Source organism: Vombatus ursinus, unplaced genomic scaffold (genome assembly GCF_900497805.2).
Source record: "Vombatus ursinus unplaced genomic scaffold, bare-nosed wombat genome assembly UNPS02005659.1, whole genome shotgun sequence".
Classification (NCBI taxonomy): domain Eukaryota; kingdom Metazoa; phylum Chordata; class Mammalia; order Diprotodontia; family Vombatidae; genus Vombatus; species Vombatus ursinus.
This window is the reverse complement of record NW_020945437.1, coordinates 7629268-7701356: the sequence shown is the minus strand read 5'-3', so window position 1 is coordinate 7701356 and position 72089 is coordinate 7629268. Positions and strand designations below refer to the sequence as shown.

The following is a 72089-nucleotide window of genomic DNA, read 5'->3' as shown; positions in this document are numbered from 1 at the left end:
TCTTTAAAAACTAGAAGAGTGATACTCTATGTAGGGTCAGCCCTAATTAATGTGTTGGTTGGTTTTGCCATACTTTTATTTCAAGGGAAGATTCTTCGAGGAGAGGTTGAGGGAGGGAGGAATTCAGCAAAGAATGTGACATAAAAAGAAAAGGTATCAATTTTTTTTAAAGAAAAATAAATCAGGGAGAGTTCTTATTTATCAGGGGTGAATCTGCCAGCAAGGGTGGGATTGGTACCATTCAAAGATAAGCTCTTTGACTGCAAGGTCTTTGTCACGTGTATAATATGGGACTGGACTGCAAATCTGGAGACCTAAGTTATAATCCCAACTCTAACATTTATTAGTTACATGACCTTATGCAAACCATCTTAAATTCCCTAAACCTCAGTTTCTTTCACTGGAAGATGGTGTAGGGAAGGGGCTTATATGACCTTTAAGACCCCTTCTGGCTCTAAATTTATGATTCTATGATCCCAAGTCTTCAGAGCTGTAACACTATGAGTCCTAAAAAAAAAAAAAAAAGAAATCAAAAAGAAAGAAGGAAAAATCCCTAATAAGAGGGACGCTGGGGCAGGGGCAAGAGAATCTAGCATTTGGAAACAATCTAGCAAAGTCTTAGGGAGTGCATAGAGAGATTTAAAAAGGGCCTTTTCTTTTTTTAATTAGGTCATTTTTGACAGCCAGGGTGTGTCTGGTCCTTGCAGGAAGTGTGTGTAACAAGAAAGGAATTTAATGCTTTGTAACATAAAGATGGTTATATGGAGAAAGGAAGTGGAAGGTAGAATATTATTTTTGTGTACATTGCCCAGAACACACTGGAACCTAGCCTTCTCTATTGAATGCTCTTATGAGAGAGACAGAAGGGTATAAGGCAGAAGACTTGGATTCAAAACCAGGCTCCGTCATCACCCATGTGAGACCCTGGACCTATGTGCCTCAATTTTCTCATCTACAAATAGTGATAATGCCATCTCAGAAGCACAGAATCTCAGGAATTAGAAGGAACGCCAAAGATTACGTAGCCCAGAAGTATCAGATATATAGCCTACTGGCCCATTGCAGCCACAACACTCCCAGTGTAACTGGAACCAGATTAAAATGGAATTGGGAAATGTTTGACAAAATAAATAAAAATATAATAGAACATAGGTAATGTTAATGTGCCTCCCACAGGCATGCTTATATACAATTTGGCACCCCCTATTTCTATTTGAGTTTGACACCACCAATCTAGTCTAACCCATACCTGAAAAAGATTCTGCCCTTCATCATACACGAAAAATGATCCTCCCTCACTTTCCAGTTTAAAGACCTCCAGGAAGATGGGCACCGTTACCTCTTGGAAGTAGCCCATTCCTTATTTGTATGGCTCGAATTATGAGGGGATCCCCGAAGGTCTCTTCAGCTTCATCGATGTAGAACTAGAAGGGAACTGAGAAGTCATCTGCTCCAACGCTCTCATTTACAGACAAGGAAACAGGTCGGATTTAAACTTCTGAAGATATCTTCTTGACTTAAGGCCTGTCACTGTATCCACTGTGCCACCTAGCTACCCCAGTGAGTAGCTAGTAAGTAACAAAACTAAGTTTCAAATTTGGGTCCTATGACTCCAAGTTCAGTTTTCTTTCCCCTCAGACACAGATGGATACATTCCAGGACACTGAGCCCAAGAGTCTTCGAGAAAGCAGTGCTTCCAGCCCAGCATCCTCTGCCATCATCCTGAGAAACAGCCCCTGTGGAGATGCAACCTGGTAACTGCTCCTCCAGGTACTACAGTCACAGCTACTGGAGACCCAGAAAAGAAAGTTCTGGCCACCAAAGTTCTTGGCACTGGCAAATGGTTGGGAAATATCTCATTTTATCAGTGGAAAATGACATTAAAGAAGAGATACAACCATCTGTTTTACTCTTGTGCCCTAAGGACCACCTTCCTTACATGGTGTCTCTCTCATCAGGATCTGAGCTTCTTGAGAGCAAGGACTCTCTTACTTTTCTATATTTATCCTCAACAATTAGCACAGTGCTTTGCACAGAGTGCTTAATAAATGCTTTATTTATTCATTCCATCACACCACCCTACCTCCTGAGCCTAACTCCCACTGGTTGAAACAACTTTGAAAGACATAGGAACTCTGATCAACACAATGACCAACCATAATTCCGGAACCAAAAAGAAGCACTCTACTTGTCTCCTGACAAAGGGTGTTAGTCTCGGGGTACAGATGAGACATATTTTGGAGGCATGGCCAATGAGGAAATTTGTTTTGCTTGGTCATGCATATTTGTTACAAGGGTTTGTTTTTTCTTCCCCATCCCCCACCTCCACCCCTCAGTCCTCCAGTGGGGAGAGTGGAGGAAGAAAAGAAAATCAATTTTCTGTTCAATAAAAAAAAATTAATTCTTTTCAAAATCCTGCCACAACATATACTCTCTCATCTGCCCCCTCTATCCCCTCTTAATCAAGCTGTTTGAGGCCTTCATGATCTCTCATGTGGATTATTGCAATAGTTTCCTAATTCGTCTTTCTGCCTGCAGTGTCTCCTCTTTCTAATCTATTATCCTCACAACTACCAAGTTGATTTTTCTAAAACACCAATCTGTCCATGTCACATATAGTCCCCCTATCCCTACTCAAAAATCCTCAGTGGCCCCCTACTGTGTCTATTAACAGAATTTTACTGAGCCAATCTCTAACCTGAGAATGACCAGAGACAAAGTGCCAGTAATCAGGTAGCAGTTTAATTAATTAGTTTCATTATGAAGAACAGATTTGCAAATCAGGAATTCTCCTGATCAGAATTCCACCTTGCTGAAGTTGCATTGTATACATAATACTAGTGGATTGTAGGGTTTAGAACTGGAAGGGACTATATACATAATTATTATATATTAGATTATCTACATAAATCCCAATGGCAAGGGAGGGGGTTAAATGGATTACAAACAATTGTTTCCTAGGGCCAGAGTGCTTTCCCATGACAAGTTCTATGGGAGCAATATTGCCCAAGTCTTTGGGAGTTATCACTTGGTGGGTCACAGGACCAGAGTTCCGTGACAGGAACAGGTTCTACAATCTTTGATTTGCTTCACTTAAGGTACACACACCCAAGAATACATTGGTTGTGGGAGCATTGCCAAAGGTTTGAGTGATCACTTCAAACTGCATTGTTAATTCTAACTCAAAAACTAGAAGAGGTTATTCTTGAATTATTAGCATATTCATTACACATATCACACCGATTGATATGAAAATCATAATTCCCTTTACACATCAAAGATCAAAGATGACAATACCAACTCGACACCAAAAGCCCTCCCCAATCTGGCTCCCATCTACTTTCCCAGTCTTATTTCATATTACTCCCTCTCTGTGTTCCACTTCAACTGGCCTAATGGCTTCCTCATGCACAATACTATATCTTCTGCCTCCATGTCATCACACAAAGATTTCTACATTCACCCTACCAGAGCACCAGGAATATCTGGTAGAGTGAAGATGGAAATCTCTTCCTTGACATGCCTCTGATCCTCAGAGAATTGGGGAAGCTCATAATGAGAAAGCCAACTCAAGTTTGGCTAATAGTGAGACATAACATCAGAAAATCTAATTGCTGAAAGGCCCTGCGGAGATCACTTAATGGAATGAATCCACGTTCATTAAGGAATTTCCTTGTAACATCTAGAATAAGGAATTATCCAGCCTCCACTTAAAGGCTTCCAGTGATGGGAAACACACTATCTTCAGAGACAGTCCATTCCACTCTGAGGAGGCTCTAATTTTAAGAAGTTATTTCTTCGTATTAAATCAAAATCTGCTACCAAACAACTTCCTCCCATTGTTCCTAGCTCAGCCCTTTGGAGACAAAGCAAGAGATAGGGCAGTACTATTGGTACAGGGAACTCTGTATAGAGAAAACTGCCTCTACTAATTCAGATCTGTACTTTCTCTGAAACTTCTAGTCTTAGACAGTTGTTTAGAGCTGAGTGACTTGCCTAGGGTCAAGCAATTAATTTGTGTCAGATGTAGAATTTGAACCCAGATCTTCCTGGCCTCAAGGTTGACTGTTGATCTCTATGCCACACCTTCTCTTGTGATGCAATGGAAAGGGTGCTAGACTTAGAGTTCAGAAGAAAATGTAGTACCAATATTTCTATATGATGTACTCAAATACAGGACAATGTATTTCTTTCTCTGTATCCCACTCAATCCCCAACAAATGGTCTCCTCCAGACTAGCCATCCCAGTTTGTCTTGGTCTCCTTTGTCAAGTTCTTTGCTGAGAAATTGTTTTCCCATTGCCCCTGGAGCCAGCCCACTATTAAGTTTGCAGATGCTCCAAGGATGTAGCCAGCAGAGGAAGTTGCCCGAGGCCCAGAGAAGTTAAATAATTTGCCCAGGGTCACATACCTAGTGTCAAAGGTGAGATTTGAAACCAGATGTATTTGACTCCAATCTCAGAATTCTACCTATTATACTGTGATGACTCTAGTAATTTTTAAGTAAAATCAAGAAAAGGAGAGTTCCTTTAGTTATTCAAACTATTTATCCTAAGTGTTTAATAAATGCTCTTTGACCAACTGACTTACAAAGAACATGAACTAGTTATTATGTACAAATTAGTATATAGATTTGAATATTTGCTTGTCGTAGCTTACACACTTCTCATCATTGGGGTGTATGAGGTGTTCAGGATGACTAGCACTTCTGGTGTGAGGGCTTGTTGAGCCCTTTTCAGAGCTGCTCATCCACCATTAGTGTCTACCAGTCACTCAGCTCTCACTTGTGGTTGCATCTCGGCAAATGGGCTAAATCAGGTTGAGGTTAACCACCGGATCTCAAACCATTTGGTGAGTTGGTGTGGTATCTATCCCAACCTAATGGGTGGATGAGAACAATTCATTCCAACGGGCATGAAGGTGTCTGAAGCAAGCACTGTGGAATTCATAAAGCTTGGTCAAACATCAAAGACACCAGGGTCACCCACTGCATCCCAGGCCATTGCCGATTGTCTTGACTTTTATCTTGCCACTGGACTTTGGAAGAGACTCTGGAAGAGAGAACGAAGCTGATAACTTTGTGCAGCTCTGCCTCACTTAAATCCAATTCACACACACAAGTCAAGACATCATCCTGTGACATCATCAGTTCTATACAAAAATGAAGGACAAACAACAATACTTCTCTTCTAATTGAGCAATAGTGAGTATTAAGAATAAACCACAGACAGAATCAAAGGATGTTGAAACTGGAAGAGAACTTAGAGAACACACCACCTGCTCTACCTGACCTGAGAGAAGTCATATTCTCACTCTGGACTAGTCTCCTCATTTGCAAAATAAGGGGAGTTGATAAAATGATTGCTAAAGTTCCTTCCAGTTCTAAATCCTACAATCCATATGTACTTCAAACTCTTCATTTCACAGACAAGCAAACTGAGACCCAGAGAGTTTAAGATGACTTACCCTTGAACAAACAGCAAGGTAAGGGCTGAACCAGAACTAGAAGCCAGGCACCCTAGGCTCTTTCTCTGTTGTTTTCACTATAGATGTCATTTTGGGGACCTAATAGAAACACAATGCAATATAGGAAAAGAATGAAAAAAGTACCATCCATAAGTGCCACTGAGGACATTGAGAGAGATAGACGGAGAGAGACGGAGACATAGAGAGACAGCAAGTGATAGAAAGAGTGGGGGAGAGAGATAGAAAGGGAAAGAAGAAATAGAGAAAAAGAAAGAGAGGAAAGTAGAGAGGGAGGGAGGGCGAAGGAGAAAGAAAGAGGAAGAGAGGGATGGAGGAAAGGGACAGAGGGAGAGAGAGCGGTAAGGAGAGAGAGAGAAGTAAGGAGTGAGGGAGAGGCAGAAGAGAGAGACTGGGAGAAAGATAGATCACTGTGAATAAGAAGGATGGAATCTTAGGGTATCTGTGCTGGAAGGGACCTTAAGCATTTTTCCTATAAGCCATGAGATTTATAAAAACATGCACAAGATTAAGGATCTGGACACCTGAATCCTAGGACCAGCTCTGCTCCTCAAGAGCTGTGTGATCTTGAACAAGTCCTCTTACTTCTCTAGGCCTCTCTTTTCTCCTCTATAAAATGAGAACAGTGGTCTACAACACTCTTTTTTTCCTGAATCCCTTAATGAAGTTGATAATGTGCCTTCCATGAAGCAGGGATGAAGAATGCTTTAAAGAAAGCGAAAAAGCTAAAGATCTCTTCTACAGGTGTTCAAAGCAAGCAAATTTAGAAAGGCTCTTTTGAAATGAAAGAAGGCAAAGTGAAACCAAAGGCCCCCACCAGGGCTTGCCTGTGTAGGAAGTCCAGTTCCTTGGTTGGTATGAGTATCTATATGGCCATGCTATAGTATAAGGAATACAAGATGCTAGAGACCTTGGATGGAAATTCTAGTTCTCTTCCTTACTAGCTGTATAATCTTGAGCTCCCCCTGGGCCTCAGTTTCCACTTCTGTAAAATTAAGGGTTTGGATTACAATCCATTTCAAGCAGTAATGTAGAAAGAACAATTCATTTTATTATTGAGGAATGATAGCGACATCTTGTGGCTATATGAATTAGCACTTCAATCTTCCCAGCAAATAACCACAGAAGGTAAATTTTGAAGGGATGTTTGCCAATTTCTTCCTTTCAAAAGCATCCATCATCTGCAGCATCCCTTTTCATCTGATCTACACAACAGTATCCTCAGTCTTATTCCATCCATTGCTCAAAAGCCATTTCTCAGCCTAACCTGGACAGAAGACCAAATCAGGTAACCAAATCAATCAATCACTCAGTTCATGAACATTTACTAATTACTTGCTACATGCTCTGGGCCATGATGGACACAGGAGATACAAGGTCAAAAGATAAAACAGGTCCTGCCCTCCAGGATCATGTAGGGGAGACAAAATATATATAACATATATGCTGTATATAATACAATATACAATATATTCAGCACTATATATGTAATACTTAACATTTATATAGCATTTACTGTGTGCCAGACAAACGTGCTGTGCTTTTCAATTTTTATCTCATGTGATCTTCGCAACAGCCCTGCAAATAAATGCTATTATTATCCCCATTTTGCAGATAAGGAAACTGAGGCAAACAGAGGTCAAGTAACTTGAACAAGGTCATGCGCTAGTATCTGAGGCCAGATTCGAACTTAGGTTTTCCTGATTCCAGGCCTGGTGCTCTATCCACTGAGCCACAAGACGATTCAAGTGATCTAATAACTGAGGGGATCAGAAAAAGTTTCAAATAGGATATGGTATTTAAACTTAGCTCTGAAAGAAGTTAAGGATTTTAAGAGGCAAAGGTGAGGAGGGAGTAAATTTCCAGACATGGAACACAGCCTGTACAAAGGCACAGAGATGGGAGATGGGATGTTGTATATGATGAACTTACACAGTGTAAGTGTAGCTGAACGCAGTGTAGCTGAACCACACAGTGCAGGAAGGGGAGTAATATATAATAATTCTGGAAAGATAGCCTGGAGCCAAGTTGTGAAGAGTTTTAAATGCTAAACAGAGGAGTTTCTATTTCAAGAGTTCTTAACTGTTTTGTATGTGTCATGGACCCCTTTGGCAGTCTGGCGAAGCCTACGGATCTATGTTTTGAAATGCGTAAAACAAAATACACAAATTGTATTTTGCAAAATTGCAAATAATTGCAAAATAAACAAATTATATTGAAGTATAGCTACTAATTTTTTTAAAAGGAGTTCACAGACACCAGGTTAAGAATCCTTATTGCAAAAAAAAAAAAAAAAAGAATCCCTATTGTATCTGATTTTTAAGGTGATAGGGAACAACTGGAGTTTATTAAGCAGGAAAGTGTCATAGTCAGACCACTTGAAGAATATTACTTTGGAAACTGTATAGAGGATAAATTATAGAGAGTAAAGAGACCAGAGGCAGGGAAATGACTAAGGCTATTGCAATAGTCCAGGAGAGAAATGATAAGGAGCTGAACAAAGCTATGGGAGTAAAGAGAAGAGGATGGATGACAGAGATGTTGAGGAAGGCTCAACAAGACTTGGAAACTCACTGGATACATAGGATGAAATAGGATGAGGAGTAGAGGAAGATTCTGAGGTCTGGAACTTGGGTAACTGGAAGAATGTCAGGACCCTGGAGAAAAATAAGGAAATTTAGAAAAGGGATGGGATCATCAGTGGAAACCTATTTACAGCAATCAAAGTAATAACTGTGTCAAACTGTACATAAAGTGTGATCTTCCACTAGAGAAATTCAATTCAATTCAATTCTTTTATTGCTTTGGTAAGATTTGACAAGAATCAGGCCTCCAAAATTTAGTCAGATACCAGCTGTTATGGAAAGTAGTATTATAATGTTCTTCAATGTATCTTTACGTATTTATATTCATCAAGTTAAAGCTCTTCCTCCACCACAAATGCTCCTTTTCTTTTTAATGACTGAAAGAAAAAAGATTGTAAAAATTGACATAGGGTAGAGATCATTTATAAAAATAATTCTATTAGGTGCCCCAAAATTCTAGGTCTAATGTATACATGAGAAAACTTACTGGTCCGTGGGGAGTAGGTGGAGACAGTCTCTTTTCCTGGATATTTTGACTTGCTGAACAAGAGAAAATAGGTAGATGGATGGATGGATAGATAGATAGATAGATAGAACATTTATTAAGTATTTATTATGTACCAGGCACTGTACTAAGTGTTGAGGATAAAAATACAGTTTTACCTTCCACATCATGACTTTCCCCATCACAGTTTCCATATATTGAGGGCTGGCATAAGAAACTAAAGGCGAATTTTTGGAGAGTTTTGCAGAAGCCACAGACAATATGCAAAGGCCAGCAGATGACAGAAAAAGTTTAGAAACTCAGAAATGCATAAAATGTTATGTATAGCATTGTATAATATAAACATATTTAATCTTTTAATACCCTAATAATTCAGACTTCTCTGGTATGAAGGGAGGGTCAGAAAATTTTATATGGGTTTTCCAGATCATGGGGGCACCATGCCCTTAACCCCCAAGATACGGAAGTGATAAATGTATAAACTAGCAAAGAAATTTCTTCCCTCAAGAAGTTCACATTCTGGGGCAGCTAGGAGGCACAGTGGATAGATCTCTGGCCTTAGAATCAAGAAGACCTGAGTTCAGATCTGATCTCAGACACTTGATACTTACTAGCTGTGTGACCCTGGGCAAGTCACTTAACCCCAATTGCCTCACCAAAAAAGCAAAAAAAAAAAAAAAAAAGCTCACATTCTAGTGGGCGAAGACAATCCATAAAAAGGGGTTTGAAAGTGGGTGGAAAGGGTGAGAAGGGTGGGAGAATTATTCAGCACAGTGGCATGGCTGAAGATAGATATCCAGGAAGTGAGGGTAGAAGCCTGGAACCCAGCAAGATAAGGCCAAATCTGGCCTATCAAAACCCAAGATGTCTTCTGTGGCAGAGGCCATTCTCAGGTGGGAAGGGAGTAGAGATAAATCCCTAAGCAAATCTTCACATATGGTTCCAGTCACTTCCTCAATCCCAGAGACAGGCTTACAGAAGGCACATAAGGAAGTACAGTCACATTGGATATTTACAGCAATTCATAAAATCTTTCCCCTTCTAATTCTTACTTGAAACAGTCAACCTGAAAAATGTTTTAAACATCAATGTCTTTGCCACCCTCTTTTAGGGAATGTTTAAGGCAAACTGTTACCGAGGTCAGAGATAGTATGAATTAAGAGCTCAGGCTATTATGCATGGCTGATAGCATCTGTTCCCAACTGGGAAAAGTCAGCAGGGGGAATGAGATGCGAAAGTTGGGAAGTCACCTAGTTTCTTCCAAGTTAAAATTTTGCAGGCTGGCTTCTTTTTGTACATTTCCTGTTGACTAAAACTAATATAATAAATAATATAGTATATAATAACTTAAAAACTATATAATAAGACTGGCTAATATGAAAATCTGGGTTTACCAAGCAAATAAATTAGTTGGTGTTTTTTGGGTTTTTTTTAAACAAACAGATCCATTACAGAATTCCTCCAAACAGCAAACTCCCATTGTGCATTTAAAATATTTAATGCAAAAAAATGTGAGGAGCACAGCTTTACAGTAAGCGGTGAGAAGCAAGGTACACCTGCATGTGGTTTGAAGCGCTGGGAATGCCATCCTAGGACATCAAATGCCCTGTTATCACATTAAGAATAGAAGCACATCATAAAGCAAATTCTAAATCATTATCAGATTACCTGTTATTTTGGATCATCTTTACTATTACTTCTTTGAGCGTAGATGAACTATTTTTAAGTGGTTTGTAATTCTGAGTTGTTTCAAATCATAAAGAGTGTGAAGAATGCTGGATTTGGAGTGAAACGACCTGGATTCAAATCTTGACTGTGCCATTTATTTCTTGTGTGAACTAGGGCAAATCACTTCCCCTCTCTAGGCCTCAGTTTCCACATCTGTAAAATGAAGGGGTTGGACTAGATTGCCTCTAATTTCTCTTCCAGTTTTGGATCTATGATTCTTTCTCCTTCTGTGACCTATATGGGTTCTTACAGCCTGAAATCCTGTTTTCTTTGATGATTGTATAGGAGAATACTGTCTATGGTCTTAGGTCCCTGCCAGCTCTAATACATTATTTCCTCTGTTCTGTTCCATGGTCCCTTCCAACTCTGTTATATCATAAATATAACCCACAGCAGAATCAATAGAGTCAAGAAAAAGGGAGGAAGAGATAAGTTTCCCTAAAGTTATAGAGGTGCTAACTGGTGCTTTTTAAAAAATTAATCTTAGACTGCTAGCTCATAAGATCAACCCATCTTAGAGCAGATTCCTGTCAGTCTTACTATCTCTAAAATGGAGTCAGTTCTTTTTGGTGCTCAGATTCCCCTTAGAAACACAGTAAGAAATCATTTATATCAATTTTCTGACTGTCAGCTCCTTCAGCACATTCATTTACTCAATCATTCAACAGGAATTTAGTAAGCATTTGCTATGTTCAAGGCAAGAGGACACAAAAACAAAATAAAGCTTTCTTTGCCCAGAAGAACCTTACCTTCTACTTGGGGGGGGGGGGGGGGGAACAGTACAAGAGGTATACAAATAAGTAAATACAAAAACAGGCAACAGAAGTACAAATAATTTCTGAGAGAGAGCACTAACAACCAAAGGGGCATGTCAATCAATAAATCAATCATCTTAGATTGAAAAAAATCAACTGCCTCAGTACAGGAAGAGGGAACACTTACTTTGTCCCAACCTCCCCTTTATTCCAGGGATAGTGCGTTATAATGGGAAAAAAATCAAATGCAAAAGAAAGTTCAAATCTATTTCTTATCTTTACCGGGTATGCAGGGACAAATCATTTCTGCTCTCCAAAACCTCTTTTATGTTCATATATAAAATGGGCATGGGGCAGCTAGGTGGTGAAGTGGATTTTATGTCAGGTCTGGAGTCAGGAAGATTCATCTTTCTGAGTTCAAATCTGGCCTCAGACACTTATTAGCTGTGTGACCCTGGGCAAGTAACTTAACCTAATTTGCCTCGGTTTCTTCATCTGTAAAATGACCTGGAGAAGGAAATGGCAAACTCCTCCAGTATTTTTGCCAAGAAAACTCCAAATAAGGTCACAAAGAATTGAACATGACTGAACAACAACAAAAAATAAAATGGGCATACTGCTATTCCCTATCTCATAGGGACTTTAAGGAGAATGCTCTGTAACTAAAGCTATGCAGATAAGGGGCTCAGGACATAGATAGAACAGCTAGACTTGGAATCAGGAAGATCTGAATACTAACACTACCACTTAATAGCTCTGTGTCCCTGAGTAAATACTTAACTTCTCAGCTTCAGTTTCCTCCGCTGCAAAAATAGAGATAATAGCACTTAACCTCACAGGTTTTCTGTGAAGATCAAATGCATGCCAAGTGCTTTGCAAACCTTAAGACACGATTTAAATGCTATCTATTAATATTAATAAGCCTTGGACCACTTCATCCTTAATTATTATTATTCAAGCCCTTCTTAGCTTGGTAAGACTTGCCAGAGCTTTTGGTCCAATTGCATTGTATACACTGAGCCCTCAGTCACATCCACAGTGAAGAGAGGCATATGAGGACGACTTTAATGGAAGCTGTATTGTTTTGGCAGCCGATAGCCAATATCATTTTGAATTGAGATGAAATTTCTATAAACATATGACCTCCTTTTACTGAGGTTTTCATACTCAAAAACACAGCTGCTACCTCCTTATGCAGACACACACACACAAACACACACATACACATACATGCATACCCTCCTCATAGACTGTCAATCAGGGATGTCTTAAAGGAAATCTTACAAATAATCTTGATTAGAACATTTTATTTGGTGTTTGCTTTGAGTTTCACTGACTTTCTTATCAATCCTGTTAGGGGAGTTTATTTTCTTTCAGGAAATCTTGCTGGTGGCAATGTTCAAACGTAGGATCAGAGGGTTTAAAGCTGGAAGAGACCTTAACCAGTCCAACTCCCTTATTGTACAGAGGAGGAAACAGAGGTGACTAACCCACAGAAGTAACAGTACAAAAAAAATAACAAAACTACTAGGTTCATAGAGCATCTTCCTCTCAACAACCATGTAAGATAAGTAGTGCAAGAACTCAGTTTACAGAGGAAGAAACTGAGACTTAGAGAAGCAAAGTGGTTTTCATAGGATCATACAAGTAATAAGCATCAGAGCTGGGATTTGAACCCAGGTTGCCTGGCCCAAAATTGAGATCTCTTTTATTTTAATCATTGATGGACTCGAGTCAAAAAGACCTAAGATCAAATCCTGCCTTGGCCACTAGCCTGGTCTTGACCCTGGTCAAGTCAGTGAATCACTGCGTCAGTTTCCTCATCCATGAAATAGGAACAATAAAAATAGCTCCTATTTCACAGGGTGCTTGCAAGGGTAAAATGAGATAACATGTAAAATGTTTTGCAAACATTAAAGTGCTACATAAATGCTAGCTGTTGTTTTAGCTATTATTAATGCAGGTCTTCAACAATGGGGAAGTGGTGCCATTAACTATAGGGGTCATGGATGCTGATAAGGGAAATTGGCCTCTTTGTGACTTGCCAAATCCCCTTTCTTTCCTAGTAAAGGCTCTGAGACTACCTATTTTCATTCCAAAGAAATAATGCAAATCCAATTTAAGGAGGACTTGAGATTTCCGGCTAATTTTAATTCAGGGGCACATTTAAATGACCTATAACAACAAAGAACAGCAGGGGAAAAAAGAGACTTTGTCATCTGGTCCTTTCCAGCTGGTCTCCAGGCAGAAGAAAAATCAGTCACCTGGGACGGAAAGTTGTTTTTTAACTAAACATCCAGCCACATTAGTCAGGAATCTTTGGGAATGTTTTGAAATGAGTGAAAATATTTTCACCCAGGGAACACACCCCCCCCCCCCCCACTCTCCAGTCATCTCCAGCTCACCCAGCCTGAACACTACCATGATAATATTCCATATCTGAACAAGAGAATTTTTAACAGGTAAGAGGGATCTCTTGTCCAACCAAAAACAGTGAGCAGGGGCACAGTGTTCTCTAATAAAGACTAGATTAGGCATTAGGAGACTGAGTTCTTGTCTGGCCTCTACCAATGGCTAGCTGCAAATTGCTTTCACTCTCTGAGGCCAGTCTTCTCGACTATAAAATGAGGTTATCATTGCTAGTCACTCTTTTGTAGTTTTCCTCTGTTACAGTCACGGTCTCTTGAGTCTGTCTTTTGCACGTGTCTTCAGAATGTCTTCAGACATGTTAACTATCTTCAAATAATTGAACAGCAGCTTTGTGAAAGAAGGAGCAAGCTGCTGTTGCTTGGTCTTAGAGAACAGAACTAGAAGCAATGGATGGAAGTTATAGGGAGGCAGATTTCAATTCAATATAAGTAAGAACTTTTTAACCATTAGGGCTGTCCGAAAATGTAACTGATTCCAGACAATCAGTTCCCCATCACTATTATTCATTCATTTCATTCATGTCTGATTCTTCATGACCCCATTTGGGGTTTTCTTGGCAAAGATACTGGGGCGATTTGCCATTTCCTTCTCCAGCTCATTTTACAGATGAGGAAACTGAGGCAAACAGAGTGAAGTGACTTGCTCAGGGTCACAAAGCTAGTAAGTGTCTGAGGCCGGATTTAAACTCAGGTCTTCCTGACTCCAGGCCCAGTACTCCACTGTGCCACCTAGCTGCCTTCCCCATGAGTGGAGGTATTCAATCAAAAGTTCGATAACACCTTGTTGGCGATGTTATAGAAGGAATTCTTGCATTGAATTCTATGACTTCTTGTGACCCTCTTAGCATCATAATTCTGTAATTCTTTGACCTATGAAATATTTTATTAAAAGCTTCTTGCCATCTTTCTCAGCCTTTAGCCAAGCAGTCTCTATATTACAATTTATAGTTTACAAAGCATTTTGCCTACAAGAACTCTGGCAGTTAGGTAATGCAGGTATTATGACCCCCATTTTACAAATAAGGAAATTGAGACTCACAAAGGCTAAGTGACCTTCTATGACACACCTAGTATTAGAATTAGGATTGGAAACTGGTTCACTTGATTCCTAATCCTAGGCTTCTTCCAACAGACCATAACTTAACCTAGAGTCTCTCTTAGTTAATGATGTTAACTAATATTTACATAAAACTTTACAATTTGCAGTGTTTTACGTACATTATCTTGCTTGAGCCTCCCAACAACCCCATGAGAGAAGCAGATAAGTACTGTTACCTCACTTTTATAGATCAGGAAACTGAGGAACAGAGAGGCAAAGAGACTTATCCATAATCACCAACTAAAAAGTGTCAGTGATAGGCTTTGAACTCAGATCTTCCAGACTCCAGGGCCAGCACACTGTTTGTCATGCTCACTGCCCCACATAGGTTAACATGAACTGATGACAGACATATTCTCTACCTATTGAGATTTACTGTCACTATGCCATTAGGGAACAATAGGAAACATTGGAAACATTGTGAGTGGAAGGCTCTGCTTGCCGGGGACATAGGCCCTTAGGTGGATTTCCTGGTATATGAGCAGGAGGGAACTGAATAAAATGCCTTAAAGAATCATCAGCCACATTAAAATGTGTTAGGGCAGCTTCCTAGACCCCAGCAGGGAGTCTGTGGGGGCTGCCAGATCTGGCAGATCACTGATGTTCAATGGCAATGCGCTGGGCTGAGTTCAGGGTGAAGCCACTGGGGGTGGGGAGAGAGGAAAGTGCAGGAATGGTAGTTAATGGTTCACAAGGCTCTGAAGATACAGGACGGGGAGAATGGAGTGAAACATTGACCAGTTCTGATTTAGATGCAGGAATGTGAAGGGGAGGCCCAGGAGAGGTCAGAGAGAGACGCAGGGCTGAGCAGTCGGCACCTGAGACAGCTCCCACGGGCAAAATTCCTTTCCTCAAGATAGGGGAGAGGGCAATAGGCTAAACTTTTAAAACTTTCTTTTCGGTGAGGGGGGGGGAGGAGGAAACACTGGCTTCAAAGCTGGTCTGTATTGTTATATTCCAGTTTCTTTCATGAGCTCCCACGTCCATCACCGAGAAAAACCAGCCCATGCAAAATTGAGAAGTGGGCAAAGTTGTTGGGATTTTTTTTGGGCGGGAGGGGGCGTTGGAGGGAGGGTCAACTCTCCTTCACTGCATTGAGAGAGACAGACAGACAGAGACAGAGACAGAGAGGCAGAGAGAGACAGAGAGAATCATAGAATGCTACTAATGGAAAGGACATTGGAAAACAGAATATTAAAACATAGAATGCTAAATCTGGAAAGGAAGGTTAAACAAGAGTTTTAAGATATAGAATATAGAATGTTAAAGGCAGAAGGAACCTTAGAACATAAAATGTTAGAGCTGGAAGAGACTTTATAAAATTTTAGAGCTGGAAGGGGCCTTCAGAATCTTCTAGCCCAATTCCTTATTCTAGAGATGAGTAACAAGACCCAGGAGAAAAAAGGTGATGTGCCCAAGGTCCCCCATTGTGCTGTATCTGTCCTCAGACAATAGAACCTATGCAGCCATCCCCCTGCCCCTCAAAATCTGCTCTTGGTTCCTGGAAAGGATCTGATTAGTTAATTCAGACTATTTGACTGTATTCAAATCACTTTGACAAATATTTAACCTATCATGTTTGGGAATTCCCATGAGGAAACTCCTTCCATCTATGCAGATCAGCAACTCTTTCACAAGGTTTGGAATAGATACTGGGAGGGAGGGAGAGAGTGTACAAAGATGAACACATCCCAGTCCTAACCCTCTTGGAGCTTACAGTTCAGGAAGGGGTACAATGCTTATTTAAATAATGACAGTACAATGCAGATGGTGTGGTGAGATCCCAACAAAGAGATACACAGGCTCAGAAGAGGTAGCTGAAATCCGATCAGGAAAATCAGGGAAGGCTTGGCATTTGACCTGGGCCCTGAAAGACAGTGCTATAATCTTGGACAAATTCCTTCAACTCTCTGGATCTCAGTTTCTTCATCTATATAAGATGAGAGGGTAAGACTAGATCAGGAATTCTTAACCTGGGATTGGCAAACGTGTGTGTGTGTGTGTGTGTGTGTGTGTGTAGATTTCTGGCTTGAAGTAGAAGTGAGATTCTATCTATCTATGTACACACACACACACACATATACACATATATATAGGTACCCATATAATTTGTACTATATCATGTAATACAATATGTATTGCTACATAAGAATATAATGCCATTAATATATCTTGTTTTATAATAGATATTATATGAATATAATATGTTGTGTTAATTATAATAGCATTATTATATATGTGTTTACATACATCTTAACCTTACATATACTTATATATGTGTATATACACATAAATAAAATCTGCCAGTAAGATTGTCTAAGCAACAAAGTGAAACTGTCCCAGCTTCTTTCACTCAGTCCTCTAGCTGCCTTTGACCTTCATCTTAAGCCTTTCATGACATCTCTTTCCCCTTTTTTCTCGCTTTGAATTTGGTTCACTTAAAGGAATAGTATGGTGTAATGTAAAAAGTAAATTATTCTACTAGGATTATAGATTTAAGCACCTTGGAGTTCAACTAGTCCAACCCCCTCATCCTACAGGGGAAGAAACTGAGGCTCAAAGAACTTACATGACTTGTCAAAGGTCACATAGGTAGGTAGTAAGTAGTGGGGCTAGGTTTGGAACTCAGATATGCTGCCTTTAAATCTATCCTCTTTGCTCAGTAATATAATTGCTTTCCTAGGATCATCACTTGAATGTACAGTCAGGAAACCTGAGTTCAAATTCTGCTTCTAACACTAACTAGCTCTGTGTTCCTGAGCAAGACATTGGACTTGTGGAGTCCTAGTTTCCTCATCTGTAAAACAGGAATGATAACAATCATACTGAGAGATAGTGTGGTATAGTAGAATGAGAGCAGGATCTGGAATCAAAAAGGATCTGGGTTCAAGTCATGCCTCTAGCATATAATAATAGACAAGTCACTTAATCTCTAAGAGCACAAGTTGTGGAAGAATTGCTGATCTGCATAGATGGAAGGAGTTTCCTCACTGGGAATATCCTACACTGATGAAATATGCCAAAGACATGGGAGGAGGGATGAAACAAAGAAATCCTATCTTCTTCTGAATGGTTGTTACGGGAAAAGTGCTTTGCAAACCGCAAAGTACTAGATAAATGTGAGGTATTTTTATTAGCATTTTAACCTCATTTTACCTGGTTCCAACTATTTGGAGGTTTTTTTGGGTGGAGAGGAGAGTAGAGGGGAAGAGTTCAGGATTGGTGATTTGCCCTGGGTCTTATCCCTCCAGGACTCTACTCCTGTGTGTTTGTGAAGTGGATTAAGTGTGTTAATTAAATCAGGATCCTGTGGTTGATTTGTCTCAGTTTAGCAGGAAATGGATTCTGGAACTGTAGAAGTTTGTAAAAATACTTGACCTTGGGGGAAAGAAAAGGGGGATCTGCTTCTGATCGCGCTTTGAAGGTGAGTTTTATGGTAGAAATTCAGCTTGCAGCAAAGAAAAATGCATTAAGTCATCTGGCTGGAGACCAGAATTTATGCTTTGCATAATCAGGTTTTTTAATGATTGGACAAAAAGAGGAAGTAGACTGTGAGTTCCTGAGGCAGAGACCAAGGCTGTTTCATACTATGTCCTCCAAGCACTGAGCCTGAGTTCCATTGAGCCAAGTGTGCAGGGAGGACTTGGTGACCTAACACTAGTCAAGCATTCTTGGGCAAAGCCTCTCAGTCTTTTACAATCTCCACTTCCTGTCAGTTGAACATGATGACTTGAATCAGTATTTAAATGTGAAACAGTATAGTTGAATTCAGTCAAATATAATCAGTGATTTGATTCCTGGTTCCTGCACAGGGGTTTAAATTCATAGAAACTCACAGTGGGAAGGGTGGCTAGATGGTCTGGTAGATGGAGTGCTGGACCTGTAGTTAGTAAGACCAGAGGGAGTTCAAGTCCTATCTCAGACGACATGACCTTGGGCGAATCACTTACCCTCTCTCAGTCTCAATTTGTAAAACAGGGCTGATATACCACCAACCTAACAAAGTTAGGAAGAACAAATGAGATATATAAAGCATTTTGTAGACCTTAAAGTAAACATAATAATAATAATAGCTAGCATTATTATAGTGTTTTAAGGTTTACAGAGTACTTTACATACATTATCTATATTACGTTTGATCTTCACCACAAACCTGGGACGCTTAGCTGGTAAGTATCAGAGGCCAGTTTTGAATGGGTCTTCCTGACAGCCAAGTCTTATGCTGTATCTGTTATGCCACCTCACTGTCCATTTATTACTACTAAGGGCCCACCCTCAGAGGTCATGTAGGTCATCCTGTACCTGAACGAGAAGTCCTATAGCATTTAGGCTAAATAACTACTTGGTCCCTGCCAGAAGGCCTGAAGGTAGTTCATTCTACTTCAGGATAGCTGTCTTAGGAAGTTTTTCCTTATGTCTGGTATGCTCTGCCCCTTTTAAATGTCTGCCCATTTTTTATAGCCCTGCTCTCGGGGGCCAAGAAGAACTAGTATATTTCACCTCTCCCAGGAAAGCTCTTCAAGTACATGGAGATAGTTATCATGTCCGTCCCCCCCCCCCCAGTCTTCCCACCGCTAGTTTCTTCAACTGTTCCTCACATAGTATGAATTGTGGAGGCTTCTGACTGCCCTCCTTCAGACACTTATAAATGTCCTTCCTAAAATATGCTGCTGAAAACTGAATGTACTACTCCAAATGAAGTCTAGTCAGGGCAGAAGACAGCAAAACTATCACCTCCCTTGTCCTAGGCCTGAACACCCTTCTTCTCTCAATCTGCCCTTTTTGTCTGCTGTATCACATTGTTAACTTGTTTAAGTTGCAGTTCACTAAAGCCTCAAGATGTTTACACAGGACTATTGTCTAACTATACACCTTACACTTGTTAAATTGTTAAATTGAATTTTTGAACACCTTACACCTGTGAAATTGCTAAATTGAATTTTACACTGATCTCTTTTAGTTTTCATCTTATTATATTCAGCCCATTGTTTTAGTGTGCCAAAATGCTTTTGGATTCTGTCACTCAGTTTACTAGTTATATCTCTCAGCTTTGTATCATCAGAAAATTTGATAATCAGGACACCTTCACCTTTATCCAGGTCATTGTGAAAAATATTGAGCCATAAAGGGTTCATTGTAGATATCTTGGTCACTCCTTATGTATCCAGGTTGATATTAATCACTTCTTAGTTCATCTAAGTGATTTGTTGTTTGTCCTTCATTCTGGAAGAGGACCATGACATCACGAAGGTTATGCTATGAATTGCAAGTGAATCTGATTTAAGTGAGGGAGGAGTGTGCAAAGTCACCAGCCTCACTTTCTCCTCTGGAGACATCTGGATCCAGTGACCAGATATAGATCAGGATGACTGAAGATGGCCCCATCTATGTAGGCAGCTAGATGGTGAAGTGGATAGAGCACTGGACTTAGAGGAAGACTCATCTTCATGAGTTCAAATGCAGTCTCAGATCCTTACTAGCTGTGTGACCCTGGGCAAGTCACCTAACACTGTTTGCCAGTAGCAAATGTGGCTTAAACCCCAACCCCGTCTAATTCCTTGGCCCCCACTCTCACACTTATACCTCTTTCTCCAATACCAACTGCAACATCTTGTGAATCTTGTAGTACTCCTAAAATAGAGAACTCTGCATAAAAGGCAATAGAAGCACCTTCTGCTATCAGCCCAATACTGACTGACAACACACAGAAGCTCAATTTAATGAATATCATTATGATATCCATTTCTAGCTACTGAGAATATTGCCACATTCCAGCCAACAATCCATATTGCCATTGCTCTGCTGATGTGGACAAGGTAAAAATTGATTTATTTATTTGGAGACCTTATACAGCAGCTTCAGCTATCTGAGGTTTCTATCAGCTATTTACTACTACCAAGAACCTGTCAGTAAGCAAAAATGAAAACAAAAAGCCTTTGAGCAGCTAAAATAGGAGTCAGAAGATCCGTAGAGCTCATGCACTTCACTCTTTAGGGAGTGCATGCCCTACTCATGCCCTACCTCAGAACCCATGTGTTTATTTGGTACATAATTTTAACCACCTTGGTTATATTTTTTAGTTCACAATAGATTAGAAAGGAGGGGAGAGGAAGAATACTGACAACAGCAAGAAGTGCCAACAAAGGATGAAATAGAGATACTGTAAAAAGCAGCCAGAGGAAATGAAATGACAGCTACAGTAGAGATAATCAACCCTATGCATAAGGCAGCTAAGTGGCACAGGGTAGAGGCACTGGGTCTGGAATCAGGAAGATTCATCTTCCTGAGTTCAGATGTGGCCTCAGACACTTCCTAGCTGAGGGTCCCTGGGCATGTCACTTAACCTCAGTTTCCTAAAATGTAAAATGAGCTGGAGAGGGAAATGGAAAATCATTCCAGTATCTTTGCCAAGAAAACTCCAAATGGGGTCACGAAGAGTCAAACATGACTGAAATGACTGAACAACAACAAAATACCATAATAACATATCTGATACTATCCCTGTATCCCAGCACAGTATAATAATTGATATTTATCGTGATTGCTGTGAGTCTTAAGGAAACAATTAAAATGTATTCCATTTCAAAAACCAGGGAAGTTTTAGAAAGACATATCTAAAATAGTTTTAAAACTACAGGCATTTTTACTGGCTGTCTCCGAAGCCTGGAACATTCTCCTTTCCTCATCTCTGCCTCCTGGCTTCCCTGGCTTCCTTTCAAGTCCTACCTAAAATCCCACCTTCTACAGGAAACCATTGCCAATCTATTTTCATTCTAGTGCCTTCTGTCAGGTTATTATTTCTAATTTACGATGTATAAATCTTGTCTGTACAAAGTTATTATAGAGTGTAGATTAGATTACACTCTCTGGTAGAGCGTAAGCTCCTTGAGAGCAGGGACTGTCTTCTGCTTGTCTTTGTATAGCCAATGCTTAGCATAGTGCCTAATAATTGGTTATTATCCGAGCTTCAATTTACCCAGAAAATCTGTATAGGCAAAACATTTCTTTTTTTTTATTAATTTATTTTGATTTATCAATAATCACTTCCATTTACTTTTGAGTTTAAAATTTTTCTCCCCCTTCCTCCCTACCACCCTCCCCAAGACGGCGCATAATCTGATATAGGTTATATATTTACATTCATATTAAACATATTTTCACATTAATGTTGTTATAAGTAGAAATTAAAACCAATAGGAGGAACCATCAGAAAGAGGAAACAAAACTAAACAGAAGAGAAAAAAAATAACAATTCGGCTTCCATAGTTCTTTCTTTGGGTATGGATAGCATTTTCCATCACAAGGCCTCTGGAGATGTCTCAGATCCTTGTATTGCCAGGAAGGGTTAAGTTTTTCAATATTAGTCATCACACAACATGGCTGTTATTGTGTAGAACGTTCTCTTGGTTCTGCTCACTTCACTCAGCATCAGACCATACAAGCCTTTCCAGGTTTTTCTGAAGTCAGCCTGTTCATCATTTCTTATAGCACAATAGTATTCCATCACATTCATATACCACAACTTGCTCAGCCATTCCCCAATTGATGGGCATCCTCTCAATTTCCAATTCTTTGCCACCAGAAAAAGAGCTGCTATGAATATTTTTGTACATGTAGGTCCTTTTCCCATTTGTGTGATCTCTTTGGGATATAGCCCTGGAAGTTAAGCAAAACATTTCATTCCTTTCTGAAATTGGATAAATGATGTGCTACTGCATAATTCTTTTGAGTTGGAATTCCTCTTCTGCGAATGTTAATTGATATAATAAAAATAGTGCACTGGCCCTGGAGTCAGGAGGACCTGAGTTTAAATCTGGCTTCAGACACTTCCTATCTGTGTGACTCTGGGCAAGTCACTTAACCCCAATTGCCTCTGTAAATAAATAAATGAATGAATGAATGAATAAATAAATAAATAAATACAAGATAGTGTCCTTTTGATGAAGTATTTGTATTTGAGGGCTGTGTGACCACGGGCAAGTAACTTAACCCTGTTTGCCTCAGTTTACTCATCTGTAAAATGAGCTGGAGAAAAAAAATAGCAAACCATTCCAGTATCTTTGCAAAGAAAACCCCAAATGGGGTCACTAAGAGTCAGACATGACTAAACAACAACTACAAATTTGTGTTTGAATATCTATTATGTTGTGCTCGCTTTGGCAGCACATGTACTAAAATTGGAATGATACAGAGAAGATTAGCATGGCCCCTGCGCAAGGATGACATGCAAATCTGTGAAGTGTTCCATAGTTTTTTACAATACAGCTATATACATTCTACTGTCCAAAAGTTATAATGGTATGGATCTCTGCTGAAAGCGTTAGGACCCCAAAAATGATGCTTAAAATAAATACTGACAGCATAATTCCTGGTAGGATCCACCATTTCTAATTCCCTCTTTGTTCATATTAAATTGCCTAATTATTAAGTTACTGAATTTGAAAAAAGTGAATCAGGGCTACCATAAAGTACTATATAGAACCAAAAGAAGGTCCCTGGAGAGTGCTTGGAATTTGGAGAAGAATGTATAAAGTTCTGGGTCCAATCTGTATAGGAAAAATTTTGTGATACTTTAAAAACTGCATTTGTGTTATGTAAAGGTATGAGCTTGTGGCTTACTATAGGTATTATAGCTCCTGAATGACCAAAAAAAAAAAACAAAAACAAATTTAACAGCAAAACAATAAAATTTTGTTATACATTTCCAAGTAGTCCTTTCAATCGTTCTCCAATTTTTAACCCACTCTGATTAAGAAGATATATGTTTTATATCTTAATACTTACTTTACAAAACATTAAATTATAGGTTTCATTTGTGTAATGAATATTGCAATTCTTGCCTTCTCAAAGAATGGGGGAGAGGGTGGAGGTAGGGGTGAACATTTGGAACTGAAAATGAAAATAAAATTGAAAAAAAACAACTAAAATATGTTAAATTACTATTTTCTTACAAAAAAAATCTATTATGTTGAAAAACAATAAAATTTACTTCTCTGAGGAAAAAAAACCTTATCATTGCTCTTTAGATTTGGTCATTCAACTAATTCTAAATCTATCCAACTGATTATCTTCTAGTTTCAATCTCTCCATCTTGTCAATCAATGAAACAGCACTTAAGTGCTTACTATGTGTCAGACAGCATGGGAAACTGTCCAATGTGTTGCTAAAATCTAGATAATATATGTCTGCTCCATCTGTCAGTTGGTATCAGTCTACCAATTCTATCAGAAAAAGAAATGAATTTGGTCTCTCATATGACTTGCTCCTGATGAACTCATGCTGGGTTTTGCTGAAACTATTCCCTTTTCTAAACGCTCATAAAAATCTCCCTTCTCATAATATGTTCTAGAATTTTTTACAAGACTTAAAAGTACGAATAATTGTCCCATATTTTGTAAATGCCATCTTTTTACTTTTAAAAGAAAAAAATTTCTTTTCTCCAATCCTTCAGTTTCTTTCCTGTCCTCCATGATTTTTTGAAAGTCATCTGGTTATTATTTTAAAAAAATAAAGTAACTAACCCATTTCTTGACCAAATTTTATCTGAATTTTTTTTCCAAATCGGTTTGAATGTGTAGGCAAAGCCTTCCTCTCCCTGTTCATCCCAGCTGAAGTAACATGAGTCAAGTCAACAAGCATTTATTAAGTGTCTACTATGTGCCAGGCACTGTACTAAGCACTGGGGATACAAAGAAAAGCAAAAACAGTCTCTGACCTCAAGGAGCTTACAATCTAATGGGAATCTAACATACACACAACTCTGTACAAATAAGATATGTGCAGGATAAATTGGCCCTAGCAGTAAAGGGGATGAGGAAAGGCTTACTGTACAAAGAGGGATTTATTTGAGACTTGAAGGAGGCCAAGAAAGCCATGTGACATTTAAAAAGGTCAAGAGACATGGTTTGGGGGTAATTTAATCATTTTGTTAATAAGGTCAGCAAATTATTAATAGAAGGACAGTCATTTGGCCATCTCTCTTAGACCAAAGACAATCATGGGAGCAGACTCATAGTTTATATACCCTTCAAAACAGCAGGTGATCCATCAAACATCAATCAAATCTAATTGGTTAAAGTGATTGGTGGTGAGCTATATTAAAATGAAGGGCTGAGTAGCTCTTGGATAGGGAAAGTATCTCTATACCAGACCACTCATAGCTTTAGGTTATCAATTCAAATAAGGCATACCACACTCAAGCCTGAGCACAACACAATGGGTTTCCCCACCTTAGATTAAATCTTTGCAAGGTTAGGTGGAGTCTGACCAAGATCTAGGAGAGTCAATGCAATCTTATTATCAGTAATGTCCTTCTAGAAAAGGGGACTTTTAAAATGAGGAATTTAGAAAAAAGGGAGAGCCTCTGAATCTCCCCCAAGATGTTGGTTATTAATGATCATTTCTCACAGCCAGGAGGCAGATAGGAGGGCAAGGGCACTTCAGGCACAGTGGTCAGCCACTGTGAAAAATGTCTAGACTAGGGAGATGGAGTGTCTTGTACCTAATCAACCTTTTTCATTGATTCTATGCTCAACAAAATAAGATTCGGTGTTCAGCAAATTGAAGAACGTGTAAGGATTCAATCAAGCTGAATTTCACACTATTTTGGTTCTGATAAGGGAAGCATTGGCGTGTCTTGGAATGAGACCTGGAGCTCTACTCTTGAGTACAGTCACTAACTAGCTAAGTGTGACCTTTGATAAGTAACTTAATCTCTCTGGGCTTCAATTTCCTCATCTATAAAAGAAGTTTGGTTCCTGATCACTCCCAAGGTCCCTTCTGCCTCTAATATTCTATCATTCCTTGGTGAGAATAAGAAGATATAAGAGCAGGGGAGGAAATGGGAAGAGTAGAATGGGAAGAAATAATGCCATTGATTGAAGAGAGGAGTTACCATTTTACATTAAAATATTTATTGCTAAACTAGCAATTCCACCTAGTAAAGCTTTACGTGGACAAAATGATCTTAATTTTTATAGAAATATTTATTTATAGCATGGAGACAATGGGGATAGTGATTGCATAGCTTTGATTATGTCATACTTCTGTTCAAAAGCCTTCAAGAACTCCTTACTGATCAAATACAAAAGATTCTCTTAGCTGTTTTTTTGTGACCACTTTGGCAGTCTGGTGAAGTCTATAGACCCCTTCTCAGAATCATGCTTTTAAATAATCAATGCTAACTTTCAGTAAGAGGTTAGTGAAAATAAAGATATATTTTTCCCAGTCAAGTTCATGGACCCCCTGAAACCTATCAATGAACTCCTGAACCCCAGCTTAAGAACCCCTGATATATAACCCAAATATCTTACACTGGCATTCAAATCTTTCTATAAGGTCACCCCAATCAATCATATACAATCCAAACATCTTATCTGATCATTCAAGGCCTTCTATTATCCCGCTGCCACCTACTTTTTCAGTCTTAAGAAACACTGGTTCTCCTTGACATAACCTTCATTCCCAGTCAAACTGAGTTGTTGCCCATTTCCACAATTTGACCCATTTTTTCTTTACCTTTGTTGCATCCCTTATGCCTGAAGTATATTTCTCACTATCTCTGCCCTTCTATCCTTCAAGGCCCAACTGAGATGCCATCTTTTTCATGAAGCTTTTCATGATTTCTCCAGACATAAGTGAGCTTCCTTTTGCTACCTTTGCTGCATACTTTGTCTGTACTTCTCCTATCACATTCTGTTTTGTATTAAACTTATTCTTGGCCTTGTCTTCTCTTTCTTACTCCATTATAAGTTCCTTGGGTACAGGGGCCATGTTTTTCTGGCACTTAATATAGTTGTTGAAAGGAATGGAATTTAGCTGAACAGAATAGCTGAATGCCAGGAAAGCTAATGCAATCATGGACTACATTCATAAAGGCATATAGCTTCAAAAAACAAAGAGTTAATAGTCTCTTTGGTTTCTGTCCTCTTCAGACCGGAGCACTGTGTTGAATTCTGGCTTAGGAAGGACATTGACAAGATAGCAAGTATACAGCAAGACGTCTGTCAAAAGGCCTTGAGATGGTGCCATATGAAGTTAACTTGAAGGACCTGTGATATTTAACCTAAAGAGGACTTTGGGGGAATGTGATAATTGTTTTTAAGTACCTGAAAGACTCTCACTGGGAACAGGAATTAGATTTATTATTCTTGGGCTCCAGGGCGCAATAGGTAGATGTTGCAAAGAAACAACTTTAATTTTGCTGTCCAGAAAAAATTCCTAACGATGAGAGCTGTTCAAAAGTGGAATAGGCTGACTGAGGCAGTGGTTCTCCCTCACAAGAGGCCTTCATGCAAAGGTTGTAGAACCATCCAGCAGATATGTGATAAGGAGAATTCTTCTCAGGAATGGGATGTGATAGCCACTTAGCTCTTTCTAACTCTAAAAATTTTATAATTCTGTAAGAGCTCAAAGCCTTTAAAAACTTGTTTCCCCTAAGTAGACTCCATCTGGCGTATAGGATATCCCAGGAAAGTGTTTTCATTCAAGATAATCTACTTCCTATGATTCATACAACTATTGACTGTTTACTTTTCAAAGCATGTTCACACACCTCATCCCATTTATCCCTTTCAACAACCCCCTGAGATAGGTGGCATTATAACATCCCCTTTTAACACATAAGGAAAGGGAATCTCATAGAGGTGAAGGAACTTGCCCACTGTCATGTAGCAAGAAAGGAGAAAATCTAGAATTTAAAAACCAGATTTCTTGCCTAATTCTTTTTACTGTGACTCTTTTTTTCTGAGGTTTCATTTAATATTTTATTTTTTCCTCAATTTCATGTAAAAACAATTTTTAACATTTTTCATAAGTTTTGAGTTCCAATTTCTCTCTTTCCCTCTCCTCCCCCCTCATTGAGAAGGCAAGTAATTTAATATAGGTATACATGTGCTGTCATGCAAAACATATTTCCATATTAGACATTTTGTGAAAGAAAATACAGGCCAAAAATAGAAAGTTTTTTTTTAAATTATACCTTAATCTGCATTCAGACTTCATCAGTTATTTCTCTACAGGTGGATGCATTTTCATCATAAGTCCTTTAGAATTATCTTGGATCATTAGCTGAGAATACTTAAATCATTCACAGTTGATCATTGTAAAATATTGCTATTACTGTGCACAGTGTTATCCTGGTTCTACTCATTTCATTTTGCATCAGTTCATATAAGTCTTTCCAGGTTTTTCTGAAAGCATCCTGCTTGTCATTTCTTACAGCACAATAATATTCCATCACAATCATACACCACAACTTATTCAGCCATTCCTCAATTGATGGGCATCCCCTCAATGTACATGTAGGTCCTTTTCCTTTTTGTTTTTTTTTAATCTCTTTGGGATATAGACCAGTGGTAGTATTGCTAGGTTAAAGGGTATGCATGGTTTTATAGCCCTTTGGGCATAGTTCCAAATCACTCTCCAAAAAGGCTGGATCAGTTTACAACTCTATCAACAATGCATTAGTGTCTCAATTTTCTCACATCCCTTCGAAACTTTGTCATTTTCCTTTTCTGCCATATTAGCCAATCTGATAGATGTAGAGTAGTACCTCAGGGTTGTTTTAATTTGCTTTTCTCTAATCAATAGTGATTTAGAGCATTTTTTCATATGACTATAGATAGCTTTGATTACTTCTTCTGAAAGCTGCCTGTTCATATCCTTTGACCATTTATCAATTGGTGAATGGCTCTTATTTTTATGAATTTGACTCAGTTCTCTACATATTTGAGAAATGAGGTCATTATTAGAGCAACTGTAAGGTCATGTCCCATGTAGGAAGTGGTTCTTAAGTTCAGCCTTGAAGAAAGTTGGAGATTCTACATGGTGAGTGGGAGGTGTCGGGGAGGGGAGGGGACACAGACATTTAGGAATCACCTAATATTATTTCATTTGATCTTCACAACTCTGGGAGGTAGGGGCTATTATCCCCTTTTTACATTTGAGAAAACTGAGGCAAACTGAGGTTAAGTGACTTGTCCAAGGTCACACAGCTAGTAAATATATGAGGCTGGATTTGAACTCAGATCTTTCTGAGTATAGGCCCAGCACTCTATCTGATGTACCACCTAGCTACCTCCAAGGCTGAAGAGAGGAAGGGGTACATTCTAGAGAGAAGGGATAGCCTGTGAAAAGGCACAGAGATGGCAAATTAAATGTGTATAGGGAATGATGACAAGTGGCTAGAATGTGGAGTATACAAAGGAGAGTCATATGTAGTGATGCTGGAAAGGGGGTCTGGAACCATATTGTGCAGGGTTTTAAATGCCAGGGTACTTTGCATTTTAACATAAAGGCAAGAGGGAGCCATCAGAACTTCTTTACAGGAGACTGATATGATTAGACCTGTACTTCAGGAATATCAATTCAACAGTTGTGTGGAGAGTGGATTGGAAAGAAGGAGTGAATGGAAACAGAAAGCCCAATTAGAAGAAGTTCATAATTTTTTCAAAAAATCTGTAGACAAAATTAGAATTAGCATAGCAGAAACTGGAAAGTAAAAATATTTGGTATCTTATCTGTCATGATTTAATTTGTCCTTTTGGAATTATTAAGTTTCCCCTGCCTATATATTTATTTAGATATGTATTTATTTCCCCTCTGTTCTCTAGTGTCTCGCTCTTTCTCTCCGCCTCCGCTTCTCTCCTTTTTTTTCTCCTTTCCCGTTTTGCTTTCTATGTCTCAATACCCCTGACCATGCTGTCTCTGACAAAACATTGTTGTTTACCTCAAATAAGGGAAAATGTCATCTGTCCCAACTGCTGAAAGGGGAGAAATCCTTCTAAATCACTGGAAGCAGAATATTTTCTTACAGCCCTTTTATTGTTGAAGTTGTTTTGCCAAGCTAATGGGAAAAGGCTCCATGTCTGCCTTATCTCAAGCCAACCAGAGTTTGCCTTCAGGTTTTTTTTTTCCAGTCTGGTTCCTTACAAATGTACATAGAAGGTCACTCCTGGGTCCCCCTGATAGCAGTGGGTAATCAATCATGACCAGGATATCAGCATCACAGAAGATAACCACATGAAGGAAAGGATTTGGGGAGGGAGAGGAGAAAGGGAATGGCAGTGGGGGTGGGGAATCACTGTGTTGCCTCTACATTGTCTGCTCAGGAAAGGAAATCTGATTGATCACTATTCTAAAGCTCACTTGGATAAGCCATGATTGAATTTCAAATCCATGATCCCTTCTTCCCACATTTTATTTGCATCCCCAATACATAAACCAAAGATGCAAATATTTTCCAGATGATATATAAAATCACTCATATTTGGAAAGTCCCTTATAATTTTGGAGCACTTTACATCTCATCTGATTCTTACAACAATCCTATGAAGTAGAATGGCAAATATTATTATGCCCATTTCACAGATTAGGAAGCTAAATCTGCCAAACAACTGGTCAATTCATTCAAACAATTGGATTTGAGGGATTTTTTTTTTCCCTCTGCAATTAATTGCTTCTTAAAAAATTATTTGCTTTAACATCATGTAATTATACCTCATATACATGTAGCCACTGAGGCCCAGAGAAGTAAAAATTACTCACCCAAGGTCACCAAATCAAAAAGTAGAAGAGTCAGGGCTTGAAGTTCAGATCATCTGACTCTTTTCACCATACCATGGAAGGAAGAAAACAAACATTTGTTATTAAGTGCCTACTATGTGCCAGACTTGTGCTAAGACATATATGCTAAGCATAAATATTTAGCTATTTGATCCTCACAACGACCCTGGGAGATAAATGGTATTATTATCCTCATTTGTAGATGAAGTAACTAAGGCAAACAGAGGTGATATGTTTGCCCAGATTCACACAGCTAATAAGTGTCCAAGTGATTTGAACCCAGGTCTTCCTGACTCCAAGCCTGGAGTTCTATCCACTACACTGGATACAACCACAATCCAACCTGCCAACTACACTTCCTCCTAAGAAGCAAAATCTTCCATCAAAATTCAGCACAAGGAGGAATATAGCCATTCTTCCTCCTGGAAGAAGATTATATCCTTCTATAATCCTTCTAGCAAAATTCTCTCTTCTTTCAAGATTTAATATAGATGTTACCTCTTCCCTGAAGCCTTTTTTAATCTTACCCGATGAAAATGATCTCCCCTTCTCAGATTTTCTGAGAACACTTTGTCCGAATTCACCTCTCCTTTGACACTATACAGTCTATATTGAATTATACTGTACATGTTGCATCTACTATATAATTTTTCTCTTTGGGTTTGAAGCATCAAACAGAGTGCCTTGTATATAGTAGGCACTTCAAACATATTTCTTAACATTTAACACAGATTTGTTAAAGTGAGCTAGTTTTTTGGTGAGGCAAACAGGGTTAAGTGACTTGCCCACAAGTGTCTGAGATCACATTTGAACTCAGGTCCTCCTGACTCCAAGGCTGGAGCTCTATCTGCTGTACCACCTAGCTGCCCCAAAGTGAACTAGTTTTAAACTAACTTTGAAAGTACAGTAACAATTCAGAGGCCAAATAATCTTGCCTCACTGTTTACACCCATTTTTTCTCCCTTGGATTACCCAATGGTAGTTCATATGGGATAAAGTAAAGATCACTTGCTCTTAATTCAGAGGGCCCAGGTTCCCATCCCACTTCTGATATTTATTATGTGTGTGACCTTGGGAAAATCACCTGTCTTCCTTAAACCTCACTTTCCCAATCTGTAAAATGAAAGGAATAGGCTAGATAGCCTCTAATTCTAGATCTATAATCCTATTGTCTGAATGGGAAACATCTTGGGCAGAAATTATTTCTGATATGAGCTATATATACATATATATGAGATATCAGTCTAATAATTGTTAACAAGAACCTCTGAAAGCCTTTGTCCCTTCAACTGGCATTATGAGGAGAAGGTGAAAGTGAAAGTAGTCCTACTGCACAAACCCAGAACCCTTAAGGGATTAGTTTCATTTTTTTATTATTATTATTCCTACTATTGTTATTACTAGTAGTAATAGGAGTAACAATAATAATATTAAGGAATTAAATCTCTCTGAAATGTAGGTGGGGAGTAGGATATTGGCAAATCAAACAAGAGAAACTAAATGTTTACAAGAGTTTTGGTTTTCTTTATGTTTGCCCCAATGGGAAGGGAAAGAGAAAATCAATTTTTGTCATTGTATAAAAAAAACTTTCAACATAATCTCAAGAACTTTTTGATCCTGTATTATTATTTTCATTGCAAAACAAAACTCTGTTGCTTAGCATTCAAGTCCCTCCCTAATCTGTCCTCTCCTTACTCACCCTTATTTATCATTAACTTTCCCCTCCTCCATCCCACTTAGACTACTTTTTCTTTCTTTTTTTTAATTTTTAATTAATTTATTTTGAATTATCAACAATCACTTACATAAGCTTTTGAGTTTTAAATTTTTCTCCCTCTCCCTCCCCACCTCCCTCCCCAAGACTGCACACAATCTGATATAGGCTATACATAACATTCCTATTAAACATATTTTCACATTAGTGATGTTGTAGGTAAGAATTAGAACCAATAGGAGGAACCACCAGAAAGAGGAAACAAAACACAACAGAAGAAAAAAAATAGCAAATAGTATGCTTCGATTTGCGTTCAAACTCCATAGTTTTTTTTCTTTTTTGGGGGGGTGGGGCCTAGGCAATGGGGTTAAGTGACTTGCCCAAGGTCACACAGCTAGTGAGTGTTTTGTGTCTGAGGCCGGATTTGAACTCAGTAGACTACTTCTTAACTGGTCTTCCAATCTCTTCTTCCCTCCAAACCATCTACAAGCCTGTTCCCTAATTTCATTCTGCCTCCTGACTTCCCAAAGTGCTAAGCCTCCTCCCCTACCTGGAATACACTCAGTCTTCATCTCTGCCTACTGAAAGTGTCTTTTCTTCCTACCAGCCCCAACTTCCTCCATTAAGTGCTCTGGATCCTCCCAGCTGAAAGCAATCAATAAACCAAGTATTCACTAAGTGTTTACTATGTGTGAGCATTGGGGTTGCAAAGAAAAAACAAAAACAACCCCTGCCACAAGGCACTTAGATTCTAATGGGTGAGACAACATGTTTCACAGGTAAGTATATAGAAGAGTAGATACAAAGTAATTTAGAGGGAAAAGACCCTGGCTGCTGGGGGTCCTGGAATAGGCCTCCTAGAGAACATGGTTCTTGAGCTCAGGCTTGAGGAAAGCCAGGGATTCTAAGATCTGAAAATTAAGAGTGAGAACAGTGAAAGTGAGCTTTTCTTCCTTAAAATACTTACTGCTCCTTATTATTAGAACTCTTTTTGTTCATTCGTTTTTCAGGTGTGTCCAACTCTTCGTGACCGCATTTGGGGTTTTCTTGGCAAAGATAGTGGAGTGGTTTGCCATTTCCTTCTCCAGCTCATTTTACAGATGAGGAAATTTAGGCAAACAGGGCTAAGTGACTTGCCCAGGGTCACACAAGAAGATGAGTCTTCCTGACTCCAGGCACTTAACCTATCTAATCCACTGCCCCACCTAGTTGCCCCCAGAAAAGTAAAAGTAGGTAAAAAGCCACCGGCTATGAGTCAGTCAGCAATGAAGGTCCTTGGGGTCATATCACATCCACATCTTCACTGACCAAAGGCCCCCAGCTGGGTCCCCGGTCAATCCACCTCAGGGCCAAATCAACGATCCCAAGTTCACTGCACAGTTTCCCAGCCCACAACAATTCCACAAAACGCCCTATGGGAGTTCAAGCTTCTCCAGTTCCACTTTTATCAGTGTCTTGGCCCAAAATACACATTTTCTAATACTTATTTGTGTGCTTGTCTTATTTTTGTATACTAAAATATAAATTTCTTGATAGGGACTCTTCATTTTTTAATTCCCAACAGGTAGCACAGTAACCTACATGTTATAAAAGATTAATGTTTGTTTTAAAACTATATGTAATGGGGTTTAGCAGGGCCACAGGTACCCTGTGTTGCAAGGATTTACTTAGGTAGATAGGCTCTTAGATCTGGCTTACCCCAGTCCATTTTTTCAAAGGAGACCATAATTTCAATGTCCCCATTTTCAAGATAGAAACAGGCTCAAAGAGGATGAAGCAATTTTTCCAAGATGGCAAAGTCAGACTTGAGCTCAGGTCATCCAACAAGTTTTTTAACCTTTATTTCCCACCAGTATAAGAAAGTTATTCCTTAAGGGGTTAAAAAAAAAAAAAGCATCTTAGCTTGATATATTTATGTATCCTCTGCAAGGCCTCCCATTTTTTTATTCTTCCTTAAAATGTAAATAAATTATCCCTAGGAGATGGGTTGGGCCCTAGAGAAACATTAATCATAGTTAGAAAAGAAGGGTTTTGCTGAGCAAGATGCAAGTCCAGCATTTTGTGCACGGATAGTTTGGATTTGTAAGCATTCCCAGCATTCAGGAACTCTTGAAAGGGGTGCATTTGTATCCAGTTAAAACAGAAACAAATTACAGTCATTAATGGGCTTTTCTTTTCTGTATGTGCCCAGGAATACTGTCTAGAAAATGTTCCACACTAGAGGACCACTAGATGTCAGGGAATCCTTGTGTAATAGCAACTGACTTTTGGGCGCAGATTTGTGTCTCAGGAAAGTAACTCTACTATGGGCTTACTCAGCAAGGATAAAAAGAGAAAATGTCCAGAACCACTTTTCTAAGAGCTAGAGCGTGTCTCTCATCCACTAAATCAGTTTCAGTGTGAAAGAAGAATTAGTTTTAGCTTACATGGCTCCAGAGAACAGAATTGGAAGCAAGGGCTAGAAGAAGAGGGAGATTTCAGTTCAGCAAAAATAAAAATTTCCCAACAATCAAAGTCATCCAGTAGTAGAGTGGGTTGCCACAGAAGGTAGTGAGTTCACCATAATTGGAAGTGTTGAAGCGGAGAAAAGGGATGTCATATATAGAATTCCTCCTTCAGGTAGGAGTTGGACAGGATGATTTCTTACGGCCCTTTCATTGTTAAGATTCTATGACTTTGTGTTTAGGGCTGAAACACAATTAAAAATATTGGGAGGGGGAGATGGGGGAAGGCAAGGGCAGGAGTGGAGAGGTGAAGATTGTCCCAAGTATCTTGAAGGAAATTTTGTCTCAACTGCTTTACTCTCACAGAAATAAACTTTGCAACTATTTGCATTTATTTTTGAAAGAGGATGTTATTCCTGCTGCAGAATAAGTCCAGGAAATGGGTGAAGCACTCAGGAAATTAGCCAAATACTGATGTAAATCCAAGTGGAAGGCCTGTTGTGTTTTTTTCTTAAAGGAAAAAGAAAATTGGAAACGGTACTCACACTTATTCAGACTCTTGTGTAGAACTCCAGATTTCAAAGGAGAAAGAATAGGGTAAGGGAAAAAGACTTGTGTCCACTGAGTCATCCAGTTAGGGCGTCCTGATTACTGTAGCTAATGAGTAAACTGTGTCAAGAAATAAAATCTGGTTGGAAGATAAAACAAGGATTAAGTCTGAACTAAAATAAGACTCTTACTATGGAATTTGAATCAGCTATCCTTGGAGGTATGTCTTGATCAGAAATTCTGATTCTGGCAAGAATTGTTGTGGTTTCTTAGTGCTAGATAAACAAAGAAAAGCTAGTCCTTTCCCCCAGGACCCTGTCACCTACAAGCACTGACAAATGGTACCATTCTGACCTACAGACTGGAAGACTGAGTCACAGACCAGGGTAAACCCAATAGCTCTAGGGGTCATTGCTTGCTCAGTGAAGCAATCTATGGCTGGACTCTATGCAAACTAATTCATGATTTATACAACATTCAGAGGGCTGGTGGTATAACTATCAGGTATCCCTCTGGACAAGCAAAAAGCTCTTTGTCCCCCAGAGAGATGGCATCTTAGAAGGTGAAAATTTGGATTGGTATACCACAGAGAACTGTAGGAACTGACTCCTATTGGGAATACCCCAAGGAATGAATGAACCTTTATCTTCCCCCAAGAGGCATCAAACTTTCATTGATCCAGAATCTAAACAACTCCAAAATGTACTGTTATTATGGTAGTTATAAGTTATGATACTGGTGAATGACATAGGGGAGCCTATTAATCCCTGTTTTAGGCCTCACTGAATGTTTATACTGGCAGTATGGTTGAATAAAGTGATATTTATAGGTGCATCTGTTGAAGAATCTTGCACAATTTTAAGATGGATTTAACAAGGATTCACCTTGTTAGAAAAGAGCCTCCAGAAGGGGTTCTTAATCTTTTTTCTGTTGTGAGCCTCTATGGCAGTGTGGTGAAGCTTCTGAATTCTTTCTTGGAATAATGGTTTTAAATACGTTAAAATACATAGGATTACAAAAGAATTCTATTATATTGAAATAGTTATTAAAAAATTTTGTTAAGTTCCTGGATCCCAAAATTAAGAATCCTGGATTTAAAGGCCACATTTTACTCTGTGGCATCAAATATTTTTCGGCAAAATATAGACACTGAGATTTTCTTTTTCCTGAACCTGTCAGTTACTTCTCTGATAGTGAAGGTGTGCTTTGCTAAAGAGAATTGTATGCTATTATAATCATTACTGGAATTATTAACATTACTCTTATTTATAACATGCTTTATGATCCCCACACTTACATATAGTGGGTGCTTAATAAATGCTTATTAAATTAAATTACAAAATTCTTTCACATACATTATTTCAAGCAAGGCTAGTGTTATCATCCTTTCCCCCCCCTTTTTTCTCTTTCTTTCTTTTTTCTTTCTTTTCTTTTCTTTTTTCTTTTTCTTTTTCTTTTTTTTTTACAGGTGAGGAAGTTGAAGATAAGAAAGTTCATGTGAAGGTGAAGTCCAAGATCACACAGCTATTAAATCCACAGGTGACTGGAATTTTCTTTTTCTTTAATGAGAATCAATCAACAAATATTTATTGAGCAGGTACTATGTGCATAATAAGTAAATACTCAGACCCTGGAGATATAAAGAGAGAGATATAAAAAGCAATTTCCACATCATGTCCTAGGATCAATATAGATTCATCCCGATCTCCTTGCACCTTTTGCATCTGTAATCCTAAATAGCAATGTCTGAGATTCATAAGGATGATCCAGGACCATTGTAAGATCCTAAAGGTGCTTCTGAATCACTGTAGAAAGGTTCAATTTACTTGCAATATACTTTGTGTTAAATGGACTGTTTGTAAGATAACAAAAAATAACAAATGCAATTAGTACTGAAAAGGGAACCAAGAGACCCAACTCAATAAAGACAAAGTCCTGCTTTTCTGTATTCCTCACAAGCTTTGGGACCTGGGACAATAAAAACAGATCACGTTGGTATAGTACTTTAAGGCTTCAAAAGCACTTTCTGTATAATCACTATGCAAAATAGGTTGTGCAAAGGTAACTGCCCACATTTTACAGAGGAGAAAATTGAGGCTCACGGGCGTGTCTATGGTCACACAGAAAATTTCAGTCACCAGAGTTCAAATCATGATCACACCTCCCTCTTGTCATATTCTAGCTTGTATGATAGCCATTTGTGCATTTATCTTATTCTCCCTCCATTGCATTGCAAGTTACTCAAGGGCAGAGGCTCTCCTTTTTCTTCCCTATATTTCTAGTACCTAGAAGCAGGGGATTCAGTGTTCACTCAACACTGCCTCTTACCTAAGTTTCTTTGGGCTTCAGTTTCCTTATCTGTAAAATGAAAGGAAAGAAGTTCAGGAGAAGATACAAATAAGCAGGGCAATTTTGTCACTCTGATGTTTGTAGATGTTTGAGACGCATGTTTTTAAAACGACCTGTACCTTACAGAAGTTGCAGTTTCATAAGGAAGATATTGCCCCTTTCATGTTTTCACCGAAAGCAGTTTGGTGCTAAAAGAAGAAAAAAAAATTACTTTTGAATAAAGAAAAAAACAACTACATTAACCTGTAAAGGATTTAAGTTGCTCTCCCTTTCGTAAATGAACAGTTTGGTGCCTGAAAGGAGTACAAAAAGAACTTTATTCAATCTAATAAAAAAAACTGCTAAAATTCTATGTATAAAGAAATACAATTTTCAGATAGGGTATGATCATTTTGGTTGCAAAAAGGATAGAAAATTAGCTGTGGAGTAAAAGCGTATGCTCAAATCACCTAGTAGAAGACATTGGGTGATGCTTCTCTTATATGTGAATAATTTGTTGGTTTCAATGGGCAAACATTTTTATTTATTAAAAACAGATAAAAATCAAGTTTTAAAAAATGGAGTTGTCAGGGCACAGACTATAAGATTGGATTTCTTTGGAGACTATAGAATGCTTGGAGCTTCAGGACATCATGGTCCCTTAGCTTATTTGCATGTAACTTAAAAGATTTAAGAGGGTAGAACTCACAAAATGAAAACTCATATTACTGTAGGATGACTAAATAATGATGGTTTATTTCATAGGGGAGAGTCGGTGAGCTTTTATCTCATAAGTGAAAGGTGACCAGGAAGTTTACTTTAAGCAGCTGAAAATAGAGAGCGAAGGTGAAAGAACCTGGCCACTGCAGCTTGAAGAAATAGCAATGGGTAAAAGACCTTTTCTGTTGGAGCTTTGTGAAAAAGTGACTGACAGAGCAGTCAGCTAACAAAAGGATTCAGCTAGTTGATTCCTAATGGGTTAGATATCATCTAAACCCCATTGGACAAGAGCTTCAGTATCAGCTACTGACCTTCAGTACCACCTAGAGTTTGAAAGAGTTGAACCCTCTCTGAAATGCATATTGCTCTCTGTTGATATTTCTGAGGGGAAATGGATTTTGCAGTAATTGGTAGAAAGGTCTATTTGCTAAAAAACTCATTGGATGATGCAGCATCCTGGCTAGTTGAGCTTATCTGCATTGCCCAGAGAGAGCCAGTCTGATGAGCTTTGTAGTTCTCTGGCTTAAAGTGAACTGCTAGCTCAATTAAGAGAATAATATTTTCTAAACACCCTCTTGAGAGAGAGTGTAAGTGCAGCAGCAGCAGCTGCTGCTATAAGAACTCTCAAACCAGAGATGGTAAGGGGATCAGACACTTGGTCAGAAAGAGATTACAGGGGAGCCTTTGCTAACACTGGGCATAACTGGCACTGATTGGCAAACCTATTACCCATAAGCAGTTCTGGGTTGCAGTACCAGGACAGAGAGGAGAGCTTGTGATCAGTCACAAGGAAGGGGACCCCCTGGTTACAGTTCCAGGACAAAGAGGAGCACTAGTACTTGTGACTGCAGGGGAGCAGGGGCCCTTCTTGGATACCACAGCACAGACCAGGAGAGCAGTGACTACACTTCTTCCATAACATCACCACTTTGGAAGCACCGAGAACTTGAAAATCTCCAGAACTAGCTTTGAAAACAGCAGCAGAAAAAAAACTTGAAGGTTGGCACAAGTGAGCATACTTTCACATAAAGTTCAAAATGAAAAAATAGGCTGGAAAAATGAGCAAACAACAAAAAAAGAACTTGTCTATAAAAAGTTATTACAAAGACAGGGAAGACCAAAAAAAAAAATTTAAAAGAAGACAACAGTGTGAAAACAGCTACAAACAAAGTCACAAAGAAAAATACTAATTGGACAAAAGGCCAGCAAAAATTCAGGGAAGAGTTAAAGAAAAAAATGAGGGTGGTAGAAGGAAAAAATGGGGAAAGAAATGAGAGTGATGCAAGAAAATTATGAAAAATGAATTAACAATTTAGTAAAAGAAACACAAAAATACTGAAGAAAATACCACACTTAAAAAACAGAATTGGCCTAATGGGGAAAAAGTCACAACAATTCACTGAAGAAAAGAAATACTTTAAAAGCAAAATAAGCCAAATGGAAAAAGAGGTACAAATACTCAATGGAGAAAATAATTTCTTAAAAATTAGAGTTGGGTAAATGGAAACTAATAATTCCATGAGACTTCAAGAAACAATAAAGCAAAGTCTAAAGAATGAAAAAAAATAAAGAAGAAAATGAGAACCATCTCATCAGAAAAAAACAACTGACCTGAAAAGAGATCAAGGAGAGAGAATTTAAGAATTATTGGGCTACTGGAAAGCCATAATCAAAAAAGCACCTCAACATCAATTTCAAGAAACTATCAAGGAAAATTGGCCCATATCTTGGATCTCGAGGAAAAAATAGAAATTGAAAGAATTTACTGATGGCCTTCTAAAAGAGATCCCATAAGAGAAGGGGAGAGAGAGATAGAAGGGAAGGCAGACTAGGGGAAGGGGTAGTCAGAATGCATGCCATCTTGGGGTGGAGGGAGGGGTGAGATGGGGTGAAAATTTGGAACTCAAAATCTTGTGGAAGTAAATGTTGAAAACAAAAAAAAATAAAAATTACCGTAATATAAAAAAATAAAAGAGATCCCAAAATGAAAACTCCCAGGAATATTATAGCCAAATTACTTAGCTCCCAGGTCAAGAAGAAAATATTGCAAGCAACTAGAAAGAAACAATTTAAATATCATGGAGCTACAGTTAGGATAAGACAAAATTTAGCAGCTTTCACATTAAAGGAATGGAGGGCTTGGAATATGATATTCTAGAAGGCAAAGGAGCTAAGATTACAATCAAGAACAATCTACCCAGGAAAATTGAGTATAATCCTTCAGAGTAAAAAAACAGATATTTAATGAAATAGAGGCCTTTCAAGCATTCCAGATGAAAAGACCAGAACTGAACAGAAAATTTGACATTCAAACAGAAGACTTGAGAGAAGCATAAAAAGGTAAACACAAAAGAATAATCATAAGGGATTCAATAAGGTTAAACTGTTTACATTCCAATGTGGGAAGATGATATACATGCAACTTCTAAGAACTTTATCCTTATTAGGGAAGTTAGGAGGAGTAGACAGAGGGCATAAGTGTGAGTTAATTATGTTGGCATGATCTCAAAAAAATATGTAGAGATGAGAAAGAAGAATGCACTAGGAGAAAGGGAAAGGGAGAAGTAGAGTGGGGAAAATTTCCTCACATAAAAGAGGCACACAAGGAAAAGATTTTATTGTGGTGGGGGGAGGTGGTCAATGCTTGAACCTGCTCACTCTCATTGGAATGGGTTCAGAGAGGGAAGAAATATGTACACACACACACACACACACACACACACACACACTCAGTTGGGTATAGAAATCTATTTTACCCAATAAGAAGAAAGGAGGAAACAAATATAAGAGATAAGCGGGCAGGGGCGGGGTGGTAATAAAAGGGAGAGCAGATTAAGGGAGGTAGTGGTCAGAAGCAAAACAGATTTTTGAGGAGGGACAGGATAAAAAGAAAGAGAGAAGGATAAACAGAAGAAAATAGGATAGAAGGAAAGAAAATTAGTAATCATAACTGGGAATGGGAATAAAAGGAGCTAACCCATAAAACAGAAGTAGATAGCAAAATGGATTACAAACCAGAATCCAACAATATGTTGTGATCAAGAGACAAACTTAAAACAGAAATACAAACACAGGGTTCAAATAAAGGGCTGGAGCAGAATCTATTATGTGTCAGCTGAAGTAAAAAAGGCAGAAGTAGCAATTGTGATCTCAGACAAAGCAAAAGCAAAAATACCCTTAATTAAAAGAGAAAATCAGGGAAACTACATTTTGCTAAATGGTACCACAGACAATGAAGTAATATCAAAACATTTTATGTTTCTCTGATAAAAGCCTCGTTTCTCAAATCTATAATTGAGTCAAATTTGTAAAAAAAAAAAAAGCCATTTCTCAATTAGTAAATGGTCAAAGGATATGAAGAAGCAGTTTTCAGAAGAAGAAATCAAAACTATATATCGTCATATTAAAAAATGCTCTAAATCACCAGTAATTAGAGAAATGCAAATTAAAATAACTCTGAGGTATCATCTAATACCTATCAGAAATGACAGATGCTGGAGGGGAGAAGAGAAAATAGGAATATTAATGCACTCTTGGTGGAGTAATGAGTTGATCTAACCATTCTGGAGAACAATCTGGAACTACGCCCAAAGGGATTTAAAACTGTGCATATCCTTTGATCCAGCTATACAACTACTAGGCCTGTACCCCGAACAGATCAAAGAAAAGGGAAAGGATCTATAGATACAAAAATATTTACAGCAGCTCTTTTTGTGGTGAGAAGGAATTAGAAATTGAGGGGATGCTCATCAACTGGGGAATTACTGAACAAGTTGTAGCATATGATTGTGCTGGAGTACTATTGTGTTATAGGAAATGATAGTGGTGGTGGTTTCAGAAAAACCATGGCAGGACCTGTATGTACTGATGCAAAGTGAAGTGAGAAGAAAGAGGAGATCATTGATCTAAGTAACAGCAATGCTATAATAATCATCAACTGTGATACCCCCATCAATACAATGATCTCTAAAACAATTCCAAAAGACAAAGAGATGAAAAAATGCTATCCACCTCCAAAGTAGATGAACAACTGATGAACTCTGAGTACAAATTAAAGTATAATTTTCTCACTTCTTTTCAATATGGCTAAAAAGGAAATATATTTTGCATGATTTCACATGTATAATTGATATACTGTTTGCCTTCTCAGTGAATGGGACAACGGTGGGAGAGGAGAGAATCTGAAAATCAAAATTTAAAAAGAAAAGAATGTTTAAAATAAATAGTAAATTGAAGAAAAAAACTTAAGTGAGTGTAACTTGAGAGAGCTTATAAATGCTTTATTCATTTGAGAGTAGAAGAGAAAAAGATTTGCCCAGCTGAAAAGTGGTGAAGATCAGAAGTGTGGCAGTTAACAGATAGAAGCAACTTTATTGTAGTTCAGATGTTCCTGAATGGAACAATAATTCCACAGCCTGAAATTCAGAGTCATAAAGTGTCGAGGCACATGGGTTTCTCTCACTCATGTGTTTCTCTACCGGGTTTCTAAAAGTGTGTGCTCACTCTCCCTAAAAAATTCAGTGTGCATTGGTGAGAGTCTGTGACTCAGGTTTATGTGTGTATTATAATGTATTTATTATTCCTGTATTTGTTTTATTGTTAAGTAAATGGTTATGCTTAAGATCTAAATATGTTATCATCATGATAACTAGCATTTATTTAGTAGTTTAAAGTTTTCAAAGTAGCATATACATACATACATACGTATATGCAATATATGTACCTATACATACATATATGTGTATATGTGTGTACACATATATACATATATATATATATGTATATATAAAATTTGATCCTCACAACTGTCCTGTGAGGTAGGTACTATTATTGTCCTCATTTTACAGATAAAGAAATTGATAGTGAGAGGTTGTGACTTGCCCAGGGTCACACTTCCCATAAGTATACGAATTAGGATTTGAACTCAAGTCATCCAAGTCAGCCCTTTGTTTACCATTTTCTCTAGTTGCCTCTAATGTCATTATTGTGAATGGCTGATTTTGTATGAATGGAAGTGCCCCAGTGGAGGCTAAAGAGCTAAAGAGGAAGAGGAGTATATTCCCCCATTACAAGGTTACACCTAGGATCCTAAGAGAGTTTGAATGTGGATAGTGGTGGTCTTTCTCTGGGAACCTTGACCTGCCTCAGTTAGGAAAGGTTAGAGAGAGCCAGCCAACCCAGAGAGTCGGTAGGAGTCCATACACTCCACGTGAGAGGTAGGAGATGCTACTGTCACCCCACACATACTACATCTGTACACCTTTTTGTTTTGTTCCTCTTTTTTTATCCATTTGTGTTGTCTTCAGCTCCTCATTCACTCACCCTACATAGCTAATCAATTGTCAAATCTGGCCATTTTTATTTCCACAATATCTCTGAAATCCACCTGTCCTTTCTACTCACCCAACCACCAACCTAGCCCAGGCTTTCACCGCCTCTCACCTGGGCCATTACAAGGCAACTAATTGGTCCTTTTGCCTCAAATCTCTTCCCATTCTAATCAACGCTCCACACAATAGCCAAAGATTTTCCTAAAAGTGATCTGACCACGTCATTCCCCTACTCTATAAACTTCAGGGGTTCCCTATTACCTCTCCGATCAAATATAAATTCCTCAGTTTGGCATCTAAAGTCTTTCACAACCTGGCCCCAACCTACTTTTGTAGGTTCTTTAGACTTTACTCTAAAAATGTCACAATCCATCCAAACTGGCCTTCTTCCTTTTCTTCAAACACAGAACTCCATCTTCCATCTACTTGTCTTTGCACCGCTTGAACCCTGCTCCTCGAATACACTTGTTCTCCCCTTCACCTCTCGGAATCCCTACTTTTCTCAAGGCTCAGTTCAAAGTTTATTCTCTACATGAAAACTTTTCTGGCTCCCCAGCTGCTAGTTCCTTACTCCCAAAATTATCTCCTCTATATTTTGTATATATCTATGTTGGTACGTGTTGTTTCTCCTAACCAGATTGTAAGTTTCTTGAGGACAAGGAGTATCCCATTTTAGACTTTGTGCTTTGCACATAACAAGCACTTAATGAATGCTTGTTACATTAGAATATAAGATCTTTGAGGGCAGAGATTACCTTTCTTTCTTCTTGTATGGGTATTCCCAACACTTAGTACAGAATATTTTGTTGTTATTTAGTCATTTTTGAGTTGTGTCCAACTCTTTCTGACCCTATCTGGGATTTTCTTGGCAAAGATACAGGAATGGTTTACCGGTTCATGTTATATATAAGGAAACTGAAGCAAACAGGGTTAAGTGACTTGTCCAGGGTCACACGGTTAGTAAATGTCTGAGGCCAGATTTGAACTCAGGAATGACTCCAGGGCCTGTGCTCTATATGCTGTAACACCTAACTGCCCCATCTAGCTCATGGTGATTAATAAATGCTTATTGATTGACAGACTGATATTCTTTGTATATTAGAAGGTTTGTTGATAAATGTTAAGTTCATAAAAAAACTTGTTTAAATATTTATTTAGTCAGATCAATGTAAACAACCAAATGAATGAATCAATGAGCCAATAAATGAACACAGGTTCACACAGCTATTCCTAGCATTATTATTAATTAATCAGTATTATTAACAAATCCTATCAGATCCAGGATTTGAATGCTGATTTCTGCTGACTCTAAGTAAAAGGTTTTGTCCAATAGACCTAGGACTCGTAAACCTGTATTCTTTTTAAATTCTCCAATACTTACTCAGCATTCTGGGCTCTCTCAATATTTATTGGAAGGAGGAGGAAGAAGAGAAAAAAGTACCAATTAAAATAAGCCGTCTGCAAAGCACATCGACACTGGAAACTGGTCAGAGAAGCATCTAATCATAATAGTGATTATCAATTTTAGTCCCGTCATCGCACGGAGGAGAAAACTGAGGACCTAAAAAGCTAAGTGACTTGGCCAAGGTCACACATCTCATTAATGGCACCCTGTAACTGTTTTTGAAGCTTAAGTTTGAGTCTCTAGAAGTATTACTGTGATACCACTTTTCCAGAGAATACTGGCAATTAAAAAAACACTTGGCCTGACCCTGTCATCCACTTCCTATGCAGTGGCCAAATCCATCAGTCACCGTTCCTGTTTCCCCATCTGTGAGGTATGGCTGTGCAGTAATTATCCTGACATGCCTGGAGTTTTGTATGGCACTAATAAAACCAAGAGGGGAAAGGGGAGGGGGGAGTAAGTACATTCTCAGGCCCTAAAGGAAATCAAGTCGTGCTTACAGAAACTCGGGCAGTGGGCCTAAAGGAAAATCAGGCAGCAGACAGAAAGGAAGTTTGAAAATTCATCATTATACTCTCTTCCCATTCACTGTACCAGTGCGGGGTGCTTAGAATGCATTCTCCTAATGATAGGATGACTGAAGTGGAACATTAAACTACCATTTTGCAGATGAGAAAACTGCTGTGTTTTAAATGATTTGTCTAAAGTTATGCAGGTAGTAAGCAACAGACCCCAGATTTAAACCCACATCACCTAATGCCAAAGTCAGCATTCTTTCCACTGCTCCAAGCTTCCTCATGATGATCACAGAATGCAGAACCCTAGGTAGGCGGGTCCAGATAGGAAAACCACACATTTCCTTCTTCCATATCAATTTTTTTGTTTGTTTGTTTGGTTTGTTTGGTTTTGTTGTTGTTGTTGTTGTTGTTGTTGTTGCTGTTTTTGGCCAGGCAATAGGGTTAAGTGACTTGCCCAGGGTCAAGCAGCTAGTGAGTGTCAAATGTCTGAAGTTGGATTTGAACTCACGTCTTCCTGAATCCAGAGCTGGTACTCCATCCACTGCACCATCTAGCTGCCCCTATGCATTCCCTTCTTTTCCCCAGAACATGGAAGTAGGATGGAAAAGGGGAAGGGGAAAGGAAGGAATAAGTACCTACTATGTGCCAGACACGGTGTCAGACACGGCTTTACAAACGTTATTTCATTTGATCATCACATCCCTGGGAGGTAATTATCATACCCATTTTTTCAGTTGAAGAAACTGAAACAGAGGTCAAGTGACTTGCCCAGGGTCATACTGCAAATAAGTGTCAAAGGCCAGATTTGAATTCAAGTCTTCTAGACTCCTAAACCAGCACTATTCACTTAGCCATATAAACTATTTCAATGGGTGAGGATAAGAAGGAAATTCCTTCCCCACTCCTTCTGCTAGTAGAGGATAGTCATAGGGAAAAAACCTTCCCCTTTGACTGGCTCTTGTCCACTCTACGTGTCACACCCAATCCCATCACCCCTTCCCTCCTCCACCTGTCCTCAGCCTAGGCACTGAGGTAGATACATCTAAAAGTTTGGACTAGCCATACACCTAGGTACTTACACCACGCTGAATGCCCAGGAGCAGCAGTATCAGCAGCAAACACCAGCCTTTTAAGGTTATTCCAGACTTTGTCACTCAAGATAACTTGTCTTTAAACATGGAAGAGGCATTAGATGTACTCAGTGTAGCTTCAAATGAAAGAAATGGGACCAAATAGGTGGAAGCTACAGGGAAACTGATTTTGGCTTAATATAAAGATTAACTTCCTAAGGATTAGAGCTGTTCAACTGTGGATTGTCTGTCTAAGGAGGGAATGAGTTCCACATCACAGAAGATCTTCAAACAGACTGGGGTAACCATTCAAGAATTCTGTCAAGTGGAATCATCCATTAGGCAGGGAGTTGGACCAGATGAACTCTGAGGCCTCTTCTAACTCTGGGATATGAAGACCCATTAAGGTGTCTACCAAAGAAACTGGGTATCTTCCCAGATCTCAATAAGTTATTCTTATTATTTTTTAGTAAATTACAGACTCAGCTTCTCTACTTTTGTAATGAATTCATGGGCATTACAGAAGAGAGCAATGAAACAAGAGGTGTCATATCACTTAATGGGAAGAGTCTAGAAGTTGTGTCATTGCTTAGTTGTTTTCAGTCACGTCCAACTCTTCATGGCCTCTTTTGGGGTTTTTGTGGCAAACAGATTGGAGTAGTTTTTCCATTTTCTTCTCCAGCTCATTTTACAGATAAGGAAACTGAGGCAAACAAGGTTAAGTGACTCGTCCAGGGTCATGCTGCCGGTAAGTGTCTGAGGCTGGATTTGAAGTCAGGTCTTTCTGACTTCAGGCCCTGAACTCCATCCACTGAACCACCTAGCTATGTCCTTTAAAGCTAAATAGGATCAGTTGAATGGACAGCCCAACTAACAGCTGACTCTAACAGTCATTCAGGGTGGCTTTTGAGCAATGCTCGAGTTGTAAGCAAGGCCAGGGGGCAAAGGAAATGCAAGAGCTGATAGCTGGGAAAGTTGGACAGCTAGAACAATCAGGATTTGTATATGTTTTGGGTTATGTCTCATTCTACATGATCTGGATAGTCAGGTTTCTCCTATAGCTCAATCCTCCCCTCCACTTCATAGAAAGGAGCCAACTTTTCCCTTTTTTCACTTTCTCTCCTTGATTATCAAGAAGAGATTACTATCCAATAGTGGCCAGCCTATGTATTGACCTACTCAATACTCTTTACTGCTGCTTTTAATTTGTGATTTCCTACCCCTTGGGAAAGCAAAACAACAGAACTTGGGCAGCTGAAAGAAAAATATTGCAAAAGAAAATTTGAAGTTATATAGAAAATGAAGGAACAAATCTTTTTTAAGACCCTGCGACATGAAAGGTGCAAAGATGGTCATGAGGATTAACTTTTTTTTAACTTTCTTTATTTTTCCTCAGGTTTTTTGTCTGCATTTTTTTCCACAAGATGACTAATATGGAAATATGTTTTGCATGACTACACATGTATAACCTTTATCAAATTGCTTACCTTCTCAATGATAGGGGAGGGGAGGGAAGATGGGAAACAATTTGGAACTCAAAATTGTAAAAAAAATGAAGGCTGAAATTGTTTTTACATGTAATCAGGAAAAAATACTTAAATTCAAAAATAAAAAATAGCAAAGTGAAGTAAGCAGAGCCAGAAAACAACATATTCAATGACTACAACAACAAAACAAAATTGAATACTGTGACACTATAATGAGCAAGATTGATCCCAAAGAGGAGGTCTGAGAATGCATCTTCTTTCTCCCTTCTTTGCAAAGGTGAGAGACTGTAAGTGTGAAACACTACATATTGTCAGACCTGAGCATGTTTCATTAAGTTTTGTTGCAATTTTTTTCTTCTTAGTAATAAGAGAGCCACGGGAATGGGGATGGGGAGATAGGGTAAATAAATATTGGGAAATGGCAGTGACAAATAAACAAGATAGCAAAAAAATGTCAAAAGAAAAAAGTTATTCCTTATTCACACAAGGGCTAATAAACAAAACTTTATTTTCCTTTGATACAAAAATTAAATAGCAAAGTTTCTTTTGTACAGTGATAAATTAGAAATTTACAGTACATACATTATTGCAGATATGCTTTTGTACATCCTAAAAAACATCAGTGTCCATTGTCTTTAAAGTTCAGAAATTCATTCAGGACATGTTTAATAGACTATCATCCTGGTACCTCTATGTCCAACATCTCAGAACCTTCACAGGTTGGCCTCCAGATGGCTGGCTGTAGGGTGGGAAGAGGGGCTATAAGAGCTGGCTGCAATGCCATTTACAATAGGGCTAGTCACATTTCAGCTGTTCCCTCTTCTAAATGCAATCAATACTCAAAGCACCTTCCTTCAAAGGAGCTCAAGAGTCTTTAGTGTTGATACTCCTGCAACCTCACTCACAACATCCCTGTGAGGTAGGTGGGAGCCAGGCAAGACCCACAGGTAGAGACTCTGGCAGTGAGTGGTTTAAGTGACCGACCTACACCTAAGTGCAATAACTGAGTCAATCATTCATTCACAAAAGTGAAATGAGAAAGCACCTTCCATTTATAGGACTCCAGTGACAGGTGCTGAGGAAGACATGATCTCAGCCTTCATAGGCTTTATAATCAAGCAGTAGAATGACGACAACGGAGAGGGGATGAAAATATTTCTGAAACAAAGACCACCTGAAAGCAAAAATAGACATCAGTCTTTCATTGACCAGAAACTCTCTTCTTCGAAATAGACAGAGGACAGACGAACACAGCAATGAAGAAACCAAAAGCACTAGTCTACCTAAATGCCACCTTGAATGATGATGGTGATTTTGAACACTATAGAAGACCAAGGAGAAATTCAAGCACAATGGAAATGAATAGATTTGAGCTAAGCCTCGCTACTTGAGGCCTACCTTGAATCAACACTGCAGACTCTGCCAATTCGAAAAGGAAAAAGAAAAAAGAAAAAAAAAGAGAAGCTTAAATGAGGCCCAAGTCAGTGCCATCAAGGCCAGTTAGACTTAGCAAAAGAAAGCATTACAGCAGGACCTTTGTTACAACACCATTCTCAAGGGCCTACTTCACGCTGTGTAAATTATGTTACCCAAGTAGCTGGCAGGAAGTAGAGCTAACCAGATTGGCTGAGAAAATATTTTAGTGAAATCAAATAAATGCCACTGCTTTAAAAAAAAAATAGGCAGTATATTCACTCCCTGGTCAAGCAAAGGGTTCTCTTGGCAGCTGGAAAGAATCCCTATCTTGGGTCTAAGGAGAGGATAGCATAGGTCTTTTTCCCAGGCAAGATACAAACCCAAGTTAGGGGCCTGGGCCCAAGCACAAGAAAGAAAAGAATAAGGAATTTGCCAAGGAACAATAAAGCATGAGTATTTAAATCAAAAGCCCTCTCTAACATGCCTGCTATAGCACAGAACACTAATAATAATAGTAACTAAGATTTATATATGGCTTTAAAGTTTGTAAAGCACTTTACATGCGTTATATATCATTTGAACCTCACAAGTAAGTATTAGAGGTATTACTATTTCCATTTTGCAGATAAGAACACTGAGGCTCAGCCAGGTTAAGTGACTCAATCACAGTCAAACACAGCTAGTGCCCAAGGCAGGATGTGACCTCAGGTTTTCCTGACTCCAACTCTAGCACTCTCTCTACAATTCCATATAGCATGCATGCAGTGTACAGAAGTTTGTGTTACTCTTCTTGGTTTATCCCTCAACCTTCCAGCTCTGGATTTCCCGGCTCTGCTACCCTATAAAAGTACTGCAGTTGCCATTTCTACAAGCAGCCAAAGGTTGCACCATATTTTCAGACTTTGGCAGTGGCTGCTATGAAAAAGAATTATAGGCTCACAGATGTAGAATTGAAAAAATTGTCAGTGATCATCTCAAAATCAAATAGAAATGGGGCCCACTAAAATCCATGTCAGGATCCCTGCAGGCCTGAATATTGACTTAGAAAAACACACACTAAAGTGGGCTGCACTTTGACCCTTCTGATCTAGTCCATCTCCCCCATTTTACAGATGTGGGAACTGAGGCCTGGAGAAGGGAAGAAGTGGCAGGACTGGAGGACATGATGTGGTTCTATTAATAGTAACGCAGTCTCAGGATCTGGATGCCAAGAATACTGAATAGGGGCTAGACTTGGAGTCCGGAAGACTTAGGTTAAAATCCTGCTTTTACCTGATTTTAGGCAAGTAACTTAACCTCTATGTGCCTCAGTTCCCATATCTGTAAAATGAAAGGGTTGGACTCCATGGCTTTTAAGGTTTCCTTCCAAATCAAAATCTAGATCTCCAGTGTAGGAGAGAATTGATGGGGAAACATCAGAAGAAAGCCAACTCATGGAAATGAAGCCTTCTCCCCCTTCCCCCACTTTGTCCGGTTCCAGGACACCTCAGCAAGCTGCTAACCCAGCAGCAGTCCAAGAGGACAGAAAATGGGCCAGCATTAGAGGAAAAGGATGTGAATCAAGTTCAGCCAGACCACCTTGCTTGCCCAAACAGACTCCATAGTAATTCATTCTATTCTGCCCTGAAATTCATCCTGGCCTAAGAAGGGGGAGGGGTGGAAGAGGGAAGGGAAGAAGTTCAGCAGAGATTTGAGAATACTCTGGTTTAATGGTTTAGTAGATTCCCATCTGAAAGTGGATGGAGAGGCTTTGGTTTTTATAGCTAAATTCTCCAGCTACCAAAGAATCTTCCCACAAGTGACAGATGACAACTTCTCCCAAGTTCCAAAGGAAGAAAAGCAGTCTTGGCTTTTTGCCAGGCAAGATGCTGCCACAACATTAACCAAGATAAGCCACAGTGAATCCCAATACAGAGGATAAGAAATGGAATTGCCTGCCAGTGGAATTACCTTCCCCCTCAGACCTGTACTCACAAAGCACTTTGTTTGCAATTGTATGATGCATTTACCATGTAATACTGTATATTAAAGCCATCTGGATTTGTCTTCTCCCCCCAGCAGAGGCCAGGGGCCATGCCTTATCCAAACTTTCTATCTCCCCTGTAGATGCTTAATTTAATTGAAAAGGAGGGCAAAGGATACCTGGCCTTCCTGAAACCAGCAGAGATGGATCCCAGCCTTGCAAAGGAAGGTTGTTTGCATTATGGTCCACAAGGTTTCCCTGCAGAGTCACTGCTGCTTCGCCCCCTGCCATGCCCATGCTCCTACATTAGGGAGTAATCTTAAAAAAAAAAAAAAAGGAAGAAGAAGAAATCACGCAGGGAGGTGAGAGTGAGTGCCAAGAGTGGAAGGCCCCACTTGCCTTACTGCACTAAAGGCCCATGGAACACATGGATGGGCTTTCAGGGAGGCTCCACTCCACTTTGCAAAGTGGACAAAGCAGTTCAACAGACCCAAACGAGGCCAGAATTAAGCAATCCCGTGGTGAAAACCCCTGACAGTAGAATAAAAACGAATGTGTGCACCTTTGTGTCCACAGAGTTGTATACATAGTAGGCATTCTTTGGGTTCAAATGCCAAATGGGATAGAGGTTCTTCAAAGCAGATATAAACTGTCTGAGGCTCTGGCTACAGCAAAAAGCCAACTAACACACTGTGGAAAACACAGATGCAAACATCATTCCACCAAATTCCTCTGCCTACTCTTAACCTAGAGTCTATATACTGAAGAAAAATATTTTTAATAACTGTATTGCAATTTAATTTGTTGTAATACACTAACATATTGCAATATAATTTGTTTCCTCGGTAATCTGGTGTCTTTTACATTTTGTATGTAAAATCATTATTCTGAAAAGGGGTCCATAGGCTTCCCCAAACTGCTTCCAGAGGGAAGGGTTCATGCTGCAGAACAGGTTAAGAATGCCTGCTCTCAGTCTTAAATATATCATTCATTTGAAAGGCAGCAGGAGGGAAACTTGGCAAGGTAATCTACATGGTCCAAGCTTCAACTCAGCTAGCAGAGGTGACTGCTACTGATTGTGGACATTTTTACCTTAGAAGGCAAGAGACTTGATGAGCAGTGTGGCATGTCAGCACCTAGCAAATGACCAACACTGCAGCATGTGAAAGCTGGTCTCCTGACTTTCCCACTCGAGTATTCTCTCCTACTAGATTAGACTGCCCAAGTCACAAGATCACTGAAATGTTAGGATTAAAAGACTTATAAAATGCAGAATTGTTAACAGCCAGGCATCCATATTAAGCCTCAGTTAAGTCATTCTCCCTCCTGAGTAGTTCTTCCTCCTTTCCCTGGGCCAGATTTGATGCACAACTCCCTAGGCACTGGAGTAGAGCGTGAGTAAGGGCAGATTCTGCCCCTGTGCAAGCATTTGGTGGCCCTGGACATTTATGGGAACTGTCTGTGTGCAGAACAGGGAGTTCAAGGTTTACATTCTACATGCAATACAGTCTCTGATTTAAGCTAAACTGATTCACGCCAGCCTTGCCAAGGATCCTTTCTCAACCTCCTAGAGTCGTGACTGATCATACCAGTCACGGTGTTCAATATTTGACAGAAGCAAGCAATAAAAGAAGCTTATCACCAAAATCTGGCCACTTACTTGGAATTCTGAGACTCTAGATACATATACAAATCAGAGGGGCCAGAGCTTTCCTATTTAAAGAATACAGTTTGTTTAAAAAAAAAAAAAGATGAATGAACCTATGATATGCTGTTGCTAAGTAGGGGCTACATCCAAGGCTGGTTATGAATTGGATGGAAAGGATCAAAAGTATGTCCAGTAATGGCAAACACTGCATTTGTTGCAGACTAGAAGCCTAAAGAAGGTCTTAGGCAGGTTAATGCTTGGGACAACTACATTTTCAAAAGAACTGCTATTTTCCAGAAACTGCTAGAGTTCTCCTTCAATGTGAAGCAAGTTTTCACAGTCCAAAGCATGGGGCCAGTCAACAATGGGGCAATTAAGACCTGTGAGTTCTCAGCACTAGGCAGGTTTATATGGTTTACACTATGTCCCCTGCTAACTAAACAAGGTCCTTGCTGGAAGTCAGGAGATTCATTAAGCACCATATAAATACTTCAGGCCATGCTGCCTCCGAGGGAGCCAGCAAGAGCCATCGCCAATTACTAGGAAACAATTGTGCACCAAGGAGTTGTATTTGCTCCTCTCAGATCCCTTTACAGAAGGGAAAATGTCTCCATTGTTGAATGGAGGAGACCAGACTCTGATAACATTCTTACATTTTTTAAAAAATGTGCTATCATTCTGAGAATGCAAGCTGACCATAGCTTAAAGTCAGGCAGGGGACTATGTCATGGTCGGAGAATGTGCTTTTAATTGTAATTGACACACACAAATTACACAGTTAATCTGTGTGAACACAAAGTTGCCAAGAAACTTAACATTTTAGTCCTTCCAGACTGGCGTCTGCAGAGATGCAATCACACAAAGTGAAATATATTAAGTCTTAATTGCTCATTGCAACGGGTCTCTGGGGTGTGTAAGGTAAGTAGACTTGGTAAATCTCATTTTTCTCTGAATTAAGTGATTGTCAGAAAGTGAATCACCCTTAATTCCCCATTCCCCCACTCCCTTGGTCATGCTGTATTTTTTTAATTAGCATAAAGATATGCATTTAAGTCATTAATGCAAAATGTGAGGTGCAGAGGAGTGAAAGACTAATATCCTGGAACAGAAGGAGATACTGAAATAAGGTTTTTCGTTTTGTTTCGTTTTGTTTTCCACTGGGCCCTCTATGTGCTTTTACACTTTGCCCCAACAATCCTATTTCATTACAAAGACAATGAAATATTTTTACATCACCATTGTGGGTATGATCGGCACAGCTCTGAGGAGCAAACTGGGCACCATGGAAAATGTTTAAGTTATGCTGTAAACACCTTTGAAAAAACCAAACTAGAAAACCCTTGTAACACTTCTCTGAACTCAACATTTCCAGTGTTTATTGGTTGGGTTACTATTTGAAAGACCCAGTTAGTATCTGAAATCTTAAAGGGTTTAAAAAGTTAATTTTTCTCCCTGCAAGTTACAAAACATAGCTCTGATAACTGCTGACCACACAGGGGGCAGCAACTTTGACACTAAAGTGGCAGGGTCTGTATACAATGTCAGGACTGCAACCTGCTAAAGTGATCAGCAGTTTGACTTTTCACAGCTTTGAAAGCCTCTATTGGCCTTTCTATTTGGGAGAACGCCACTGCTGGCAGCAGAAATGCTGTAAGGTTACATGTTTGGGGCTCTTTATTTTTTAGTATGTGTTGGGTACTCATACATATGAGCCTTGCTCAAAACGATTGAGGGGGGGGTGCACATTTCTACCAAAATGCAAGCATTTCCCCCTTTGGGGCTTGCAAGTTGGCTGTGTTTATACTACAGTTTCATTTCCTTTCCCGGGCTTTACCCAACCATCTCCCCTCTTCTCTCGTTTTACCTTCCCTGAGTTCACCAGTCTGTTGGAACATTTCTGCCACGTGTGGAGTGTCTTAGCAGACCATATCCACATGCCAGAAGTGATCCCCACCAACAACGACATAAAGATTTTCAGCATCTCGACTGCCATGTTAGAATCATCTGCTGAATAGAGGAAGAGTGTCCAGTTGGAGATCTCATAGAAATAGCAAGCAATCACACACGTGGCAGGCACTGTATATAACACCGAGAAGACTCCGATTTTGACCATCAGCCTTTCTAGCTTGTCTGTTTTTGTCCCATCTTTCTGGAGATTGGATCGGATTTTGAATAAGGCCACCAAGCCAGCAGCAATAAATAATGTTCCAATCACCAGGTAAGTGAAGAGTGGCGCAACTACAAAACCTGTGAGCGCATCCAAGTTCTGGTTCCCAACATAGCACAGGCCTGTAAGTTCATCAGCATCGACCAGTCTCATGATCAAGATGACAATGGTTTTCACTGCTGGGATCGCCCAGGCTGCAATGTGGAAATAAGAGCTGTGCATTTCAATGGCCTCGTGACCCCATTTAAGACCGGCTGCCAAGAACCAAGTGAGCGTCAGAATAACCCACCAGATGGAGCTGGCCATCCCAAAGAAGTACATCAGTAAGAAAATTATAGCACATCCTGTGTTCTTAAGACCTTCTTGGATGAGAACTGGTTCTGCTGCCTCTTCAAAATCGCAGGATATCCTTTCCCTGCCCACAGTCAGCCTCACAATATAAGCAATGCTATAAATATTGTAGCACATACTGAGAAAGATGATGGGACGCTCAGGGTAAGAAAACCTGGATGAATCAATCAGGAAGGTCAGCACTGTGAAGGCTGTTGATATGAAGCACAGGCTGGCCCACATAGCCATCCAGATATCAGTGAACTCCTTGGCTGACCTGCTGTATAAGCCAGCATCATAGCCACACTTCAGGACACAGTTCAGGCTTCTTTTCACCCAAATGTACTGATCCGAATGTGTGCCCATGCTATGACATTCTTCCCCAGGCTGAATGGGTGTCTTATGGGGTAGGGGAACTTCTTCATCACCTGGGCCTTCCATGCACATATGGTTATGGTCATTCTGTGGGGGAAATTTGCTGCAGTTGAGGCTGTCTGGCCAGGCGAACCCAAACTCCTTCAGAACAGGTTCACACCTCCTCTTGACTGAAAGGCACATACCTCCACACGGGCCAATGGGGATGTTGATCTTCTCTGTGCACATTGGCACATACACAGAGCAAAGGAAGAACTAAATGAGCAATGAAATAGAAGAAAACAATTATACAAACAGAATTCAGGCAATATGTGTTTGTTTTCAGAATGGCCCATATTTGTATTTTATTTTTATCTCTTAAGGTAGAATAATGAAGCAGGAAGGAACCTTAGAAATAAATAGCCTGGTCCATCACCTTCATTATACCGATGAGGAAGTTGAGTCCCAGAGGGGTAGGTAACTTGCCCTGGCTAATAAACAGCACAGGCAGAACTTGATTCCAAATTCAGTGCCCTCTCCATACCATGCCACTTCCCCAAATAGCACAAAAATAATGCATTCTCCTAAAGTAATGACATCCCTAGTTTAGCTCATGTACTTCTTTGCAGTAGAAAAAGGCACCACGGATTAGTGGGTAGACTCTGGACTTGGAATCAGTAGACCTAGAGTCTGATCCCTGGGTCCTGGGTTAGCTACTTACTAACTTGTACAAACATGAGCAAATCATTTACCTTTGGTGAGCCCCAGTTTCCTCCTCTGAGAAACAGGGATAATATTTGCACTATCTAGCTCAGAGGGTTGTGGCAAAGATTAAATTAGATAATAGTTACAGGAACCATCCATGGAAACCCATAGAACTTGGGAGCCAAGGGACCTTAGAAATCAGTTTAGTCCAAACTCCATTTCTACAGATGAAGAAACTGAGGCCAGAAAGGCCAACTCACTGGCTAGTCAATGGCAGAGCCAGGACTCAAATGCAGCTCTCCTGAATCCAAGTCTAGTATTCCACCACTGCTTTATAAACATATTATTATTATTATTCTAGTAGAACAAAGAAAGTTGAGGGACATGATTACACAATCCACTTTAGAACAATATGTAAGTAAAAGCCAAGCACTCTAACTCATCTTTGGCTCCCATTTGAAAGAGTCAACGATAATCTATTTTTCTGTAGTACTTGATGGTTTTAAAACCACTGCTCTTATGACTACCCTTCAAGGGAGGCCATGCAAGATTTATTAATCCCATTTTGTAAATGAAGAAACTGGAGCTCAGAGAGGTTAGCAGACTTGGCCAAGGTTACACAGAGCTGGGCTTCAAGCCCAGTTAGCCCAGTTCCAAGCCCTTCACACTTGTCACTGTACCCTTTCCAGTCACTTAATGCTTGTTAGTGATTGATATATCCCTCTGTCTAAATTATGTTGGCCATTATTGGAAAGAGACATTTGACTTCCTACCACATCAATATTTCCCTCAAAGTAAAATGAAATGATCTCCTTTGTGCCCCACGCTTCCCAATCCCCATATCCCTCTCTTCCTAAACAGTTTGCAATGAAATAGATATTTTGATATAAGCCTTCAACCATTATGCAGTGGAGACATTTTTGGACCCATGTACAGGACGGAAACCTAGGACTTCTGTCACAGGAACTCTTTCATAAATGAGTATTCTAAAAACCCCATCTGAAAGCCCCTAAAAACTCTGTTGTCACCAATAAGAGTACAGTCCCTGTCCTCAACTCGTCCAGCCCTGATAAACAGTCTCCATGGCTCCTTACAGATGTTGTCTGTGAAGGCTACAGTTACAAGTGACTGTTTTCCAGCATGAACAGAGAGCCAGTCCTGTCCTTCAAACCGCTTGGCCGCTTCCCCAGCATACATGTAATTAAAAATACATATCCCTGTGGAAGCATTTTCCTCCAGCAAAATCACCACTGAGGTCAGGCTATGTGTTGTTTCCAAAATAAGTGCTGGAGGATCACTTCTTAAGCCCATATAAATTGCCTTTTAAGCCAACTCCAAAGTTCTGAATTTCCCAAAAGCAGAAAGCCTGTTCTGTGGTAAAGACAACTCAACAGGGAAGAGGACCGACCCAAATATCTCTCTAAATGTAAATCTTGGCTTGAAGTCATTTTTAAAATTACTTCTGTGGAAAAAAAAAAACTATACATGTCATCCATCGAGAGGCTCTTTTTGAGCAAAGTGATCAGGAGTTCTTATCCTCCCTTACCTGGACTCATGGGGCTCAGGGCTAGATTTCAACTTGGATGGGAGAAAAATGTATATCACTATGTCTCTGTTTCCTTTGTAATTCTACATACATAAAAACTTTATTCTGAGAATGGGTCCACAGGCTTCACCAGACTGCCAAAGGTGTCCATGGCACACAAAAGAGTTAAGAACTATGGAAGTGAACTCAATAAAGAGAGAGTAGCTTCTTGCTACCTTATCTGTAGATGTTACACTCCAGAGGCTAGAGATTTCTGGAGCTTTCTGCCTGGACACCTACTATTAGGAACACAGGATCTGGAGTTGGGAGGGAGCTTTACAATCTACCCCACACATCTGACAAATGATGAGACAAAGAAGGTAAGTAATTTACCATTCCTATCTGGGGGAGTGATCTCCTAACTAGTAAGTGGCAGCTGGAATTCGAACCCAGATGATCTGACTCCCAACGTGGTCTTCTTATATATCAAGTAAATGTGAGTATATGATCTGCTCTAGCTTATTCTGCTGCCCATTTCACCACTTCCATCTTTTCACAAGTGGTTTCCTTCTCCTTTAACTAAATCCTTCCTGAGTGTGAGGAAGGTCTAGGCATCTCCAGTCCCTTGAAATGTGGGAAACCATCAGAATGCAACAGGATTGTATTTCGATGGTGAACATCAACTCCTGCGGTTAGTATTGAAGAAAAGAGAATTAAAATAGAGTGACAAATTTATTTAACTGACTCGGACGAACTGCGAAGAGTTTCTATTTTATATATAAAATTTTACATATAGAATAGAAACGGGGGCGGGGGTAGAGAGGGAGGAGTTCCTTTACGTTCAAATCGAAGCTGCAGCTGGCTAGGGTGGCAGGCACTCTCTTGCACCAATCCACCAAACGGTGACCCCCTAATCTCTGGCTGAGATAACAGTCTCCAGTCCTTCCCTCACTCTGCTTCTCTAGGATTAGGGGCTTGGCCAGACAGGGGTGAGAAAGGGAGAAAAACGTTAGGGCGGGGTGCAAGAGAGGGTTCTTTAACAGGCCAGATGACTTACACAATATTTGGCTTTCAGTCTCTGAAAAGGGGGAGTAAAGGGGGAGTCACTTTCCATCCAGACTTTTACCCTTCCCTTCAGGCTGCAGAGGTAAGGGGCTCTATCTGGCGAGACATCCAAAGTGGGAACGTTTGAGACCTAGCCTCTGTTCAGTGCCAGACGGGTTGGAGGGGAGGTTAGGGGTAAGGGTTTTAGGGCACGAGTGGGAACGGGGAGGGAATCGGGAGGATCAGTGCCCACCTGTAGCTGGCTGGAGCAGCCGTACTGGATGAGCGGGGTAAAGGTAGTGAGCTGCAGCTCGGCGTCGGTCTGCAGCTCGTGCCCCACTAAGTTGGGCATCTTGGTCACGTTGTACCCCAGGTTCTGGCACATCGAGATCCGAATGGGGTCGCAGCGCCTCTCCTCTTCGTCCCCAAAAGCCCGCGCCTGCCCCAGCAGCAGCAACAGCAGCAGCAGCCCCAGCAGTGGTGGCGGCGGCGGTGGGAGGCTGAAGCAGACACCGCCGGACGTCCTCGGGACCCTCAGTCCCAGGACCCGCCGAGCCATGGCCAGGGCCAGGGGGAGGGGGAGGCGGCGGCGGCGGCGGCTCCGGCCGTTGGCCCAGAAACCCCCAGTTTGCAAGAAGAGCCGGCAGGCGAGGGAGGGGAGGCGGCCCCCACTCCGGGGTGACTGGAGCAAGAAAGCCGAAGCAAGAGGTGGGAGAGGGAGAGAGGGAGAGGAGCAGGAGGACAGTGGCTACCTCCGGGGGCAGCTGCAAGCGGCTGTGCAGGGTATCAAATGCCCCGGCCCCCGGCGGAGGGGGGGACTCCCGGGGTCATGGCTGCAAGCCGCAGCCACCCCGGCTCCCGGCTCTTGGTTTCTCGTGCTCCGCTCCGCGTCTAGCTACGCCGCTCCTGTCCTCCTGAACCAAGCTCCACAACGCTCTCCCAGCCCAGAGCCCTTGGCCAGGCGCTGTTTTCGCGAGGCGGCGGCTGGGACTTGACGGACTGCGGGCAGCTCCAATGGGAGGGCGCCGCCGACCTGGGAAAGGCGGGGTCTGCAGGGAGGAGGGGGTGCTAGACAGAGAGAGAGGCGGAGCGACTGGGCTGTTAGTAGAAGGGTCAGTCCCCACCACCCCCTCCCTCCCACCCTCTCCCCCGCGCTCCGCCTCCCTACTCTTTCCTCCCACCCGGAGCGCGGGGCTCTACAGGGACCAGGCGGGGATGGAGCGGAGTCGCTCCGTCCCCACCGGCCCCTCCCCCTCCAGTCCCAAATACCCACTCCTCTCCCAGGTGGGAAGTGCTTGGATCTCTCCTCCCCACCTCCCTCTTCGCTTCTTCATCCAACTGTCAACTCTAGCCCACTAACTCTTTCCACTCTTTCATCACTCCCTCCCCCGCTGCCTCCCCCCCCCAAAAAACTCCTTAGCGGTCTGGATAGTCTTGAGACCCTTCTCAGACCCTGCTAAGCTGCCTCCCCAGCGCCTCCACAGCTCCGAATCCTCTCTGCACAGCTGATGGCCCAAGCCCGCGGGGTGGGGTAGGGGTAGGGGGTGGGGGAGTCGGGGGGTTGGGAGGATGGGGAAAGAGATAGAGTAGCAACACTGGGGAAGCAAGACCCGCCGAAGATCTTGCTCTCTGATTTCCTAAATATATGAAATGAAATTCCACATGGGGACCCAAAAGGAAATGAGACCGGGACGCTCTGTGCTTCTCTGCCCGCCGCCCTTCCTGTCTAGGGGACATGATTTCTAAATAAGGCTGGGGGAGGGAGAGGGGATGCTTGACCTGTGCAAAGAGGGCGATGTTTCCATCTAGGAGAAAGGGAAAAAATATTAGATCTCAGCTTCCAGTTCTTCATCTCCCAGTCTCTGAGCCCCAAACGTAATAGACGGCTCCCCTTTCTTTCTCATTGTTCCCTTCAAGTTAATAATAATGATAATAATAATAACTCACCTTTATATAGGGTTTTCGGCTTTACAAAGTGCTTTGTTTATTACACTATAAATCAGTGAGGTGTAATGGAAAGCGTGCTGTATCTGCTGTCAGGAGACCTAGCTTGGAATGCTACTGAAGGCTTTGACACCAGCAGCATGATCATGGGCACAAAAGCTTAAACCTCGAGGAGCCTCAGTTTAGTGTGGGGAATAATCATACTTGTACTTGGTACCTCACAGGGTTATGGGAGGTGGGGGGGAGAGGGAACCTTACAAACCCTAAAGTGCTATGTAAATATGTATGTTGTGCCTCATTTCTAAAGTCAAGTCAAATAGGCAGGGCCTACTAAGGGCTAGAAACAGTGCTAAGCGCTGAGAATATAAGCAGAAAAGCAAAAACAGCTCACATTCTAATGACGGAGAACACATGCAAATAATTAGTTATCATTTAACTACTAAATGGAGGGCGGAGCAAAAACTCCTACCATAGCCTCTCTTTTGTAGAAGGCGAAGAATCCCAGTCATCTCTTCATTTGCCACTTGCTCAGCTTGGTTTCAACTCCAACAGTCCCCTGCCGAGTCTCTTACCTCCACCTCTGCCCTTTCAGCTTCTTTTCGCTAATTGTCTTCCCTCTCTAGGTTGTAGAGCACGTAGGTGCTCAAGTGGATAGAGGCACTGGCCTGGACTCATCTTCATTAGTTAAAATCTGGCCTTAGGCACTTACTAGTTGTGTAAGCCTGGGCAATTCACTTAACCTTGTTTGCTTCAGTTTCCTCATCTGTAAAATAAGATATAGAAGGAAATGGCAAAGCGCTCCAGTATCTTTGCCAAGAAAAGGGTCTGGAAGAGTCCGACACTGGACTAAACAACAATGAACATTGGATTGTAAGCTCCTTGCAGGGACGGTTTTTCTTTTTCTAATTTGTATCCCCAGCCCTTAGCACAGTGCTTGGTCATAGTAAGCATCTAATAAATGTTTATCATATTGGTATCGGTATTAATTCTCCAACCCGACCTCATTTGACAGAGGAGCTATTTGAGGCCCACAGTACCATAATAACTTGTCCAAGGTCACTTAGATGGTTAGGACTAGAACAAAGGAATCTAAAACATAAATGGTAACTAGAGATATATGGTCATGTTTAGATATGTGCATTTAAAAACATCTTCCCAAACGTAGGACTATTTGTGCCCTTTCTATGGGAGAGTCTCCTAGACCTCTTATTGGTTTGATCAGTCACAGTGGACCATACTGTACCTGGGCCACAACATCATGATGTCATTTTGGTCCCTTTACAAAGGACAACAACAACATGGGGTCACGGACTTGAAGCTAGGAGGGATCTCAGAGGTCAACTAGGTCAAACTCCTCATTTTACAGATGAGGAAACTCATAATAAGCGCTTCGTGTCTGTGATGCTTTGGCATTTGGCATATTTGTATTGCTGGTTTAAATTTTTCACACGGGTGTCTTCTTTACTACAGTCCTCCTGTGATGTCTTGTGGTGGTGTGGAGGTGACCCTGTGTTGACGAGGGCTTTGCCAGCAAAATACAAGCCCTGACAGATCCTACCAAACTGAAGAAGCTTCAAGCGGGTCCGATGATGGACTGCATTGTTTATTTGTAGTCCTGGGAGCAGTTCCAATAAGTAGCAGAGGGATGTACAAGTTAATGAAAGAGTCAAAGTAACTCATGAACATCATCAAAGTCATGGAGGGATTGCAATCTGCATCAGTAGAGGGAGTACCCACACCAAGGAAATCACAGTTCCTTGAAATATGAAAGAATATCTTTTCTGAGCAACCAAGTTGTAAACTCTTTAAAGACGCAAATCAAAGTTTGTTTCTTTTGTTTTCCCCAATGCTAAGCACAAAGGTATTTGGATTTTTTTTAAACACTAAAAAGAATAAAATTATTTGCAAAGAAAAATCTATATTTGTTCTTTTATGCTCCATGTGTGATATTGGGCAAGTCACTTCACTGTACCTCTCTGGGTTTCAGTTTGCCCATCTATAAAATGAGAGGGTTACTCTATAATATCTCTAAGGTCCTTTCCAACTCTAACAGTATATGATCCTGTATTTATCTTACAGTATTTGAAGGGCTCTCACACAGAAAGTAGATTGGTTTTCTGCTTAGTGCCAGAATGCAAAACTAGGAGAAATGAATGGACATTGAAAAAAGGGAAATTTAAGCTTGATGTTAGGAAAACAATTTTAATAATTAGAGCTATTCAAAAATAGGATGGGCAGCTTTGAGAGGTGGTGGGCTCCCCTTATGGGGGTCTTTGAGCAAAGATTGGATGAATATTTTTGGCTATGTCATAAAGGGTTTTTTTTTTCTTTTCAGATATAGGTCTGACTAGACGGCCTCCAAGTTACCCTTCAACTCTGAAATTCTGTGACCTTGTGATCTGTGATCTTATGACTGGTCCTTATTTAAGCAATCAGGAAGTTTCTGGACATAAGGAGGTGGTTGTAGGCTCAAGCAAGATTTGAAAATTGCATCCACTGCCCACTGGAAGGAAGCTTTGGACAGTGACATGTGTTACTTACTTCACAGTACATATACCTGAGGGTGACGGACTGTCTTGGCACACATCTAGGTATTTTTTTTTATATAGACCCATGATTTCACCAGTGGAGGAAGTTTACTGTGTGGGAGCTTCCTAAATTGTTGAAGATTAGTAATTCACCTATAATGACATACTTAGTAAGTGTCTGAAGCAAGATTTGAACCTGTCTTTCTGACTCTAAGGATATACACTATCTACTGGGCTACATGGCATGCATATTTATACAGGCATATTTTAAAACTTAGAGGAGGCAGAGCCAAGATGGTGGAGTAAAGTCAGAAACTTACCTGAACTCTCACAGATTCCCCTTCAAACAACTTTAAGGCCTCAAATCAAAGTCTGTAGCAGTAGAACCAACAAAAGGTTGGGATGAAACAATTTTCCAGCCCAAGACAATTTAAAAAGTTGATAGGAAAGATCTGTCTCTTAGGATGATGGTCAGGCCTGGAGCAAAGTGCAGTACAGGCTGAGTCCCAGAAACCCAGCAGCAGGTCTTGGAAGTGACTGTATCAGCAATAGCACCTTTAGGAGCTCTCAGGCCAAGACTGTATGGGGTTGGACAATTAGTCAGAAGGAGATTACAGGGGATCCTTTGCTGGCACAAGGGGCAGGATGTTGTTGCATTGCCCTTACATAGTTTCAGATCTCAATCCCAGGGCAAAGAGGAGCACTAGTGCTTGTAGCAAAAACAGAGGCCCTGATCACAGTTCCAGGGCAGAAAAGAATGCTTGTGATCAATTACAGACCAGAGCATAGGCCAGGAGAGTAGTAAACAAACCTCTCCTTAGAGGATACCATGTTGAAAGAACCAAAAACTTACAGACTAGCTCTGGAAATATCAGCAGAAAAAGCCTGAAGCATGGCACAGTGCCTCCTCCAGCGTGGGAACACAGCCTAACTTTAACATAAAGTTAAAAGTCAAGAAACAGGCTGGAAAATGAGCAAACAAAAAAAGAACACAACTATAGAAAGGTACTATGGTGACAGAGAAGATCAAGACACAAACTTAAAAGAAGATAATGAAATCAAAATATCTGCATGCAAAGCCTCAAAGAAAAATGTGAATCAGACACAAACCCAGAAAAAAAGAATTCCTGAAAGAACTCAAAAAGTATTTTAAAAATCAAATAAAAGAAAAGGAGGAAAAATTGAGGAAAGAAATGAGAGTGATGCAAGAAAATTATTATTTGAAAGTCAATAGCTTGGTAAAAGAAGCTCAAAAGAATACTGAAGAAAATAACACCTTAAAAAATAGAATTGGTCAAATGGTAGAGGCACAAAAATTCACTGACAAAAAGAACTCCTTAAAGAGTTGATAGGAAAGGTCTGTCTCCCAGGATGATGGTCAGGCCTGGAGCAAAGTTTGAAAAAGAGATACAAAAGCTCCCTGAAGAAAATAATCCCTTAAAAATTAGAATTAGGCAAGTGGAAGCTAATGACCCCATGAGACATCACAGAAAAATAAAACAAAGTCAAAAGAATGAAAAAATAGAAGAAAATGAGAAATATCTCATTAGAAAAACAACTGACATGGAAAATAGATCAAGGACAAATAATTTAAGAATTATTGGACTACCTGAAAGTCATGAACAAAAAAAAAATGCTAGACATCATATTTCAAGAACTTATGAAGAAAAGTGTCCTGATATCCTAGAACCAAAAGTTAAAATAGAGCTTGAAAGACTCCACGAATCACCTCCTGAAAGAGATCCCAAAATGAAAATTCCCAGGAATATTATAGCCAAATTACATAGCTCCCAGGTCAAGTAGAAAATATTACAAGCAGCAAGAAATAATAAAAATATCATGGAGCCACAGTCAGGATCACACAAGATTTGGCAGATTCCATGTTAAAGGATCAGAGGACTTAGAATATGATATTCCAAAAGGCAAAAGAGCTAGTAATACAACCAAGAATAACCTACCTAGCCAAACGGAGTATAATCCTTCAGGAGGAAAATGGATATATAATGAAATAGAGGACTTCCAAGCATTCCTGATGAAAAGACCAAAAGTAGGTAGAAAATTTAACTTTCAAATGCAAGACTCAAAAGTAGCATAAAAAGGCAAACATGAAAGAGAAATCACAAGGGATTCAATAAAGTTAAACTGTTTACACTCCTGCATGGGAAGATGATACTTGTAACTCCTAAAAACTTTTTATCATTATTAGGACAGTTAGAAGGAGTCTACATAGACAGAGAGCATGAGCGCAAGTTGACTGAGATGGATTGATTTAAAAAATTAAATTAAGTGAGAAAGAGGAATGCACTGGGAAAAGAGGGAAGGGAGAGGTAGGGAAAATTATCTCACATTAAAGATACATGTAAGGAAAAGCTTTTCCATGGTGGAGAAGATGGGGGGTAATACTTGAACCTTACTTTCATTGGGGTTGGCTCAAAGAGGGAATAACATAGACAATCACGGGGCAGCTAGGTGGCATAGTGGATAGAGCACCGGCCCTGGATTCAGGAGGACCTGAGTTCAAATCCAGCCTCAGACACATAACACTTATAGCTGTGTGACCCTGGGCAAGTCACTTAACCCTGTTGCCTAACCAAAAAAAAAAACCATACACTATAAGTTGGGTATGGAAATATATCATCCTACAGGGAAGTAGAAGGGGAAAGGGATAAAAAAAGAATGTGGGGGCTGATAAAAGGGATGGCAGGTTAAGGAAGCCAGCATCCAGTAGCAGAATAGACTTTTGAAAAGAGACAGGTTGAAAAAGAGAGAGAGAAAGGATACACGGAGGGGTGAGAGATAGGATAGAGGGAAATACACCAGTAATTATAACTCTGAATGTGAACGGGAGGAACCCCACCCATAAAACTGAAGCGAATGGATTAAAAACCAGAACCCAACAATATGTTGTTTACAAGAAACACACTTGAAACAGAGTAAAAATAAAGGGCAGGAGCAGAATCTATTATGCTTCAACTGAAGTTAAAAAAAAAAAACAGGGATAGCAATTGTGATCTCAGATAAAGCAAAAGTAGAATTAATTAAAAGACATAAGTAGGGAAATTACATTAAGGCAAAAGGTAACATAGACCAAGTAATATCAATACCAAACATATATGTACCAAAAATATAGCATCCAAAATCTTAAAAGAAAAGTTAAATGAGTTACAAGAGGAAATAGACAACAAAACTACATTGTTGGGAAACCTAAACTTTCCCCTCTCAGAATTAGACAAATCTAACCAAAAAATAAACAAGAAAGAAGTTAAAGAGATGTATAAAATTTTAGAAAAGTTAGATATGATAGACCTCTGAGACAATTGAATGGGTATAGAAAGCATACTGTTTTCTTAGTGGTAGATGATACCTTCACAAAAATTGACCATGTATTAGGTCATAAAAATCTCCCAGCCAAATGTAGAAAAGCAGAAATATTAAATGTATCCTTTTCAGATCATAATGCAATAAAAATTACATTCAATAAAGGACCATGAAGACAAATTAAAAATTAATTGGAAACTATATAATCTAATTCTAAGAATGAGTGCATCAAAAAACAAATCATAGAAATAATCAATAATTTCATTAAAGAGAATGCAACAATGAGACAACATACCAAAATTTACGGGATGCAACCAAATCAGTATTTAGGGGAAATTTTGTATCTCTAGATGCTTACATCAATAAAATAGAAAAAGAGCAGTTCAATGAATTGGGCATGCAACTAAGAAAAAACTAGAAAAAGGACAAATTTAAAGTCCCTAATTAAATACTAAATTGGAAATCCTGAAAATCAAAGAAGACATTAATAAAATTGAAAGTAAGAAAACCATTGAACTAATTCCAAAAAAAAAAACCTTGGAGCTTGTTTTATGGAAAAAATAATAAAATGGATAAACCATTAGTTTATTTGATTTAAAAAGAAAGAAGAAAACCAAATTACTAGTATCAAAAATAAAAAGAATGAATTCACCACCAATGAAGATGAAATTAAAGCAATTATTAGGAGTTATTTTGCTCAATTATATTCCAATAAATGTAACAACCTAAATGAAATGGATTAATATTTACAAAGATATAAACTGCCCAGAGTAACAGAAAAGGAAATAGAGTATTTAAACAACTCTATCTTAGAAAAAGAAATTGAATAAGCCATAAATGGACTCCCTAAGAAAAAATCCCCAGGACCGGATGGATTCACAAATGAATTCTACCAAACATTTAAAAGACAATTCTAATGATATCTAAAGTGCTCAGAAAAATAGGCAAAGAAATAATCATACCAAATTCCTTTTACAACACAAATACGGTGTTGATACATAAACCAAGAAGAGCAAAAACAGAAAAAAAGAAAACAATAGACCAATTTCCCTAATGAATATTGATGCAAAATTTTTAAATAAAATGCTTGCAAGGATATTACAGCAAAATGTCTCAAAGATTGTACACTCTGACCAGGTGGGATTCATACCAGTAATGCAGGACTGGTTCAATATTAGGCAAACTATCAGCATAATTGATCATATCAAAAACAAAAACAACAAAAATCATATGATTATCTCAGTAAGTGCAGAAAAGACTTTTGACAAAATACAATACTTATTCCTATTAAAAACACTAGAAAACACAGGAATAAATGCAGTTTTCCTTAAAATGATAAGTAATATTTAGCTAAAGCCATCAGCTAGCATTATCTGTGATGGGAATTGGCCAGAAGCCTTCCCAGTAAGATCAGGGATGAAACAAACATGCTCATGACCACCCAATATCAAAGAAATTGAAGAAATTAGAATAGGCAAGGAAGAAACAAAATTATCATTCTTTGCAGATGACTGGATGATATAATTAGAGAATCCTAGAGAACCAACTAAAAAACTAGTTGAAATAATTATCAACTTTAGCAAAGTTACACCATATAAAATGAACCCAGAAAAATCATTAGCATTTCTACATATTACTAGCAAAGTCCAGCAGGAAGAGATTGAAAAAGAAATTCTATCTAAAATAACTACACTCAATATAAAATACCGGGGAGACTACTTGCCAAGACAAACCCAGGAACTGTATGAACACAATTACAAAATACTTTCTACACTAAGTCAGATCTAAACAAATGGAGAAATGATTGCTCATGGTAGGCCAATCCAATATAATAAAAATGAAAATTCTACCTAAATTAACTTATTTATTCAGTGACATAGTAATCAAACTGCCAAAAAATTATTTTATACAGCTAGAAAAAGTAATAAAATTCACCTGGAAGAACAAAAGGTCAAGAAGGGATTAAAGAAAAAAAATGTGAAGGAAGGTGGTTTAGCTGTACCAGAGCTCAAACTGTATTATAAAGTGGTAATCACCAAAACAACCTGGTATTGGCTAAGAAATAGAGTGGTATATCAGTAGAATAGATTAGATATACTAGACACAGCAATAAATGACCATAATAATCGAGAGTTTGATAAACACAATAATACAAGCTTTTGGGACAAGATTCACTATTTGAAAAATTTCTGGGAAAACTGGAAAGCAGTTTGCCAAAAAGCAGATATAGACCAACATTTACACTGTATCAAGATAAAGTCAGAAAGGGTACATGATTTAAACATAAAGCAAATTAGAGGAGCATGGAATATTTTACCTGTCAGATCTGTGGATAAGGAAAGAATTTATGACCAAACAAGAGACTGAGAAGATGACAGGATATAAAATGAATAATTGTAATTATACTAAACTTAATTTTTTTTTCCACAAACAAAACCAAGGCAACCATGATTAGAAGGAAAGCAGGAAACTGGTGGGAAATATTTTTACAAGTTTCTCTGATAAAGGCCTCATCTCTAAAATACATAGAGAACTGAATCAAATTTATAAGAATGCAGGTCATTCCCCAATTGATAAACGGTCAAAGGATATGAACAAGCAGTTTTTAGAAGAAGAAATCAAGGCTATTTATAGTCATATGAAAAAAATTCTCTAAATCTCTATTGATTAGAAAAATACAAAATAAAACAACTCTGAAGTGTCACCTCACACATATCAGATTGGCTAATATGACAGAAAAGGAAAATGGCAAATATTGGAGGGAATGTGGAAAAATTGTGACACTGATGTACTATTAGTGGAGTTGTGAATTGATCCAACCATTCTGGAAAGCAATTTGGTACTATGCCAAAAGGGCTATAAAACTGCATACCCTTTGACCCAGCAATACCACTACTTGGTCTGTATCCCAAAGAGATCAAAGAAAAAGGAAAGGAACCTATATGTACAAAAATATTTATAGCAGCTTTTTTTTTTTTAATGCTGGAAAAGAATTGGAAATTGCCCACAATTGATGCCCATCAACTAGGGAATGACTGAACAAGCTGTGGTATATAAAATTGTGATGGAATACTATTGTGCTGTAAGAAATGACAAGCAAGATGCTTTCAGAAAAACCTGGAAAGACTTACATGAACTGATGCAAAATAAAGTGAGCAGAACTAGGAGAACAGTATTCTTAGTAACAGCAATTTTGCAAGATTATAATTGTGATTATCTCAGCAATACAATGATCCAAGACAATTACAAAAGACTTATGATGAAAAATGCTATCCTCCTCCAGAGAAATAACTGATGTAGTCTGAATGCTGATCGAAGCATACTTTTTTTTTACTTTATTTTTTGGGGTCTATATTTTCTTTTGAAACATAGCTAGTGTGGAGATATGTTTTGCATGACTGCACATGTATAGTCTATAGCAAATTGCTTGCCTTCTCAGGGAAAGGGGGGAGAGAATTTGAAACTCAAAAATTTTTTTTATGTTAAAAATTGTTTTTACATGTAACTGAGAAAAATAAAATAACAAAAAAAGTGTTCCTCAATGAATCCCCAGTGTATTGTGTTCCCAGGCAGCTAGCTCTATATGTGTTGTTTACACCTTGGTCCTCAATCTGTTTAAGGTAAGAAGGGGTAGACTTTTCTGTTAGAGATCTGATTATTTTGCAGTTGGTAAAGAATTAAAAGGCACTTCATAAATTTTTGACTTTCATAATTTAAATTAAGGAGACTGCATGGAAGCTGTGTAGCCAGGGCAGTCTGCATTTCAGCTCCCCTTCCCACACCCAAAAGGGATACTATAGTCCCCTGGCCACTGAGGAGGAAGGAAGGGAATGGGGAAGTGAAAGTTTACTCATCCTGTGCAGTTTCTTCTTGGAGTGGGCTTGTCTTGGGCAGGACAGAGGGAGGTAGCCAAAACCACTTCCCAAGGCATTGTTTGAAGGGTTGCCCTGTTGTCCTTTGGTTGGACTCGTTGGAAGACAATCTAGTAGGCTGACCTGCAGGGTGTCATTAAAAAAAAATTAAAAAACCAAATCATATTTGTGATGTCATTGTTATATGGAACTCCCAACAAGAAAGTTATACTAATGTGGATCTTCTATTACTAAAGTTTTCCAGGGTTTTAAGGTTAAGTGACTTACCCAGGGTCATGTAGCTAGTATATGTCAGAGGTCAGAGTTGAACCTTTTTGAGCCAAGGCTAGTTCTCAATCCACTATACTAAGCTGTCTCCCAGGATAAGAGCAATAGATGTCAAAGAGCTACATTTAGCTTGTACTGGTCATTAAGCATTTATTAAGCACCTACTCTGTGCCAGGCACTTTGCTAAGAACTGAAAGTACAAAGAAAGGCAAAACACAGTCCCCAGTATCGGGGAGATGATTGTTGTTTGTCCTTCATTCCCAAAGAGGACCATGGCATCAGGAAGGAGATATCATGACTTGCAAGCGAATTGGATTTAAGTAAGGCAGGGCTATACAAAATCACCAGCCTCACTCTCTCCTTCAGAGCCATCTGGGTCCAGTGACAAGATACAAATCAGGATGACTTGAGATGACCCCAGATGCATTGGGAGACCTTGGCCTTTTTATACTAAGGTATTTCTCAGGTTTCAGTTTGACTGAGGCAACACCATTTGATGATTAAGGCTAGGTAAAAATGAAACAAAGAATGGCCTCTTTTACCCAGTAAAAAAATAAATAAAATAAAATAAATCTGGAGGGGAAGACCCTCAAAGTTTTTTGGCCAAAACAAAAACAATTGCTATTTACATTCAATCTGAACCATCAGAATCCAAACAGTGACCAAGTAGGCTTGGTCTGGGACCTATTGTTGGCCAATCAATGAGAGGCAGAGTGATCTGGATTTAAGGCATGGTCCATAAAAAAGAAATCTAGCCCTTAAACCCCAAAATATCTTGCTAGGTTTCAGTGATCAAAATTTATATTCCTTTGGGCAGAGCACCCGCAGGTAAGGGTATGATTCCCTTTGTGGACAGCGGGAAAGGAGGGAGAAGATTAATTGAAGGAAAGGAAGGAACAAAGGAAAGAAAGAAGGAAAGAAGGAAGGAAGGAAGGAAGGAAGGAAGGAAGGAAGGAAGGAAGGAAGGAAGGAAGGAAGGAACGAAGGAAGGAAGGAAGGAAGGAACGAAGGAAGGAAGGAAAGAGCTGTGAACTGGCTAATTGAGTCTCCAGTGGGCCAACTACTACTACTCATTGGTTGTTGTTTATTGTTTATTCTTCATTCTCGAAGAATGACCATGACATCAAGAAGGGTTTGTCATGATTTGCAAGTCACAGTCTAAGGGAGGTCACAGTCTAAGGAAAGAGACAACATGCAAACAATATGTATAAACAAAAAATATAAAGGAGATACTGGAAATAATCAACAGAGGGAAGGCACTAACATTATGAGGACTAGGAAAAGCATCTTGTAGA

General features: G+C 39.5%; 1 protein-coding gene and 1 non-coding gene across 4 annotated transcripts; one reads left to right on the top strand and one right to left on the bottom strand.

Moving 5' to 3' along the window:
* The first annotated feature begins 22731 nt into the window (after window positions 1-22731).
* Window positions 22732-22838, top strand: LOC114032863. Its single transcript, XR_003567879.1, has one exon. It is a non-coding gene; the product is annotated as a U6 spliceosomal RNA (small nuclear RNA).
* A 7299-nt stretch (window positions 22839-30137) lies between these two features.
* FZD4 (frizzled class receptor 4) lies at window positions 30138-59447 on the bottom strand. Of its 3 annotated transcripts, none has more exons than XM_027848120.1 (3): window positions 59119-59447; window positions 54605-55867; window positions 30138-30189 (listed from the first exon to the last, which is right to left on the bottom strand). In XM_027848120.1, exons 1-3 carry the CDS (start codon window positions 59422-59424, stop codon window positions 30175-30177), a joined length of 1584 nt encoding a protein of 527 aa, XP_027703921.1. In that variant the 5' UTR covers window positions 59425-59447; the 3' UTR covers window positions 30138-30174. The 3 variants fall into 3 exon arrangements, with proteins under 3 accessions (XP_027703921.1, XP_027703922.1, XP_027703920.1); XM_027848121.1 differs by lacking the exon at window positions 30138-30189 and adding an exon at window positions 49715-51410; XM_027848119.1 differs by lacking the exon at window positions 30138-30189 and having other exon boundaries at window positions 54392-55867.
* Between the last annotated feature and the right edge of the window lie 12642 nt (window positions 59448-72089).

Coding starts and splice junctions, on each gene's coding strand:
- FZD4 (XM_027848119.1), bottom strand. CDS start 59,424: ATGGCTCGGCGGGTCCTGGGACTGAGGGTCCCGAGGACGTCCGGCGGT. Junction 55,868..59,118: donor GCTGCTCCAGCCAGCTACAG/GTGGGCACTGAT, acceptor TTGCTCATTTAG/TTCTTCCTTTGCTCTGTGTA.